The 72,089-nt window shown below is 40.5% G+C and overlaps 2 protein-coding genes across 2 annotated transcripts; one reads left to right on the plus strand and one right to left on the minus strand.

Moving 5' to 3' along the window:
• Positions 1 to 7,991: 7,991 nt before the first annotated feature.
• On the plus strand, positions 7,992 to 35,937 carry LOC149281759 (serine/threonine-protein phosphatase 2A 56 kDa regulatory subunit beta isoform-like). Its single transcript, XM_089499020.1, has 13 exons — positions 7,992 to 8,184; positions 13,605 to 13,801; positions 23,697 to 23,798; positions 24,092 to 24,184; positions 26,409 to 26,539; positions 28,830 to 28,889; positions 30,559 to 30,667; positions 31,673 to 31,726; positions 31,994 to 32,044; positions 33,611 to 33,730; positions 35,068 to 35,195; positions 35,603 to 35,704; positions 35,802 to 35,937. Exons 1-13 carry the CDS (start codon positions 7,992 to 7,994, stop codon positions 35,935 to 35,937), a joined length of 1,476 nt encoding a protein of 491 aa, XP_089355146.1.
• Positions 35,938 to 39,897: 3,960 nt separating this feature from the next.
• On the minus strand, positions 39,898 to 41,864 carry LOC149281760 (glycoprotein hormone alpha-2-like). The gene is made up of 3 exons (XM_089499055.1): positions 41,780 to 41,864; positions 41,356 to 41,540; positions 39,898 to 39,999 (listed from the first exon to the last, which is right to left on the minus strand). The coding sequence occupies exons 1-3, from the start codon at positions 41,862 to 41,864 to the stop codon at positions 39,898 to 39,900; spliced, it is 372 nt and encodes a 123-aa protein (XP_089355181.1).
• Positions 41,865 to 72,089: the final 30,225 nt, after the last annotated feature.

A 72,089-nucleotide genomic window follows, 5' to 3' on the forward strand; every position in this document is an offset into this window, starting at 1 on the left:
CATCACTTGTTTTAAGTTGTAACCTCTATCATGTTGATTAGTATTGCTTCAGACCTGATGAAGGGAGGATAACTCTCGAAAGCTTGTCTTTTTAATATTATGTTAGTCCAATAAAAAAGGTATCACCGCATACTCTGCAATACTCTATTTTTTGACATTGTATATATATATATATATATATATAACTTTCCCATACTTTATGGTAGGTGTGTTTTTCTGCAGTTTTAGTTACATTTCTAATGTACATATTCTACACGGATGTGTGTTATAAATAAATGATAGATAGACAGACAGACAGACAGATAGATAGATAGATAGATAGATAGATGAGATCTCAAATAGGTTGCCAGATAGACAGGGTACAATAAATATTTTAATTTATTACCTGATTACAAAAGGAAATTATATTTCAATGAATGAGACATGTTAGGCCAAGAAATCTGCAACTTGTGGGGCAGAGGCTTAGATATAATGAAAGCAATGTTCACTCTATTAAGAGGGTAGTAGATAAGTGGAACAACCTTCCAGCAGAAGTGGTAGGGTTAATACAGTGAGATAATTTCAACATGCATGCATTAAGGCTATCCTAAATATAAGACAAAATCAAGGACTAAATAAGGTTTGAGGTTTTCACAACAGAAAAAATGGGCTCTCACTCATACATGCTTAAATGGTCTTACATTCTACAGGATGGCTTGAATATCATTATCACTGAGTTTTATTAAGAAGAAAAATATTTTTATTTTGGACAAATATACAGTTACACATTTATAGTTTGTACACAGACACATTTTTGCTTGCTCTTTTTATATTTGGAAGTGACAAAAACTGATAATCTGTTCTATCTATTATACGCACTGTGTACAAACAAATGATTATGCAACCACAAAAACATCATGTATCTAATTTAAGTAGAGAGGCAAACGTGTATATGGGCATGTGCACGCCATGAATACATAAACAATAGACTGCAATAATATAGACTAATTTCTCTCTCTACATGCAGCTCAATTAAACCACAGGCAGCTGTCCCTTTAAATCCAGCATGACTGCAGCCAATAGCCTTATGGAGAGGTGACATCACCCCCCAGCAGTGACGCAGAACCTATTATTAAAAGACCAATGGAAATGCTCACTCTAGACCACATGATAATTGGGAGAAGTGCAGGGAGGCTGTAATAGGTTTGGGTTTTGTCATTGTACTGATCCTGCAGCCTCTGCATGAGCAAGGCTGCTGTTATTGGGAGAAAAAAAGCAAATCCTATTAATCCCCATAAACATTTCATCCGTCTGCGGCATTGGATACAGGGAAGCTGCAGATCTTTTACAGCAGAAGAAGACGGCCTTTCTAGATCAAGGACAGGATGGCAGAAAGGAGGGTCAGAGGGGCCTAAGCAAAATCCTGTAGAGAAGGAAGATCCTAAAACTGGGATCCTATTCACCACAGAAGGTACCAGCTGTTCCTGCTTAATATTTCATTGTCATCCTGCAAAATTTAGCATATTTATTTTTCCCAAAGGGGAACAGGTTTATGGCTCTTTTCCACACAATGCTTGAATTATTCCATATTCTTCTGCCTAATCCCAGTGGGTATACGCAAGGGAACCAGTGATTGTATCTGTACAAGGAGAGAGACAGCGGTCATTGAATCAGCTGTACAGGAAAGAACAGTTTCCAGGTAACCAAAACAACATTGTCTTCCTTTTTTTTTCTCAAAATAGACTTTGATGCCGGTGTCAGTGGATTGAAGGAAACATGAAGGATTGAGAAAAAGCTATATGAGGGATCAGGCCTATCAGTTTGTAAGAATTTGGAATGACCTGGCTGTTCACGCTAACCCTGGCGTTTGGATCCGGTTTTCTGAATATCTTATTTTTCTAGAACATACAAATTCTATATAATTATATCGTTCTCAAAATCAAAATATCCTATAAAATCTAATAGTGAAGAAGATCATGGTATTTCAGCATATTGGATGAACATCATATTATTTAGTACTCGCTGCGGAATACTGCTTTTTCAGTTAAATTACATTTCCCTTCTACCTTACCAATTCTCTTTCCCTGAACGGTGAAAAAGAGGAGTGCATTTTACATTTTTTTCACCAAATAAGAACCCAGAGGTGAAACAGTTTTTCTCCATTTGGCCATCTTCATATTCTCACAAAAGGTATTTTCCCTTAAATCCATAGAATGAAAACACTGTGTCGGCTTTAGCTGAAAGATACTGTAAAATTATTCTTTTTGATTTTCTGGAAATCATTTCTCACCAGCTACTTGAATTAGTGGATTTGTGGCTTTAGTAGTAACTTGGTATCTTACTTGGTTGGAGTTATATAGAGTCTGTTATAGAGAGTGGATTAAAAACACCCGCCAAGAAGGCAAAAAGCTGAACCAAGGATCAAGAGGGAAACTTGGAGGAGTAAGTCTGTATCAGACAATAACCATGAATAACCAATTGCACTGCATTTGCTGTGGACCATACATCTCCTACCACTATCTACCTGTGTTTGTTGAGTTACAACTTGGAACATGTAGTCTACATCAACTGCAGTGCCAAGCAAGATTTATAGGTCTGTACTGAGCCAATGTATGGATAGAACGTTTGCATTCTAGAACTAGCTATAAGTCTACAGGCTAGCCATAGGCAGGAGTGAATCTTGTAGCAAATACTAGGATTCAACAAAAATGATTTACTTTAAAATGGTTACTTTTAAATAATATATGGTTCTCAAAGTATCTAAGCACGTTCTAGCATATTTGCATGCATCACAGTAATATTAGAAGACATTAAAATGAATATGCAATACATAAGGATACAAACTGATTCAGGAGTTATGGGCTGTTGTTTGCAAAACAATTGATTTCCCTGTGTATTAGGGCACATGGTGCAATATGAGAGTATTGAAAGCTGCTTGGATGTGCATCAGTGATGTGATGCATCAGAGAAAAAGTTCCATTTCATAAAAGGCCATACATAACATGTTTTATTACATTGCCAGGGTTAACCTGATATTCAGGGCCAATACTTCACTAAAGGAAATCTTGCACAAGCTGAAAGATACTTTTCCAGTCCTTGAAATACTTTATTTGCAGATATGTGGGGCACAGCTGTAACAAAATGTCATCATTACGGAAGTGAGATGGGGTAATTAACATCTCACAGGATGATGGAAAGGGGATATATCTGAAATGAAATATTAGATGCTGGGAAAGCAAAACTAAAATGGTACTAGGTAAGGGAGAAGTCAACAAGGCAAACTGAAATGGAGCAGGGGGACCAGTTGAGGGCAAATGACATGGGATGAGTGGGTGAGCTTAAAATGTGGAAATGGAGAGGGTGGTTGATATGAAATTAAATGAAATGAAGCAGATAGTGGGACGTGGGAACTGAATTAGGATGGGAGCTGAAGTGAGGTAGAGAGGAGAACTAGAGAAGTACGTCAGCGCTGGAATGGGCTTATTCTATAAAGAGTTTGTTTTACACGAGACTTGAGTTTTCAGGGTACCAGCTTCTTTATCAGGCGAGGGGTGGCATGTTCTAGCCTGCGTAGTAGGTAAGGCCAAGCAGCCACATAGGCCCCCTGCTAACTAACATACACCCCTTGGCACACATTTTAACACACATACTCTTGCTTTTACACATACTTACACAAACACTTTTGCCACACACACTTACAATGACACACATTTACACATATACACTCATGCTAACACACAAATGTATACGTATGGACTCATGCTAACACAAACTTCCTCTAACACATACTTTCATACTCGTTAACACACTTACAAATTCATGCTTACACACTTCCGCTAATACACCCACTTACACACTCATGTGAATGTACTCTTGGTAACATACACTACCTCGAACACCGACACACCTAGTCATACACATCCAGTCTGGCATACATACATACTCAAAAACCTTCTTCCCTCCCTTATTGTCTCTCACTCCCTTCCTCCTCTCACCCCCTTACTTTTGTGGAGGCTTCCTTCTGGCTGCTGGACACACAGGGTGCGTGAGCAACCATGCTGTCACTGTGCGATCACATAAGATCGCGTTACGTGACTCTGCAGTGTTCCCGGCTCCATGAGTTGGACTGGCCACTTTTTAAGAATTTTGGAGCAGCTGGGTGCTTTTCATTTTACATTCTGTTGCAAGAAGGGCTGAGCTTGCCCTGAATAATGCATGATTAGATTGTGAGGTCAGAAAATCTTAATGATTTAACTATACAAGGCCAGTTCAGCCCTTCTTAAAAGATATGCTTTCTTCGGGTGGCCCTGTGTATTGCATAATAAAGGTCAATGAGTCCAAATCAAAAAGTTATCTAGAAACTATACCTTTATGAATAAATCCAAGATTGAGAGGAGGACGGAAGGCTATTTGCTGCCTGCCAGCAGTATGTAGAATTATTTAATGTACAAATGTAACGTCATATAATTACAGTAAGCATACAAATGGAAAGCTCTAGCAGGGCAGATATTTCATGAACTGACTTATGGCAGAGATGGTATCCTATGAAAGTGCCACCTTTAAAGTCACTGAGCTCTTCAGTACAATCCATTCTACTGCCATGTTTGTCTATGGAGATGGCGGCCTATGTGCTTGATTTTATACACCTGTTAGCAATAGTTGTATCCAAAACTCAATAATTAGAGGGGTGTCCACCAGCCCCGGACTGGCCATCGGTCAAACCGGGCGTTTGCCCGGTGGGCCGGGCCACGGCAGGGCCGGATTGATTTAGGGGCTGATGGAGCTGCAGCTCCAGGCCCCTACATTAAAATAGGCCCAGTCAGAACCGAACTGACTGGGCCTATGCGGCCTCTACGGCCGCATTAACGCAGGGCATAAGGGGCACCTGCCCCTTAAGCCCGCCGCAACTGTGACCGGGTCCGCCACTCTAGGGGGACGGGAACATCCTTTTATTTAACATCCTCCATGTTAAATTAAATTTTTGTTAACTTTATTTAACATGGAGGATTAAAAAAACCCCCGATGTTTTAATGTAAGCCCTGTGCGGCCGCAGACCCCTAAGACCGGCCCTGGTGGGGGCTTCCCGGCCCCTTAGAGTGGCGGACCCGGTCGCAGTTGCGGCGGGCTTAAGGGGCAGGTGCCCCTTATGCCCTGCGTTAATGCGGCCGTAGAGGCCGCATGTGCCCAGTCAGTCCGATCCTGCCACGGGCCCGGCCGCAGTTGCTGCTTGCTCCGGCAATAAGGTAAGTAGGGTGAGGGAGGGGGGTGCAGTGAGAAGGGGCAGAGGGGGGTTAGATAGTGAGAGGGGGTACATAGTGAAAAGGGGGAACATAGTGAGAAGGGGCAGATAATATGGGGAGAGGGGGTAGTGTGAATGCTTATGAGAATGAATGAATAGATGTGTGGATGAATTGTGTGAATGCGTATGACAATTAATGAATTCATGTGTGGAGGAATTGCTTGAATGATTTGTGAGACTGCATTAATGAATGTGTTAATGATTTGTGTGAATGAGTAAATGCAAAGATGGTACATGAAGGGTGGGCTTTAACAATAAATAAATAAATAAAAATGGGCTGCTCGGGCTTAAATGCCCGGGCCTATTTTTTGTCCCAGTCCGGGCCTGGTGTCCACATACCTTTGGTCTCATAGTGTACAAGAAGGGGCAACAAAATATGTCTTTACTTAGGACAGTGAAATTCCTTGTATTGGGCCTGTTGGTATTTTAAACGTAATCTGTACATTCCACCCTCTCCACCCATTGCATTACTTGATGAGTCTGGTCTATTATATCTCCTGAGGGTAGTTTACCAGCTCTCAGCTATAATGGCAATAATAGAAGAACAATATAAACAAAACCTGGTAAAATATATTGTTCTACAGTGTTAAACATGGCAAAAATTCTATATATGATGTTTAACGCATGTCATCTGTTACTTTTGTGATGCATTAAACAGACCTGGCTTGTAGATGTCATGTAATCTCTTCAAACTGTGTTTTTAATGCATATAATACGCTGGTGTTATACCTGACCTTAGTACTGCATTAAGCTCCATAGTCCATAAAATGTTTTTCTAAATTAAGGAGCTCATGCTGGTATGCATGAACTCATTTAACTATGTGGCCATATTGACACCAGTGGCCAAGCAAACTATTGTCACAAGTGTCTGGCAGTAACTTACGTTTCCAAATTTTTTAACTGGCTTTGACTAGAATGCATGATAATTTAATTAAAATAGACGTGTCATCGCCAGTCTGGCCCTGGGCCAAATGGTTCTTAATCACCATCAAATTCTATATTTCTATAAACAAAATAAAAATATCTAGTCATCGAAAAAAAACAAGAACAAATTACCAGAGCTCAGATCCAGACCTACAAATATATATTTTCAATACACATAAGGCTTTTTGTATTTTGCCCAAAGCACATGTCTCACCTACCATGTCAAGGCACCAGATGAGAAATACATTTTTACTAAACCAAAAGACATAAGGGCTGGGCTTCCAAATTAAGTATATGTGATAAAATATAGGATAGGCTTTGTATGCTTCACTATTTTAAGCCTTGATAGGGAGCGCAAGCCAAAAAAAAGGTTGAAATATTTTCCCGTGTCAGTGCATCTTTTTGATGAATTTCAAAAGATGAGGATGGTAGATCGACTTACAAAGATAAAAACATTAGGGCTCCCAATTTAAATGTTGCAAAAGCCCATGATAGGCTAGACAAAATGGTAGTTATATGTGGAACTTCAGATAAAGCACACAAAAAATACTTCCAGTACTGGCCCAATGTGTAAAAATCACAGCAATTGCACTCAGGTGCAAGTTACTCCCTGGCCATCTTACATTACAAGCTCGGTAGAGTTTGCAAACTCCTGATTTAATACATAGCTCCCATGTTGTCTCCCATAAAGCCCCACAAAACAAAAGTTTATATACTTTATCATTTTGTTTACCAATCAATGTCAACTTAGAAGATAACTTTAAAAAGTCACACTGCATACATAAATAATTGTGTATCTCATGGAATGTATGTAAAATAATTCTAGCGATATGCATATGGTATGCGTTTCCTAACCCAATCATAACCCAATAATATCCCTTGTTCTGCTTGTAGAGTGATCAGAAGAGTCACATATCTAGCTGTTACCTTTTGACGTGAAGGGAAACTGATTTTCGTTGATGAGTAGCTAGTGGGTTCTGCCCTAGCTTGGGCCTAGCTTGGTATCCACCACTAATACATCAGGGATGAGCCTTGTCTTTCCTTTTAAAGCCTGCCGGCCGTAGGTCTTGGTACATTTTGTAACCATCAATGTTTTTAATTTGTATTATTCAGACATATAAGAACTGCTTGGTTCCCTCATGGCAATAGCTACCCTTTTTGCTGTCTGGCAGTGATGGGACCACACTAAGCAAATCTGTGGGCAACCCACAATGTTAAGTTATATTCCGTTTCATTAACCATTTTTTATTTGACATAAAAGTGGTCAAGTTGCAAAGGGGGAGCTAGATTAGTTCTCAAAACATGGTACTGATTAATTTTGTTTTTGTAAAAGTTAGGAAAATACATCTGGATTTTTTCACGTTGACCAAAACTTTGCTATGTGAAAGAGGGAAATTTCTATTGAAAAAAGGCATTGCAAAATTATTTTAAATTCTTTCATCCGTAAGTGTGAAAAGGTGTAAGACAGCCTTAATTCTTAAGGGGCTAAAATATAATGAGGAAGGATTATTATGCAAAAAGAAAATATATAATTTTGATAATGTAACAGGTCCTCTTTAGGAGGTTTACCACCCCTTCAGGTAATTTCCAATTTATTTTTGTATATTTTGTTATATTGAGAAATGATCATAATTTTCCTCTGTGTTACAGCACTAATGATTGCCATGGCCAATCCTCCTTCTGGAAGCACTCACTTGGGCCTGAATTACTAGTACTCCTCTGCCTTCTTCTGTTACCATATACTGCCTACTAACTGCTGGGAAGCCATTGATTTTGTCATCTTGTACTAATGGAGACCAAGCTTCCTGTCACCCCAACCAGTCCGTCCTCCCCTGGTCTGTCCCCTGTCCTGGCTGCTGACAAAGTTGATGGCTTTTCCAGACGTTCTCTCCGCCGCTCCCGCCAGCGAAGATCACACAGTTCTTCTCAGTTTCGCTACCAGAGTAAACAGCAGGAACTGACACCATTGCCCTCTCTAAAAGGTAAGTATGTGAGCTTTAATGCCTCCCTGTTTTCCTTAATCTGCTTTTCAATTTCCCAAATGTTTTTATTTTTACCTTCCAATACTCCACAAGTCTGTTTTCTTCTTCCTTGACTGCAAGGTATATCACAATTTTCCATAAAATGTTATATATAGATATATTCATTTCAGACCTCTGAGCCTCCAGCTCATTTTCTACTGGCCTGTCTTACCAAGTCCTCTCTCCTCCTTTTTTTCTTGCATAGATACTTTTCCTCAGATCAATACCTATCTGTATTCAGATGACATTATCATCCTTCTTAATGTATCTCTGAGAGGCTAAACTATTCCTGGCTTTTTTTCCTCCCCCCTCTAACATTTTTCATGCACACTCAATCCTGTTTAGTGTCCATCTAAGCTATTTACCACCATTATGCAATTATGTTTACTTTTCATGACACTCCCCGTCATGTCCACAATATGTGATGATCTGCATTATCATACATAGCAACATTTTAATTGTCAGTGCTGGGCTATCCAGTATTAAAATTCACGTATCAGTTTATAGATACTCCGCATTACCATACAGGACACCGAGTTCATTGCAATGAATGCATTCTAAAGATCATTACACAAAACAGCATGTTCAATGTATGTATGTATGTGTATATGTACAGTATATAATACTACTATAATGCCGGGCAGCACATCACTGTCATTATATATCCTATTGTGTACGTTAATAGTGTTCATTCAGTCTATGCTATTTCATTATTGTACAGCAGTGTTTTTATTAGCTTATAAATATGCATCTTCTTCATGAAGCAGGATGTTCACTGTATCTGTCCAGATTGTAAATGATCCTGGCAGGATGCAATGAGAAACGAATGTAAAAGGAAACATAGTGAAGAAATCATATTGCCTATTTGCAAGCACATATTCAGATATCAGGTCTGAACTCTCTTAGGCATGGCTGACAAACATAGTAACATAGTACCCTAGTAACCTAGTTCATAAGGTTGAAAAAAGACCAAAGTCCATCAAGTTCAACCTATATACCTATTGTGTCCCTACTGTGTTGATCCAGAGGAAGGCAAAAAACCCTTATGAAGCAGATGCCAATTGCCCCATACCAGGGGGAAAATTCCTTCCCGACTCCAAATATCAGAATAAATCCCTGGATCAACGTTCTGTCCCTAATCATCTAATATCCATAACTTGTAATGTTATTGCTTTCAAGAAACATGTCCAGGCTCCTTTTGAACTCTTTTATTGAGTTTACCATTACCACTTCCTCTGGCAGAGAGTTCCATAGTCTCACCGCTCTTACTGTAAAGAACCCCCGTCTGTGCTGGTGCACAAACCTTCTTTCCTCTAGCCGTAGAGGATGTCCCCTTGTTATAGATACAGTCCTGGGTATAAATAGGTCCTGGGAGCAGGCCCGGACTGGCCATCGGGCACGACGGGCATTTGCTCAGTAGGCCGGGCCGCGGCAGGTCCGGGTTGACTTAGGGGCTGATGGAGCCGCAGCTCCAGGCCCCTACCTTAAAATAGGCCCAATCTGGACCGGACTGACTGGGCCTATGCGGCCTCTATGGCCGCATTAACGTAGGGACCCTTAAGCCCGCCACAACTGCGACCGGGTCCGCCACTCTAAGGGGCCGGGAAGCCCCCACCAGGGCCGGCCTTACGGGTGTGCGGCCGCACAGGGTTTAAATTAAAACATCGGGGGGGGGGTTTGTTGTTACTTTATTTAACATCCTTCATGCTAAATAAAGTTTTTGTTAACTTTATTTAACATGGAGGATGTTAAATAAAGTTAAAAAAAACCCCAAAACCCGATGTTTTAATTTAAGCCCTGTGTGGCCGCAGACCCCTAAGGCCGGCCCTGGTGGGGGCTTCCCGGCCCGTTAGAGTGGCGGACCCGGTCGCAGTTGCGGCGGGCTTAAGGGTTAATAGAGGCCGCATAGGCCCACTCAGTCCGGTCCTGACAGGGCCTATTTTAAGGTTGCTGCTTGCTCCGGCAACAGGGTAAGTAGGGTGAGGGAGGGGGGTTCAGTGAGAAGGGGCAGATAGGGGTTAGATAGTGAGAAATGGGGAGAGGGGATAGATAGTCAGAGGGGGTACATATTGAGAAGTGGGGAAGGAGGTACATAGGGAAAAGGGGGAACATAGTGAGAAGGGGCAGATAAGATGGGGAGAGGGGGTAGTGTGAATGCGTATGAGAATGAATGAATAAATGTGTGGATGAATTGTGTGAATGCGTATGACAATGAATTCACGTGTGGATGAATTGCTTGAATGATTTGTGAGACTGCATTAATGAATGTGTTAATGATTTGTGTGAATGAGTAAGTAAATGCAAAGATGGTACATGAAGGGTGGGCTTTAACAATAAATAAATAAATAAAAATGGGCTGCTCAGGCTTAAATGCCCGGGCCTATTTTTTGTCCCAGTCCGGGCCTGCCTGGGAGTGATCTCTGTACTGTCCCCTTATATATTTATACATAGTTATTAAGTCCCCCCTAAGCCATCTTTTTTCTAAACTAAATAACCCTAATTCTGAAAATCTTTCTGGGTACTGTAGTCCTCCCATTCCCCTTATTACTCTGGTTGCCCGTCTTTGAACCCTCTCCAGCTCCACTATATCTTTCTTGTACACTGGTGCCCAGTACTGTACAGTATTCCATGTGTGGTCTGACTAGTGACTTGTACAGTGGTAGAATTATTTCCTTGTCGTGGGCATCTATGTCCCTTTTGATGCACCCCATGATTTTATTTGCCTTAGCAGCAGCTGCCTGACACTGGTCACTACAGGTAAATTTACTGTTAACTAAAAAGTCCTTTTCCATGTCAGTCGTCCCCAGTGTTTTCCCATTTAATACATATTCCCAGCCTGGATTTTTCTTTCCCATGTGCATAACCTTACATTTATCTCTGTTGAACCTCATCTGCCACATCCCAGCCCAAGCCTCCAACCTATCCAGATCCATTTGTAACCGTGCACTGTCCTCTATTGTGTTAACCACGTTACAGAGCTTAGTATCGTCTGCAAATAAGACATTTCTATGCACCTCTGGTTTAAGATTCCACAGAGCCATGTATAGGGTACCAATTTTTTTGGACATGTGTCCTGGGAACTGCTAACCTGTGAGTATAAGTTTAGCATGTGATCTTCATTTTCAGCAAAATTCAAGCTTTTAGAGGGATCTTTGAACTAAGCCTAGTGTGCCCATTATCAGTGTATTAATAATGTATTGTTTTGTGAAATGTGTTGTCACATTAAAACTACACTAATATGAAACAAATTAACATTTTGCAGTATATATTTCAAAATTCATAATTATCAATGACACCGAAAACCTAAAACCTCTCCTTCATGTCTCTTGTGGCAAATATATACTTTATACTGTATATACACACATATATTGGAGCTGTATTAACTGTGTGAGCATTAACCTAAACATGTAGGAGAGCACTGATAAGTTAATAAAAAGACATACATTATATGTATGTTATAGGGAAGACAGGACATTTAACAACTCATATATGCAGAGAAAGAAATAATGATGTAATGATGTATAAATCAGACTTGTTTTTATTATTCTTTTGTTTTATCTTTGCATGAAAAACTAACCAGAAAAAAAAATCTATCAAATTATAACACCAGCCCTTATACCTTGATTCAAAATAGCTGTCAAAGGGTATCTAGGTCAGCATCAACCACTAGTCACAGACCTTAATGATTTATTTTGTAAATGCTATCAACCTAGTTTAAAAAAAAAAAGTCTGAATCCGAAGAAAAATATAATATAGATTGCAGCTCTGCCTAGGATCACCACATTTCTTGGGGAAAATGTACTGACCGTGTTATTGCTTTGATATTATTGGGCTTAAGCAATGATATAGCTTCCAGGTGGTGAAATATCCTGTTTCACAGGCTGTGGAATATGATGGCGCTATATAAAACAATAAATCATATAAGTTGGCAGCAGCCATTTACCCCTCCCCCTTTATTGGCATCAGAAGCTGGTTTTACAGATTTTCATGTTGTTGTGCGTATTCATTTTTAGCGTATATATGCTTAGTATCTTCCTACAGAGCACTTGTGAGAGGGAGGCATATGGTGACTGTGACATTGTGTAGGTGTCCTTGGTTACAGTCTCTGTAGGGATTGTCCCATGTGTATGAGAATTTGCTGTGTGTTTTTCATTTTTCCCATGCACTCTTTCTTTCAGTCTTGCAGCACTCTCCTTGTATCTCTCTAGCTTCTGCCTTTCTCCACCCATTCCACGTCTTCTCTCCCCCTCCTTTTTAAAATTGTTCTTCACTCACAATCCCATCCTCCATTTCTCTTTTCCCCTGTGTATTATCTTATGTTTTCTTATCCTCCTATTACCTTTGATAAGCAAATCTTTTAACTGTTCAGTAAATGCAATAAAGCATACATAATATGTAAGAATAATGTGAATAATAATATATATATGTATATATGTATATTATAATTGTCCAGCATCTGGCCAGTGCTAAATTAACTGAATAATACTATTGTTATACAGGGTTACCTTCTCAAAGTCTGAGATTGCTTTCTCTTTCAAGGATTACGGCTTGAAATAAGAGTAGATAGAATTTTGTTGCTTGTCTGTTTTAACATATACCATTTAGGACTGATCAGTTTCAAAAGGAGCAGTCATAAATATATATATTTAAATTCATATTGAAGTCGCTTTTCCATGGACTCAAGTTAATGTCACTACATGCAGGATGGTGCATGCATTCTTCAGTTATTTGATCTAGAAATGTCTGTCTCATTTAACTCCCCAGCTGCCTCTCTTGAAAGCAGGAAAACACCACTCCCATTCTAGTCAATGGAAGATTAGCTCTCTTTGGAATCAACGGGAATAGCAGCAGCCATGTGTGCTATCTGATGTTTTAGTAGCATACAGTAGCCAAGCTTCATGTGAATGACAAGCAAGACAAAGCCTGCCATGCATTAGTGGTTATGGTGGGCCCAGGGCGGTCATTCATTAGAAGCACGGCCGCGGCTCGAGGTCACTATGGGGAGGAGTGGGAGTGAGTCAGCCAGTTAGGAGGACCTTATGGGAGTGCCGCGGCATAGGGGAGGGGCTTGTGGAGATGGCACCAAGGGGCAGCAAAATTATGTTTTGCCTAGGGTGGCAAAAACCCTTGCACCAGCCCTGGGTGGGCCATTACATCTGACTTTACGTTTAACTCTAGGCTTGAGTAGAAACAATTGATGAAGCTATTGAAGGGGGGGTACATGTTTTTTTCATGTATATTTTTTTATTTTCTCAGCACAGCATATACTACAAAACCTAGAGGGCTCTTGCCCTGCTATACCTCTGATATTTGTGGCTTGTCGGCCTCTCATTGTGTATGCCAATCTGCAAGTTCCCATCTTTATTTCTCTTTGTCTATAGATGCTCCTGTCTCTGAACTTCATGATTTGTTCTGTAAGAAGTTGCAGCAATGTTCTGTTATCTTCCATTTCATGGACTGCGTGGCTGATCTCAAAGGCAAAGAGATTAAAAGGGCAGCTCTGAATGAGCTTGTGGAGTGTATTGCAACCAACAGGGGAGTCCTGATAGAGCCAGTGTATCCAGAAATCATCAAAATGGTGAGTCCACATAAAAAAAAAAAGAAAAGACAGATGGAAAATGATAGATCTATCCCTTCTACCTCAGAGCCAGAATGAATGTGCCAATGCCTTCTCAGGGTTACAGTGAAATCGACAAGAGCTATTGTTTTGTCTCTATCTTTGGGTAAAATAAGCAAATATGATTACTAAATCTTTTTGAATAATCAAAGCAACCTTTGGTTTGATTATTCAAAAAGATTTAGTAATCATATTTGCTTATTTTACCCAAAGATAGAGACAAAACAATAGCTCTTGTCGATTTCACTGTAACCCTGAGAAGGCATTGGCACATTCATATAGGATCCAATTTAAATGATCCTATAATATGTATTGGGAGAGAGAAACTTATGTGTTTGTTTTTTGCATAAATTGATGGTTTAAAAATATAATACATTATTCTGTGTTTTTCAAAGTGTAACTATTTTGGGTATACTTGGTTTCAATTAACTATGTACATTAGTTCAGGTAAGATTTGTGGAGAACTGTTGATAACAACATATTTATTTCTATATACAGTATTTTTCTCATCCAACCCTTACAAAGGCTACATTTAACAAAAAATCCTGCAATATTTATTTTCCAACCTTAGAACTGGTTAGATTAGCTTTGGCTGCAGTGCAGTGATATGTCTACATCTAAAGTATGGCAAAGAGGAAGCTTATGTATAGAGTTTTGAATTATTGAAATGGAATTTTTCCCAAAGACAATGCATTTAATTTCAGCCATTTTATGGATGCTGATGTTGTTAATGCCAGACTGTTAAGGCCATGTATGTTCATCTGTGTTGATACTGTTCATTAAAGATGGGCCAGACTGCTTGTTGAGTCAGACTCACCTGCAAAATAAGGAAAGTCGATACTAAACATGAGGAGGAGGTTGAGCTGGCTCAGCTTTAGCACACACCTTTCCACTATTGATAAAAGTGGACTGAGTAAGGACTTTGGGCTCAAGCCACCACCATCTGGTCCAGCTATTTTCCCCCTCAAAACTATGGACATTACTGTGTAGTCCTGGGTTAGCATTTATTCATCTCTGTTTTCTTTGCATATACTTTTTTCTAGTAAATTGGCTGCTTGATTAGTTTTAGAGGCAAATGCAGTACTGTACAGAATGACCATTTATTTACTTACCACTTTCTACAACTTTGTGCCCTTTCCCTGCTCCCCAAGAACCATGTCCATGTTTCCAGATCACTTCCTTCATTACGACCAATGGAAGCTAAAATTCATTGATCAGATAATCTTTCCTGTTAAAGCTTGCGTGAGGAATACAATAGCATAACACTGTAGTATTAGATTTACTGTAAAGGTATAAAAGAAACTTACATTCGGAGTTTTTGTCTGGTGTTTATCTGTAGTTAAGCAGAGGTGCAATGTATCAGCAGAAAGAAAAGCCTGGTCTTGAGTTCTAAAAAAAATGTTTAAGACTTAACCAGAGAATAAAATATACAGTCATGTGAAGAAAGTCCATCCTGTTTGAGTCATTGAGTCCACCATGTACTCCTCGGTGTACCAAAGTATTTTTAGAGTCAATTGTTAAGCCATCCAGCTTGGCCGAAATTGGGTCATGCAACAGGACAGTGATCCCAGCACCAGCAAATCTACAGCGGAATGGCTGAAAAAGAAAAGAATCAAGGTGTTGCAATGGCCCAGTCAAAGTCCAGACCTGAACTCGGTTGAAATGCTGTGGTGGGACATCAATGAACTGAAGTTGTACAGAAGAGTGACCAAAATTCCTCCACAACAATGTGAGAGACTAATAGTAAAAGAAAAATTATTACTTCATGTTATTGCTGCTAAAGGTGGTTCTACAAGTTACTGAATCATAAGGTGTACTTAGTGTTTCACACATGGCTTCTCCATTTTGGCTTTATTTTTGTTGAATAAATCATGACACTGTGTAATATGTTATGTGTTGTTCATCTGAGCTTGTATTTAGCTAATTTTGGACCTGCTAAGAAACAAATGATTGTTATAAGTCCTAGGTAAAGCCAAAGAATTCAAAGAATGGGTACTTTCTTTTTCACATGACTGTAGCATGCCCGCCCAACTGTCCCGATTTGGGCGGGACAGTCCCAATTTTGGGTCTCTGTCCCGCCTATCCCTACCTTTGTCCCGCTTTGTAGGGGCAGAGGCAGGGTGAGGCGAGAGCCGTTCTCACCTCAGGTGCAGCTGCGGGGGGGGGGGGGGGCGCACAGCCGCCTGATCAGCAGCACATGCACGTGTATATGTGTGTGTAAAGGCAATTTATGGACAGGTGTGTGTAAAGGCAGTGTATGTATATGTGTGTGTGTAAGGGCAGTATATGTGTGTGTAAGGACAGTGTATGTGCATATGTGTGTTTATGGGCAGGTGTGTGTAAAGGCAGTGTAAGGGTCCTGGGAGGGAGGCTAACATTAACCTTTAATTAAAAGAAAAATCTCTGCTGTTGTTGATTACTCTTCCAGTGACTCAGTCAGCATTATGGTGGACATCTGGCTGACTGAGAATTATAGGAATTGTAGTTCACAGCCAGCATCTGCAGCTTTACTGTTGACTGCACTAACCATGATGCTCAGCCAGCATCATGGAGGCAGTATGTCTGACTGATCCTCATGTGAACTGTAGTTAACAGCAGATGATATGACAAAAATGTAGCGTGTTTTAAGTAGCGATGCAAGCGCGGCATTGTAAAGTGCAATTGTATTGATGAGTTCCGCGAGAGCGATAAAAAAAAAAAAGCGTCCCTTGTTCACATTTTGAAATGTTGGGAGGTATGCTGTAGGTGATGGTAACCACTGTATAAGTGTAGATTATTACTCTCTTAAGCCACCCACACATGTTCTTGACAGAAGGAAATATAATTGCTAAATTATACTGTGAAATATATCTGTTCCCGAAGAAATATCATATAAGTGTAGGAGCTTCAACTTATGGCGTTGATATTAGGAGATGGTGATTCCCTGTGGGCAGACACCTGACTTGTAGAAAGTAAAGAAGGTGGATAATGTATACATGGAGTTTTCTCGCCCAGCAGATGTGATCTTCCAAAAAAGAGTCATTTTAAAGCACATTTTAAATGCTTTTTGTTTTCATATGGAGGGGGTGTTTCTTATCATATCTATAGCAGGGTTAGCTTTCTGGGGCAGAATTATATATAATATTATTAGTTATGAATATATTATCTATGTATTGTAAGCCTGTAAATGTAGTAAAGGGCCTGGTGTTTGGGAACACTGCCTTTGTGTAAATATGTGTAAAGATTAGTAATTTGAGAGGTTATTTTAGGAGGTTTTGTTACATGGTATAGCTACTGTCTTACTCAGTTCATTTTGGTTGCTCCCAACCTAGAAATGGACAAATGTAGACTGTATTGATGTGCACTGTGTCCAATTTTGTTCCACTAGTTATTGCTGATAGTAAATTGTAAAATAAATATTACGTGCACACACCTGGGAGCATTCGAAATTAGCTTACCCAGTACAGTCTTAGGCTATTATCCTTTTAATAGTCCATTAAAAGTATTCTGTTGTAGTGGCTCACTAATGGTGGCAACCAAATGGTTATAATAATGGTCCTTATGAAGACAATTACTTGTCAGGATATTATAAATGAAACCGTCTGTATGCAAGAATGGATTCCAGCTGTGGTAACCGGTGAGAAAAGCACCATTTAAAGATGTTCAGTTTTAACAGAAATCAAACAGCATTATGCAGTCAGTACCTGCTTGTGTGACCTAAGAATTTTATTAATTCATCCAAACACCCTGAAATTGGTGTACAAACACTGGCATTCAGAGTCAAAACCTGGGAATTCTGCAAGTATGCTTTCAAAGCAATGGAGAGTAATGCATCTGCCCCTTGGCTGCAAAAGTTAAGAAAATTTGTCATGATCCATCCATTCGTCCCCATGTGTAGCCACATTTTGACGCCATTAAAAGCCATTTTGATGCTCCTTGATGAAGTAAAGTAGAAACTGTGTGTAGGAGAATACATATCAATGACTCATAGAAGACTGGTAGAAGTAGACATAAAAACGAGGGGTGGTCTCATTCTTGTTTATGGCTGTGATTGATGGTTCCTATGACCTGTGGGAGTTTTTCCTTATTTTGCTCTGGCCAATAAGCATGTACAAAGTGGGAAGGGGCAAGGATTATATACCGTATTTGCTCGATTATAAGACAAGGTTTTTTCAGAGCAAATGCTCTGTAAAATAGCCATCGTCTTTTAATATATAATATATATAGGGGGTATAAGGCATTTCTGGAGGCAGAGTGGCATAAAGGGGGTTAAAAGGCATATCATGGGGCAGAGTGGGATATAGGAGGGTATAGGGCAAATCAGGGAGGCAGAGGCATATGGGGGGTATAATGCATTTCTGGGGGCAGATGTGCAAAACTGGGGGGGCAGGTTGGCAAATAAAAGGAACTAAAAACAAAAAAAATGTCTCAGTCATAGCTTTTATTAAATATGAAAAAATAGTTTACATGAATTAATATTTAGTATTTACTTTTCCTTTTTTTCCTTAATTAATATTCAGATTTTGGGGGTCGTCTTATAATCAAGGTCGTCTTATAATCAACCAAATCCGATATATATATATATATATATATATATATACAGTATCTCACAAAAGTGAGTACACCCCTCACATTTTTGTAAATATTTTATTATATCTTTTCATGTGACAACACTGTAGTAGTGTACAGCCTGTATAACAGTGTATATTTGCTGTCCCCTCAAAATAACTCAACACACAGCCATTAATGTCTAAAAAGTGAGTAAACCCCTAAGTGGAAATGTCCAAATTGGGCCCAAAATGTCAATATTTTGTGTTGCCACCATTATTTTCCAGCACTGCCTTATCCCTCTTGGGCATGGAGTTCACCAGAGCTTCACAGGTCCTCTTCCACTGCTCCATCGCGACATCACGGAGCTGGTGGATGTTAGAGACCTTGCACTCTCCACCTTCCGTTTGAGGATGCCCCACAGATGCTCAATAGGGTTTAGGTCTGGAGACATGCTTGGCCAGTCCATCACCTTTACTCTGGTGTCTAGCGGGGCCAGCCAGTGGACGAAGCACCAGTGTGACATAACCTTCCTGTGCTCCACCATAGAAGCCCCGGCGGAAGTGCCGGCAGCGAAGGTTGTCTACGCACATTGCGCAGACATCCACCAGCTGCCGGAGAGGAGGATCCAGGTCACCAGCAGAGTTGCAGGGGATCTGGATGCTTGCCCGCAGTAGGGCTAAATGAAAAAGAAAAAAAAATCACGTGCCCGGAACTGCATGTCCCAGGCATAAGACTTAAAGTGGGGGGGGAAAGTGTGGCTTATATTCGGGCAAATACGGTATATATACCGGGTTGGACCCCCCCCTTTTCCTTCAGAATCTCTGTCATTCTTTATAGTGTCTGCCTGCCCAGGCCCAGTGCTCTGCCACTACTGCTGCTGCACCTCTTTGACTGTTTTTAATCTGGGGGGGGAAATTACATTTCTATAATGAAAGGCGATTCCAGACAGTGTCAGATACCTCCCCTTTGGGAACGCCCACAGAATGTCATTGCGAAGAAAAAAAAGCCCCCCGAATTTTGTTGCCTGAAAAGAAACACTGCAAAAAACTAAGTTAAAAACTATTTTGCTCACCCTGCACATGTCTAGTTAGCAGCACCTGTCTGCTACTTAGCATTTTAATTCCTATGGAAGCAGTAAGGGTGTCCTTAGTTTTTCACACATGGCTTCTCCATTTTGGCTTGAATAAATCACACACAGTGTAATATGTAATGTGTTGTTGTTGTTGTTCATCTGAGGTTGTATTTACCTATGTTTTAGACCTACTAAGGAATACATGATTGTTATGATGTCCTAAAATGTAAAACCATAGAATTCAAAGAGGGTGTACTTTCTTTTTCAAACAACTGGAGGTTCTATATTGTGTAAACAGAGTATTTGTTCAATGCTTCTTAGATTTGTGTAAAAACTCTGAGATTCAGTGTGAAACCCTAAATGTTCCATCTGAACTTAGCAAAATGGGAAAGACTGTTCAGCAGGGTGATGGGGGAGTCACAAATGAAAGAAAAATTCACAATGGGTTTCGATTGCTTTCCAAGGTCAAGGCAGTTACTGTCCAGGCAAAGACATTGTATAAGATCATTAAGAGAAAAGGTCATGTAACAATCTCATAACAGAGCGAATATATGTCGGTGATTTAAAGAAACTCTGTTGAAGGACCATTTAATGACTAAAACTATATTTTTAGTATCTTATGATGTGTCTTAGTGGGCTATTTATAACCCAGGTGGTATCCTAGCGTGCATGGGTTTCTTCCACGTATGGCAAAGGAATGTCCCAGAAGTGTGCTAGTGCATGGCTAGTTATGTAACAAAGATCTTATGATGCTTTGCTCACAATCATCCTTAATATTGTACTACAATAATGCACCCTGATGGAGAAACAATCACTCTCGGTAAAATATACTGATCCCAGGTATGTGATACATGCTCCTAAATATGAAAAGAAACATTAAATGTTGATTAATTTTTGGAAGAGGGAACATACTTGTAATGGACAATATAAATGGACTATATATAAATATTATGACAATATTATGACATATTATAAGAAATAGATACATGAATTTTTATAGGAAAGTTTGAAGAAGTCATCCTAAATTTCCTTTGGAAAATAATATCATCATTTTGTAAAGTTATCCCAATTGATTCAATGCAGTGAAGAGATGACTCAGACTTTCAGAATATTTTTACAGAAAGTAGGTTTAAGAAGGCGCTTTTGATGAAATTTCTTAATCCGACCTTGTCCAAGGTCTTAAATTTCTTAATAAGACCTCCAAGGTCTGAAACATGAACTTGTTGAGGAAATAGCTTAGAAGGGTGAGAAAGGATTGTATTCAGGGCTAAGTGAAGAGCTTCCTTGAAATATTTAAAACCCCAAAGGATTCCTTGCTGAACTACTTTAAAAATTGCTGTGTACATGATAAAAAAAATGTTTTTCAGTAAAACCATCACATGAAACAAAATTAATACATGTTAAAAAAAATGGTGTAATTAATTGGTGCGAACATTAACAGATATACATATGGACGATGATGTTAAAATTACCATTTTATACACAAAACATACAGTGCTTGTAATTCAACTTTTGTAAGTTTGTTAAACAGCCAGAAGCGTTTTGTTTAGCCATATTAATACAGAAGGAGTAGAGTAGAGGTCCCATATTAATAAAGTGCTACTGGCAGGGGAGATGAGCCTCTGTGTATCAGACAGATCGCAGTAACTGGACTGTATATACTTAATAAGAAACAAATGCACACTTCACCCCACTAGTTCTGCAGCGATCCCCAAAAGTACGTTTAATATTGCAAAAAATATAAAGCAGTATGAGTAAAGGTGAAATATTGCACTCACAAAGCCACCATGGTAAATGAACCCATCAAAATCATGTAAAAAACATCTTCTTTTAATAATTACTATAAAACCAAAGAATAAAAGCACATTGTGCAGTATCCAAAAGTTGTATGGAAGATACCGTATTTGCTCTATTATAAGACAAGGTTTTTTCAGAGCAAATATTCGAGGCCGTCGACACTTGTGCCGAGGCTTCTATGACGGAGCACCACGTGATGTGACCTTCCAGTGCTCAGTCATAGAAGCCCGGGCAGATGTGCATAACTGGGGGGCAGGTTGGCAAATAAATGGAAATAAAAACCAAAAATGCTTTTTTCTCAATCATAGTTTTTATTAAATATGAAAAAGTAGTTTACATGTGAATTAATATTTACTAGTGACACTTTTTTCCTATAGGGTAGTCTTATATTCAGGCTTTTTCTTTTTTCTACATTATAATCAAGCAAATACAGTATATGGTTAAAAACACTTACAGGAAATAAAGGCACTCCAACTAGTGGTGTGCAAAACAGCAATACATATGGTTCCAAATGGCTGGAAACTTCTTCTAATAGGACCCAGTCTGTTAGTGGAACTGCCACTTATCCGAAAAGTGAAGATTTTTCATCCAATTGTGGTATAAATGAGCTATAAAAATTGCTATATTTCAGTGGTGGGTAGAGGTCCCTTATATTCAGTTTGGTGAATGTATTCAAATTTGGAACGCCCCTAAAGCCCCATGACACACTTCCTGATTTACGAATAAAGGGAAAAAATGTAAATGGAAAGGTGGATATATCCATATGGTGGATCTATTTTGCGATTAAAGAGAGAGAAAAATAAATAAATTAGTGGATGTGTTCAAATGGTGGCTGTATTTTGCGAGTAAAGAGGGAAAAAAAGAAGAAAAAAATGGTATTAAGATTGTGTTCATTGTTAAAGCGATATCTCATATGCCCAAATACATATACAGTCTATAATCCATAAGCATATATAAAGGTACAACATTAAACTTTGTAACAAATAATAAAGGATACTTAAAATCTAATTGCATATGTCGCAGAAAAAGATTAAGACACATTCTGGTCAAGAGTATCCAAAAATATCCATAATAAAATGGGATTTTATAAGGGAACTATGCAGCTTATAATGTTATCATAAACAATATCAATGGAGACATAGGGCAATGTCAGTGCCCATGCAAATCAATAAAGGTATGGTGGAGACATCTGAAACAGAGAACAAGTGTAAATATTTAATATAAATAGTTTCAATTAAGGAGAAGACAGACACATATATAGACTGTCACACATAGACAGAAAAATATATATACACCACACTTTCATGTTTTAATCAATAAAAGCCAAAACATCTAAATGGGTGTTGAGGCCACCTTTCCCGTATGTTTTTAGTCTATAAATCCATTCTGTCTCCTTTCTAAATAGTGTTTGTGTTAAATCACTCCCCTCCAGTGGATTTTAACATGATCGATACCAATGACCAAAAGATCATTCAGTTTAAATTCTTTACATGTATTGGAAAGGATAGGCACACTGTGTTTTTTACTATTATTTTGAATCCCTCCCAGGTGTTCAATACCCCTGTATAGGGATGTCCTAGAGAGGAAAGCAAGATATTGCTTATGCCTGTGTATAAAATGATCTTTTTAACATTGTATACTTTTATCATAATGTATTAAACATTTCTTGTTTTTATTACAAATTGTCCATATCCATATATAAAACCGTCTGCTTAGGGGACTAGAAACCACAGGGCCCAAGTGTGAAAATTGCCCCATGGCCCCAACAGCTGGTCTGTGCCATCATTGCCCCTTGCCCCCCATTCCAACATACACACATGTGTAAACACACTTACAGAAAATACTTACTCATGCTCACTAACACACACGTACACATTTATTGTAACATACACTCCATCTTACCCCTCGTACACATCCATGCTCACACGCACAATTACATATCCATGCGCTCACACACACACACACAATTACACATCCATGTTCTCTCTCACACACAATTACTCATCCATGCTCACACACACAATTACACATTGTGTCCCACTCCAGAACACACAAAGGGCAGTGCTTGGTGTTGCGAAGATTTAGTTGACTTTAAGGTCCAGCTGTATTTTATTGTTAGAAGCTAGTTATGTATCTTGGCTTTCCACAAAACAAGGCTAACAAAGAAGGTTTTGAGTCACTTGTGAGTACTTTCTATTGCATTTGACACAGTGAGACAGACAAAATGAAACTAAGCATCTATACTATAAACCAGATATAACATATTTGCTGTACATTAGGTATGAATTAACAGGTTAACCTTAGCATTTGGCATAAATGCATACTTGCATCCTCCAAGATAAGAATTGTTACATAAACAAATTAATGCAAGGTTGTTGTTCACCTTCTCCAAACACACAGTTCCCGCTTTTTCTAGAATTGTAGACAGTGACACAGTGATTTTTTCTCTCTTCTCAGATCTCAGTAAACATATTTCGGACACTTCCTCCAAGCGATAATCCAGAGTTTGACCCTGAAGAAGATGAGCCAAATTTTGAGCCCTCGTGGCCACATCTACAGGTACAAAAATAACATGTAACATCCTACATCTGGTACGGTTGTTGCTCTGCCATTTTATTCATATTAATATTTTCTCTTTTCTAGACAACCTTCTTTATTCTTTCAGGCAATCTCTTACTTAATCAACCTGCTTTCTTTAAATCCTTCTCCTATGACCAAATTCTATAATTTCATCTCTCAGTTCCCATCTAATCTACCTTTTTATGTTTTTCTTCTTCTTTTCATCTTTCTACTTTATTATTGTCATATCTTTTAATCTACATATATATTCCGCCCCCTGTCTGTTTCTACAGTTGGTGTATGAATTCTTTCTCCGGTTCCTGGAGAGTCAAGACTTCCAACCATCTCTTGCCAAGAGATATGTGGATCAGAAGTTTGTCCTCATGGTGAGTGTGCATATATTCAATGCATATGTATTGCATCCACCTCTATGTCATTAGAACAACCTAAAATAATTTGTCTGGGTTTAATGAACAATTATTCTTTGACTTCTTCAAAGTGAATAAATGATATGTTTAAGAATAACAACTAGGACCCCATCTTATCTTCTTTGACAATGGAGAAGAAGACCGGCATCCTATGTCCCATACATGCTTGTAGTTTGAGGTAACGATTTGCCACAGAAGCTGCAGATATGTGAAAAAAATAGGGGTGTCCTCCTGGATATGCAGTGTGGTACAAAGCACACCACGCTAATCTTCTAATTAAAGGTCAGGTACTTGGGTTCTTTTATTTTTGTAACTTCAAACTTTTCACTGTGGCTTACCCTTCAGATCAGAAACATATTGTTCTATCATAGTTTGCTAACGTATATATGCAACATCACTGGATTTAATCCAAAATGAGTTTGTTTTGACATATGAAACTCCACTTTTAATCTCCATAGCACGATTTTGTTTCTCCAGCCATGTTTTTAAATGTGTTACTATAAATTTTTGTTCTCCAAATGGCATTTTCTGCATTAATATAGGCAACAGGGTCACTCAGTTTGGGCCTATGACTTGTCATAAGCAATTTCATTACTCAATGATTTATTTGCTGAACTAAACATTACATATAGCCCCACATATATATTTACCCCTATGGGTTCATGATTCTTTATTATATTTTATAAGGACATAAACATCCCAATGTTACATTTACTTTGTCAATTTACTGTAGTAATCTGCTTCTTGACACAAGTGTGTATATCATCTTCCAATAGTTATATTAACTGTTGATAATCTATAAATATTAGTTATTTATGAGTAATTTATTTATAAAGTCAAAAGTTGGAAAAATGATTTGGCAGGTTGGTAAAATTGGAGCAAATAGCACGGTTTCTGAAAAAAAAATGCATTTCTTCTTTGAGATTTTTTTTTTAAGAATATTAATCTTAATTTGTGGCTATAGACGGTAGACTATTTTAAGAGAGCCAAATGAGGGGGTAATAAATATAAATACATAGTCACAAAGTTTCAGGAACTGAGAAGAGGAGTAAACTTTTAGACAGAGGGGTATGTTACCCTGATGTTGGTGTTTATATAACTCTCTATAGGCTAGAGCTTTTTGCTACCAGATTGCTGTTGACAACTAATGAGGGTTGTAAGATTTAAGCACTGATTTTATAATAGTGACAGTACCGCAATTAAAATACTGTGTTTGCTCGATTATAAGACGACCCCCCAAAATTTGAATATTTAGAAAAAGCTTGAAAAAGCCTGAAAATAAGAAAAATTATTTATTAGTAAATATTAATTCACATGGAAACAATTTTTTCATATTTAATAACAACTATGATTGAGAAAAATGCATTTTTTGTTTTTATTTCCTTTTATTTGCCAACCTGCCCCCCAGTTATGCACATCTTCCCCCATGGCTTGCTACACTGTCCCCTAAATATGCCATATACCCCCGATATGCCACTCTGCCTCCCTGATATGCTTTTTACCCCCTATATGCCCCCAATCCGACTTACCAATGCATCCCTAGACTTGTCCCCCATGCTCCAGACTTCCATGTGTCTAGTGGGGGCGGCTGGTGAATGTCTGCGCGATGCCAGAGAGGAGGATCCAGGTCCCCTCTTGTAGTCAGACCTCTATTTGAGGTCTCATTATAAGATGGCCTCGAATATAATACAAGGGGTATTTTTCAGCATTTGCTCTGAAAAAACCTTGTCTTATAATTGAGCAATTACGGTAATACATGACTTAAATAGTTTTTTTTCTGGAATATAGGATCAGCTCCTTTTTCTCTTGGAGCAATATGGCTATACCAATGTTTCAAATGTTAATATCTGTTTTTACACATGTAAAACATTTTTTAACTGTTTTAATATTACAACTAGACTATAGCACCCACAAAAAAAGAACATCTATTATGCAAATTTCAGCTTCTTTTTTTGCAGTAATACACAGGAAAATACTAAATGAAAGTAATGCTTATGATGACATGAAATCTAGACAAAATAGGGAGCCACTTGCTCTTTATTTTAAATTCCATGATACATCTTTTTCTGTATTTGTACTATTCTGCTCCCAGTTCTTCTTCTGTATTACTTCATCTCCCTCAAAACAGTATCGTGTTTGTGTTTATTGCATTCCCTTTTACCTTTATCATTTGTCTCTCCAGCTCTTGGAACTGTTTGACAGTGAAGATCCTCGTGAACGGGAGTATTTGAAGACCATCCTGCATCGTGTGTATGGAAAATTCCTGGGTCTGCGAGCATACATCAGGAAACAATGCAACAACATCTTCCTAAGGTAGAATTTCATAGGAGATCATTGCTCTGTAATTGCTGCATCGGGAAACAAAGGCTCTATCCCAATATCAGTGGAGCTGGGCTACATATGTCCAAGTGAAGATGGGCCATCATGCGTTACCCTTGGTGCATCCACCGAAAGGGTTCCCACTTAGAAGCTCTTGAAAATTCTGATTTCATGGCAATTTCCCATCCATGGTATAAAGTAGTCCCTAATGTCAAGGTGAAGGATGCAGTTCTTATGTATGTCAAAAACGAGTGGGACCTCCCACAAAATAGCATCCACAAAAACAATTGTAAGACACAGATCTCTGCAGCCAGACACTGCAAAATATGTGTCACTAAACGAAGGCCCCAGGGAAATCAAGTATAAAGAAACCTCAAATTTCAGGCCCTGGGATTAGCCTTCCAATGTAAATCTTAAAGGATTGCAAAACACAAGGAGATGTATTTATCTAATCAGTCATCAACCAAGCTGACAGCATATGTCTTCAAAAGGATGAAGGTTTTTCAGTGGTTTTTAATACTCGCACAACATCATGAGAATATGTAACAGAACCAACCAGGGAGGAATTAGATTAAATTTCTGTTATTGAAAAGTGATGCCACAGTGTCTAGTACAAGATAACTTTACAAAGCTGAATAAATTATATTGTGAAACTTTAGCATCCTCACTACACAATAGCATTGTATATACCGTATTTGCTCGATTTTTTTGAGAGCAAATAGAGGTCTGACTATGAGACTAAGATCCAGATCCCCTGCAGCACTGCAGGGGACCTGGATCCTCCTGTCTGGTAACCTCCACTGCTAGTGCTTCTGACTCCCTGGTGTGTATTCGGGTGAGCGGGTAGACGTCTACACGATTTGCGTAGGCAACTTCCACTGCAGCCGGAAGGAGGTGCCGTTAGCAGCGGGGGTTGTCTGCGTCCATCCAGCCAGAGGGTATATGCGCGATGGACGCAGACTACCCCCGCTGCTAACGGCACCTCCTTCCGGCTGCAGCGGAAGTTGCCTACGCAAATCGCGTAAATGTCTACCCACTGCCCGACTACACACCAGGGAGTCAGAAGCACCGGTAAGTTTTGGGGGGGAGTGTTAAATGGGGGGCATAAGGCATTTCTGTAGGCAGAGTGCTCTATGATATGACTTTTAACCCCCTTTATGCCACTCTGCCTCCAGAAATGCCGTTTAACCCTCTATACGCCACTCTGCGTCCTGAAATGCCTTATACCTCCCTAAATGCCACTCTGCCCCACAATATACCTTATGCCCCCGTTTAACACTCCCTCCCCCTCCCTCCTCCAAACTTACCGGTGCTTCTGAGTCCCCGGTGCTTAGCTGCAGCGGAAGTTGTCTATGCGAATCGGGTAGAGCTCTACACGCTGCCCAGACTAAGCACCGGGGGCTCAGATGCACCGGTAAGTTGGGAGGGGGGGGGCATAACACAGGAGGATCCAGGTCCCCTGCATCGCTGCGGGGGATCTGGATCTTCGTCTCATAGTCAGACCTATTTGAGGTCTGATTATAAGACGACCCGATTATAAGACGAGGGGTATTTTTCAGAGCATTTGCTCTGGAAAAAAACCTTGTGTTATAATCGAACAAATACGGTAAAACTCGTTTGTACGTAAACCATTTACAAAAACAGAAAGTAAATAGACCGGTCCATGTTTTGACATTTTTCCCCCTAGAAAATGGCAACTCGGGGAATGACCCTGTGCCATAGTTGCATGTCTTTCAGACAGAGTTAATGTTTTATCACAGGCCACATGGCAATGTGAGACAGTATCTTTGAGGTCAAAGGAGTTAAGGTCTAACTATTCTGTGCATCAGCATCTGTCTCTAGTGTAGAGTTCATGGCAAATACAACTTTGGTCCTTAGAGGCATAGGCTTGGTTATTAGTTCATGCAGTTATGAGGTGGCACTTCATGGATGTCGGTTCATGTCCAACAGCTCATTAACAAAAACAGAAAGTAATCAGACTTTTCAATGTTGTAACATTGTGCCCGATTCTGAATCTGTTCTGTTCCTTTGTGCCATGACACGTGATGTGTATCAACGAGGTGTTAAGAGTTAATCAATATACTAATATGTCTCTCCAGACATTATTTATTGACATATATCTAAGTGTGAATTTTGTGTGTGAAAAGTTAATTTCTCATGCTCTGCCGTAGTATATTGCCATTTATATTATTCCTTGATTGTAAATATGCTAATTTGTATGTGTCTCTGCACCAGTTTTACAGGTTCTACATTTATTAAAATTCCACTTCCTTCTTTTTTGCAGATTTATCTATGAAACAGAGCGGTTTAATGGTGTAGCTGAACTACTGGAAATTCTGGGCAGGTGGGAGCCTAGCACATTGATGTCTTTTAACAAATGTAACCCTTTACAATGTTAACTATCACCCCTAGAGTTTTGATCTTTTTATAGCCATGTCAAGTAGCTAAAGAAATAATCACATGACATTTTTTAAAATCATATTCTGTTTTTCAACTCTGTTTTTCTTTTGCAGTATACAGTCTAAAACAAGCTTCTGGTTTACCCACAACTAAATATTTTATTTGGCGTTTGAATTGCTTAAACATGCCTTCTGCTCCCTGTAGCACCTAATCTATCCAGTATAGAATTTGTATGAAAGTTTTAGGCAGGTGTGAAAATATAGCGTAAAGTAAGAATACTTTAAAAATGAGAGACGTTAATAGTTTTTTAGAATTTAACAATATGCAAATCAAGTGAACAGGAGCAACAAATCAAATCAATATTCAGTGTGACCTACGCTTGCACAAAGTCGAGGATTTTGTAGACATAAAGTGAGGTCATCGATTTAATATGTAGGTTGAAACGCAATCATTTACTGAAACAGAAACAGCTGTGTATGAGGAATAGATCTGGTTGAGGAACACCAAGCTCACTAAAGAGGTGAGGTTTATGAATACAGTTTAATGTCAAAAGTCATACACCAAAACAAGACACAAGTTAATTATATGGCATCAGCAAGGTCTCTCCCGTGCAGAAAATTATAGGCAGACAGGGTTTAGATATGTTCTGTACCAGCTCTTTTGAATAAGCACAAAGAAACGGGCAATGTTGAGGACAGTAGACGCAGTGGTCAGCCAAGCAGATTAAAGACATATCATGCTTAATTCCCTTTGCAATAGAAAGATGTCCATCAGTGCCAACAGCTCAGCTTTGGCAGAAAATAATGGGACCCTGGTACACCCATATACTGTTTGGAAAACTCTGGTTAGAAGTGGTCTTCATGGAAGACTTGCGGCCAAAAAACTATACCTCCGACATGGAAACAAGCCCAAGCGACTCAACTATTCAAGAAAGTACAGAAACTGGGGTGCAGAAAAATGCAAAAAGTCATAGGCATACCTGGGAACTTCTGGGCTCTGGCTACCCGGAGCCTTCCCTTGCAGGACGCAGCCAGAGCTGCCCACTGACGTCAGTGGGTGGTCCAGTGTAAACACCCCCATTAAAAGGGAAAATGGGCGGGGAATGGGGCATGTCAAGCATGACCCATAAGCACATAGAACCTAGTTTGTTTCAAACATACAGTATATTGCAGCTAGGGTTAGTAAATACTTCAGCTGTTGAGACTGCATTTCCCATGACTCTCCGCCAGTCTGGTAGGTTAAGCATCACGGCAAAGTGAGTACTCAACAACTGGAGTGTCAAAGGTTAATTTTTATATGATTATGGATTGATACTGCTGTGGAATGCACATCTTATGATTCTCACTCCATTTGGTTGGTCTACAGTACAAACACTAACTTTTGTTGACTTCATGTACAATAATATTCAGCCATCCACATTGCTAGCTGAACTTCATGGAAACTGTAGTTATAGAGTGTGGTTGGGGTGGCCTACAGTACACACTAACTAACCCCTTTCCTGAGCCATCATGGACATCCGTGTTCACAGTACTGTGTATATATCCATTTTTGATGAAAGATTCACACCCCTTGAATACTAGATCATCTTCCATGATGCCCCTTTTTTTTTGCAGTATCATAAATGGGTTTGCTTTACCTCTGAAGTCTGAACACAAGCAGTTTCTTGTTCGAGTTTTGATACCTCTTCATTCTGCAAAGTCCCTCTCTATATTCCATGCACAGGTAAAAAAACTATATTGCTTAGTCACGGTTTAATAGGAAGTTAAGATTGTAGAGCAGATTTTTCTATACCAAGATCGGCCCATAATGCATGATGAAGTTGCAATCACATGTCTTAGTGAGTAAAACTCTATTACTCTCTAACCGTAGAGAAATAAACTGATAACAGAGGAGGGGTGGCATCCTTCAGCCCAGGGGGCTAGCTTGATCCGTTAAGTATTCCAAAGCATAAATTGGCAGACAGCACTCCCAGTGTGCAGTATTTAATATAGAAATATGGCACTTGGTGGCAGATAAAACCATTCGGACCATCTAGTCTCGTCGGTTTTCCTGTTTTAAAGACTCAGGAGCCATATGCCTTTTTAGTAATATTAAACATGCGTTCAAAAAAACAAACTTCATGGAAGGATTTTGGTTGTATTATCATATGCGACATGTTCATACCTTCCCAACTTCTACGATCCCGATTCACTGGGGGGGTGGAGTTTGCAAGGTAGAGTGTCACTCAAACTGGCAGCACTACTGCACATGTGCAGTATACAGTATACAGAATTGTGATCCCGCTGTCCCGATGAGCTTTATCTCTGTCCTGAAAAGCGGGACAGAGGTAGAGCTCAGTCGGATAGAGTGGCAAAAACAGGACTGTTTGGAGGCATGCATGTTTTCTGTCCTTTATAATGTAGACAGCCATTGGCTTCATTTGCAAATGTGTAATGGTTAGATCCCTGCATTTAATGTAACACTTTCCCTCCACGCCCCTTCTGCCCCCCTTACAATTCTTGGATATTTCAGTCCTTAAATGTATGTAGTATCTTCGCATAGAGGTCCCGGAGATAGAGGTCCATTATGTAACTGGCACTGCAGTATATATACAGTTTAGGGGAGAAACTCAGACATGTGTTCTGTCCATTGTCACTGACTCTCACCCTGCACATACAAGAAGCAGCCCCAGCACATCTGTCACTGAAATGGCTGACACAATTTAAACGGATATTCTTGCCTTCATAGCTTGCATATTGTGCAGTTCAGTTCTTGGAAAAAGATTCTTCGCTAACCGAGCATGTAAGTAAATATACCTTCTTCTCAAAGTAATAAATGAACATAGGCCTTCTTTCATCTTTTTTTGTATAATCCTGTATCATACATCTGATATTAAGAGTAAAATGTAAAAATTATAATGTGGAATATAACTAATGTTGCATGGGTACCCATGATGCCCAGTTAACACTTATATTTTATGATGGCAGTGACACCTAGTGGGCATTGTAGTTGTTGCACCTTTCTGTAAAATCCTTCTAAAGTTATAATTAGCAATAATTTCCTTTCCAGGTTATCCGGGGTTTGTTAAAATATTGGCCAAAGACCTGCACCCAGAAAGAGGTACATCATGTTTGTTATTTATGTGGTCATCAAAATGGCAAGCAACCTTTGGAATGTCACCATATTTAAGAATGTCAGTTAGGCTGATTAGACTGATCACTTGATATGTACTGTCTTATTTAATAAATAGAGGGCTATTACGGACTCACTGGGTGTTCGTATATTGCCACTTCTAATTACTTATATTAAAGTTCAAAGTCACTTAAAACTATTAGGATGCTATCCACGAAAAGCTTCCATGGAAACCCAGCAAGACACAGGAGCAATTATAGGAGGACAAATACAGAAAAATTAAATGTTGTACATAACAGTTTTATTATCTCTACATAATCTTCCTGGGCTCTATAAATATCATATCATTTGTTAATACTTTTTCACATTTATAACTTTTTTTGGAAAGACATATATCCATTTTATAATTTTGTATATATGTGTACTTGAATATAATAAAAGAACTGTACTTCCTTTTGTGTAGCATTTCCACCCCAGATCTATGTATAGCTATACAACATACAGTATATACTACATATGCACACTATATAGACAAAAGTTTTGGGTCACCTAACCATTACACCAGCAGGGACTTTTATGACATCGCTTTCTAAATACATAGACATTAATATAATGTTGGTTCCCCCCTTTTGCTGCTATAACAGCTTCCACTCTTCTGGGAACTTCCACAAGATTGGACTGATTCTGTGGGATTTTCTGCCCATTTATCCAGTAGATCATTTGTGAGGTCAGGCACTGATGTTGGATGAGAAGGCCTGACTCGCAATCTCCATTCTAGTTCATCCCAAAAGGTGTTAGATGGGGTTGAGGGCTCTGTGCGGGCCAGTCAAGTTCTTCCACACCAAACACATTCAACCTTGTCTTTATGGACCTTGCTTTGTGCACTGGGGTGACGTCATGCTGGAATAGAAAAATTGTCCCCAAACTGTTTCCACAAAGTTTTAAGCATAGCATTGTCCAAAATGTCTTGGTATGCCGAAGCATTAAGATTTTCCTTCACTGGAAGTAAAGGGCCTAGCCCAAACCCTGAATTCAATAGCTAAGAGGTGTGTCCCAATACTTTACTCAATATAATGGTGTACAAAGCAAAATACCGTATTGGACCGATTATAGGCTGTACCCCCCCACACTTTAAGTCTTTATCTGGGGGCAGAGAGACATATCTGGGGGAAGAGTGTTGTATCTAAAAGGAAGGTGCATTATAAATTAAGGGGAGGGACCTTAAAATGGCTATTGGTTTGCCAACATATGCTGACTAACTGCATAGAGACCAAAATGTTAAAATGTATGTATTCCTGTTCATTAGATAAAATACTGTTTTACCATTCCACTCATGTGTATTTTTTCTTTAAAAATACATTTTTCTTTAAAATAGCACTAAACTTCAAGGGTGCGGCCTATAATCGCGTGCGGCCTATAATCGAGCCAATACTACCGTATACGTAAATGTAGATATACAGTAGATGCACACACTAGATGTATACTAATGATCTCTATGGAACTGTATATCTTGTATATTTTAATCCTATAAAATATTGTCTGCTTTTCAAACAGGTGATGTTCCTGGGTGAGTTGGAGGAGATTCTTGATGTCATTGAACCTTCACAATTTGTGAAAATTCAGGAGCCTTTATTTAAACAGATAGCCCACTGTGTCTCGAGCCCACACTTTCAGGTGTATACCTATTATAAAACATATTTACTAGCGTACGTGTATATTTGTGTTGGATTAAATCCAAATTATTGGATCATCATAGATTATTCAACTTCAAGTCAAGTCTAAATCTCACTGTTATGGTTATGGTTAATAAAGTGAATATGATGTTATATCACGGCTGTAAAGGTTTATTTAAAAATTCAGATTATTTCAAATAATAGTGATGGTTCAAATGTGGTTCCTAGGATTACCCCTAAAACTTTTAGTTAAAATGTATTTAGTGCAGGGTAAGAGTTAGATATGGGTTATAATTTAAAATTGGATCAAAATGTAGGGTAGTTTCTGTAGTTAGTTTGTTTTGAGATCGGTATTTGGTACTGAATATAAGAGTTGGTTTAACCACTTTATGACAACTGAGTTGCCAGGAACATCACGGAAAAACATCCAGTTGGCAACAACTGATGTGCTTGGTATATCATGACTTTAAAAGGGTAGAGAAAGGGGTCTACGGGGCATTCATCAACAGCAAGATTGGCACCTGGGGCCCCATGTGGCCTCTTGCCTGGACGTCAACACCTGCCATATATATAATATTGTCACAAAAGGATACAAAAAATAAAATCAGCCGTTGTCACAACGGGGTTAATAAATAATAAGTAAAGGCAATAACAGCATCAGGGTATGCAAAAATGGCTATGCACAGCCAAAATAATCCTGAACTGGATGCAGACTGAGCATTAATGAAGATCCTGACTAAGTTTAAGATACGCATTTTGGGAGGAGGACTTATTGTAATTTAGTACGTATCTTTTATGAATATTTTGAGCAACATCGCAGGTACATTGAATAAAGACATTGCAATATAACACATCCTTTAGGGAAAGGAAAACTACAAACCAGAGTGATAGAGGTATTGTCAGTACTTTCCCAGTTATCAATCTTTTTATACATGTTAATAAAAGTATAAATAACAATAGTGACGCCTGTGTTATTGCATTTAGAAGAAATATCCATGTGGGTAATAAAGCGTAAAAGTGTACAAAACAAAAAGGTAAAAGTAAAATACAAACATAAGTACATACTTTTACCCTTCCTTTCTAATAACATTACTGTTTCTATTTACTGGTGTTTGTCTTAACCCCTATAGGCTATTTGAGATTTTTTTCCCTCTCCATAGTTGTTTAGCTTTCCTTTAATCCCGTCTGCATATATCCCATTGTCCCCAAGCACTTTAACTTCTTTCGACTGACTTGCTTAGCTCACTATTTTCCCCTTATTCTTGGCTTCCTCTCTTGCTCACATGTTTTTCCCATGCTCTATACTTGCTTGTTGCTAACTCTTCTGCTTTTCTTTAGGTTGCTGAAAGAGCACTTTATTTCTGGAATAATGAATATATTCTCAGCCTGATAGAGGAGAACTGCCACACCATTCTTCCACTGATATTCAGCACCCTCTATCAGGTGTCCAAGGAACACTGGAACCAGTAAGTACCTTACTGTACTGTACAAAATCCACATCCTAGTGACTAAATAACATGGATGATCTGGAATAGTAGTCAATGTTAGATTCAAGATAAAACAAGCGTTCTACACTTAAGAAGAACAAGCACAACAAAAGCTTAACATTGCGGTTTATTTATAAAATTTGAAAGGTTTGAAAAGTCATATCACCATAGCAACCAGTGAAATAGTTCAATAGCAGTACCATTTAACTGGTTGTTTGCGTGATAAAACCAGTTTTAACATGGTAACGTCATAATAATTTACCACATAATTAATTCCCTTGTTCCTACACTTCTCATTCCTTTTTCATGTCCCACATGTTTTGTTTTTTCATATCTGTTTTAAACACATTTTATCTTCTTCGCAATTTCTCTCTCCACCTCTACAGGACAATTGTATCATTGATTTATAATGTACTAAAGACGTTTATGGAGATGAATGGCAAACTGTTTGATGAACTCACAGCATCCTACAAACTTGACAGGCAACAGTGAGTATATAACTATAAAGACATTTTAAGACCTTGAAAATTAACTTTTCCTGCACTTTCTTGGACTAAACAAACATCTTTATTTATTTCGCTGCAGGGAGCTAAAGCGTGAGAAGGAACGTCAGGAGCTATGGAGAAAGTTAGATGAGCTCCGTCTTAAGAAATTGAATGGTCTCGAAGAAGCTCAGATGAACCAACTTAACCTACAGCACAGCAGAGGAAGTAAGAGTTAGGAGACCCCCTACGCTACATTCCACCATTTACCAGAAGACCACTGCGGCCAGCCCAACCCCCTCCTCCCCATGGTTTAACCGTCCTTTGCTTAGATTCCTCACTTCTTCCCAAAGAGAGGGGAGAGCTCAAGTTTCTTGCTTGCTGTGACCCTACAAACAACATCAAAATCTGTACAAGTAAAACATTCCGGAAAAAAAGATGTTTTCACTTTACAGCAAATGTCTTTTCCACTTTCTGACAGCACGTCAGTTTTGCACCTAACATTCTGGGAAAAGCCATTAAACATCTACCTAGGAATTCTAGGAACAGGTTGGTCATTTATCACCATTTTTAGCTCCTCTCTACAAAAGCATAAGCTTCTTTCAAAAGCACCGAAAAATCTCTGTCTCTTCCTATCTTGTGGGAACAGGAGCTTCTGGAAAGTTCCCTCTGTCACGCCCTGTTTGTGAAACCGAAGGCTTCTGGGAAAGCCTGTCACTAAACCACTTTTCTTCAGCTCTGTCATTTTCTGACTGTGAGAGCAGAGGCTTCTGGGAAAGCCTCTTAACAGTCAGCTACTATCAGTTCTTAAATGTGAAAGCAGGCGATTGTGGAAGGGCCTATGTCTCCTGCCTGTCTCTCTGTATGTGAGGCAGAGACTTCTGGGTAAGTCTCTTTGCCAATAATCTTTATCCCGTCAATAAGACGAGAAGCTTCTGGGAAGCCAACTGTATTTGACTTCTATTTCCCCCGTTCAACACACACACCTCCTACTGTTTCCTTTACCACAAAGGAGTCAGGGACACAAACTTAAAAATGAGCCTGGAAAAAAACACCACCATGCCGGATTCATGGGAGGATAGGTGTCTGGGAAGCCGAGCCTGTCCTCCCGTAACCAATGAATGGCCATTCCCCACCTATGGATAACACAGTCAAATAAACCATAATTACAATGCCACTCAGTAGGAAAGGAATTCTCAATATGTCTGAGTTTTCACTATTATCTACTACAGTTCACATTGCCCTAGGAGTAGCACATCCTGGCAGAAAATGTTGACATGTAGCTATGGCAATGTGACATGGAAAGCAAGTGGTGATTATCTGTACTGCAAACCAATGTTTAATCATGTCTAATGTTTGTTTAGCACTCAAAACCATATAAAAGCAGGGCCTTCATGAAGACTATGCTGTCCCAAAAGGTTTGGGACTATGGCTTTGTTTTGCATAATATAGTTAAAACTGTTTCCTGCAGCAAGGTCTTACATCTCCTCAATCAGCACCATTAATTTATTGGCTTACATATACATTATTCTAGTAAAGTCCTCGCTGCTCCAAGTGGCAGTCATTTATATTTCAGCAAGTGTAAACTGTGGTTTACTAGCCAGCTTTAGCATTTCTTGAAACAAATTGGTGTATGCCTCTTGCTGTCTGTGAGAGCAGAGGATCATGAGAAGAGTGCTGTTTCATTGTTTATCACCAACAGAAAATGCTTCTGGGAAGCTTTCTTACAACAATTCCATCTCGACAGTCCCTGGCCACAGAAGGACAATCATGAAAAACAGTACAAACAGTTCTTGTTTTCAATCATGGGAAAACTGACTTCCTGGAAATTGCAAAGCCTCTTCCTTTCAAGAACCAAGTCATGTTGGAAAATGCAGCCACAAACCATAACGTTTAGTCACTAATGGATGTCCCTGAGAGCAAAAGATTCTGGATATTCTTCTATTAGCAGGACTGGCATTAATATTGGAATAGCACTAAATGTTCAGGTCACAATCTGTTGTAGCATCTTGCCTCAAAATGTGTATCAATCATCAGTTGTTATTTATGGATTTAAATGTCATCACTATTAGTTGATGAGACAAGGCATTCAAATCTAATATTCTGCTTATATTCCATAAACCTCATACATTAAAATTAATTTTGTCAAACTTCATTGCAGCAGATTTGGGCCCCAGAATAGCCCCAAAGGCTGTTATTTTTCAATAATGAACCAGAAGACATGGTTGTGGCAAGGGGTATTTCTGAAGCCCTTTGGATATTCGGTTAATTTCAGTGTTCTCTAGTTAAGCTCTAAAGGGTTGCGCAAACCCTATATGTTGTCAGTGAACAATCCCAATATCATTTTAATGTATAAACCCCAATACATGACAGATTCATAGTTAACAGTGGGATTTCATAAGCGGATACACCTATCAACGGAAAATTATACTCTTCAGAGTCATCTAGGGAAAAATGATGGCAAAATAAAGCTAAGCTAGGTATTAAGCATGAAATAGATAGTGATATGTTTCCATTATGACATTTAATACAGTGATACAACATTGTGGACGACACAACATTTTTTAACGATGCCCCTGATCTTTCTATTCATAACTATAAAAATAAACCGCAATCTGGACTCAGGCAACAAACTTGTGCCACTTTTAACTTTCTCTCTCCTCTCTGTTCTTTAACTTCAAAATCCATTCATAAATATACAGAGGCGCTATATCTCTGCCTTTCTCCAAGTGTGTGTATTGGGGGACCTTATTTCTCTTATTAACGGTATAAAATAGCCTATTCTCAGACAAAAATATATATAACATTCAATGTTTTCATTTTTATAAATGATTATTTATGGTATTATTTATTTCATATTTAATATGATTAACATTTTAAATATTTAATTCACTGAGGGGAGGAGTGGGGTAAATACAATATTTAACCTGTTCACTGAATTAAATGCTGGGTCTCAGAAATCTGTCTAATTTTTATGTCTATACATTGAATGATCAGTGGTAGATATAATATTGCAGCGAATAGCTGATTTCATGGGAAAAGCTAAAATGGCTGTATGTTTGGATGTAACTGTTGGGCTGTTTGTGAAAGTTAATAAATGCAGAGCTACACATATAATGTTTGTTTAAAGACACTGGTCCATATCCGTAGAGTGATTCTAGGGCAGAATTCTGTACCTACTGATCTTTTTGTTTTTAATATAGTTGAATATATATATAGTGGACATGGCATATAAAGAAAGACCCCAAGGGTACAAATGTTGAGAGAAAACATGACATTAGTAAAAAGAAAGGTTTGTTAAAAAAAAAAAATTTTTTTAATTATGCGGGAAATTCAACAGGATAACAAAAGCAAAATTTATCACATACATATTTATTGTTTATTATGAAAAAGGTAATATGCAATAATTTAAATATTATTAAAAATATTAAAATAACTTTATAACCGCAATCTTGGTGCAAGTGAAATATAAACTCCATATATATATATAAACATACACACACACTACAGTTCAAAATGTTTGAATCACATAGAAATGTCCATGTTTTTGAAAGAAGAGCAAATTTTGTCCATTAAAATAACACAAAATCGATCAGATACGGTGCAGACGTTGTTAATGTTGTGAAAGACTACTGTAGCTCAAAACGGCTGATTTTTTATGGAATAACTAACAGGGGCCCTTTATCAGCAATCATCACTCTCGTGTTCCAGTGGCTCCAACACAATATGTTTGCTAATCCAAGTTTAAGTTTAAAAGGCTAATTGATCATTGGAAAACCCCTTTGTAATTAAGTAGCACAGCGTGAAGTGACACCAAACTTTTCAACAGTAGTGCGTATAAATATAATTACAAAATTTTACTTATAAATAAGGGATAAATATGTTGGGGTTAGGAAGACTAGTCTTTCAAGTACTTAAAAGTAGCTTGCATGTGATGTAATGTTTTAAGGGGGAGACTGGCTCTGCTGCTGTGCATAATTTACCAGTCATAGAGCTACCCTGTGCATATACACACTCCATGCACTATATATGCCTCATAGTATACTGGTGTGTATACTGCAAGAGTTAAAGCCATACTACTGCGTTTAAAAAATAGTTGCCAACAGTAAATTATAGAGCAAGCCGGCACTGCTGCTGCCTACACAGTGCAAGTGTTCCGGACTATGGGTCTCACAGCAATGTAGTAGAGCACACTCTGCTCAGTATCTTGACAGGCGGCACATGTCACATTGGCAGGACTTTGCAGTACCAATTTCTATCTCTTCCCAACGTGAACCAGTACAGAGCAAACGAACCTTGACCTGGGAAGAAGGAAAAGTTACATTTTATTTGTGTGAAGATCCTTTTTTTGAATGTGTAGTATACTGCAAGGAGAGGAAAGACCAAGGAATTTCAGCAATACAACCAATAGAGTTGGTTCACAGGGTATATTAATGGCTAAATTGGTCCTTAACCAATGGAGTACCAAATATTTGAGCATTTAATTATAACAGTGAGTTATCATAGCTATTTAATTTGTCACAATATGTCACAAAAATATGTTTGCAGAATCATTTTTTACCTCTAATTTATTCAACAGCCATCACGTCATTTCCCCACCACCAATAAGAAAAAGATCACGTGCTACACAGATTAAGTTTCATTCTGGATAAAGTGGCATATTAAAAAAGACCAAAGCCTTAAGAACTTCACACTAGCCCAAACATGGTCACACATAAGCAGCTTGTGGCTTTCCAGCTGAAATGAGCGTGGGCATAGGTGTTGTAGTTCCAAAACAGGCTAGGAGCTACTGGTTATCTCTCTGGTTACCCTGCTGCTGTAGACTATAACTCATATTAATCCCTGCTTGTATGAAGTTGTTCACATGGGTGTCCACATATATTTGTCACATTTTTATCTGGCCCACAATGGGTTTGATACAACCCTCTTCATCTTTGGTACAAATTTTATTGGTAGTCACTTACAGTGTAGCCTTTTCTGCCTGTATCAATGCCACCCGGACACATAGCTCTTTTTTCATGTCGCAGTCAAAGTGAAATGGGAGGGAGATATTCCGCTCCCATTTGTTTGTGTTTTAGGAAAGACCAACGTAGCTCAGTTTCTCTTTAAACTATAACTATACTAAAAACGTGTATGATCCACAGGTTATTATGGATGTGAGCAAGGGAAAACTAGATTCATTCATTAAATTACCATTGCTTGAACTATATGTAGATATCTGTGCAAAGCTTTGATTTTTATCAATCTAACATTAACATGGGAAATTCTTCAAAATTCAATGTTGAAATAAATGGTTTTCTACATTTCTTAAAAAAATACAAACTTTCGGACAAAAACAACAGATAATACGTTACTCATCATCCTCAACTCAGGGCAATTTTCATGATAGTTGTAGACCCAAAAAACGAGGAGGCTTAAGTTGCTGAGGTCCAATATATATTCTGTTTTTTGTTTTAGTATGAAATTTAGTCATCCAGATAGAACAGAAGTTTTAGTTATGTGAGCCTACCGTTAAACACAAATCCTGAGTCAACATATTTAAGGGAATGCATATCATGGAACAATGTGTTGCCCTACTGCTTGAACTGCATTTGTCAGAGAAATGTACTTGGTTTTTAGATTATTGCATATCTCTATGCTTCTGTATTGGCTCTTACCTTCTGGATTTTGCTGATGGTGCAGCACTGTGATACAGATGTTATATTACGTTTAAATCCACTTGCTACCAACACTGAATATTTGGACGGAAAAGCACTGGATTCACAGTAACCCACACAAGCATGGATGACTTGTGTTCCTCTGCATGTCCCTTTACGGTCACTCCTTATGGTGACATTAAATGCTGTAGGTCATAAAGAGATGGTAAAATATGAAAACATTTAATACGTTATGAATACTTGTAAAGAAAGTTATTTTTTTATCTTAGCAACAAATGGAATAGTCAAGTCAGGAAGTCCATTGTAATGGATGCATTAGTGATAAGATCACTTTTTACATTTTGTACCAGAATGGTTTTTAGTGAGCCTTGTAAGTAGAATAATGGAACTGCTACAGTTTAAATAGAAAAAAAAACCCACTTACGATGAAGGTGACATCCTGGGCTGGTGAGTTCAGAAGTTTGTGTCTCTGACATAATCACAACAAACACAAGGAAGATGGGCACCATGAAGGGAAACATGATGAAAAGACCTGAAAAATAATCTAAATTGAACAGTCTGCAATAGGTAACTTTATTCTGTCTATTTTAGCACCACATATATAACAGTAGGTTGTTTACTAACATAAATTATAAGACCCTGTATTCAATGTCCTTACCTCCTGCAGCAGATGATAATATATACATTATAACATAGTACATCAGGTTTGTCAAACCTACCAAACCTATGAAATTTCAATGTTTGTATCATTGTATCAGGAATACAGTGCAAGACCATAGGGTTGTTCTAATCTAACGATTTATACCTAGTATTCATTCAATGCAATGTATACGATGTTTAGATATGGACCTCTAGTTCCCTCCCATGTGGTCCCAGTTGAATCCTATGTTAAGTTTATTCAACCTACCATGTAGCTTAGTTGACATATATTTGACATAGCAGGGCTGAGAAGCCAAGTTCAGAGCTACATATATAAATATACTTATCTCACCGGCAACTGTAGACTCTTACCTTAGTAGTAGCTGTAGACTGACTCAAAGACAGGTCCTTTAGTTAGGTATATATACCTGCGTGTACATTACCCCGACACACCCATCCACACCTCATACATCATACCGCCCACCTAATTTACCTCATTCTCCCTTGGGGCTCTCAAAATGATCTAGGTGAAAGAGATTTAATTAACATTGCACTGGGAAAAGCTCATCTCTTGCTTTAATGAACCAGGAATGTGGCCAAATGATGCTGAGGATCTACTAACAATGAGTACCTGTGCAGGGATAATGCATTACTTGTACTGAATGCTGTGCTTATACAGGGAAAATTTTCATATGATCCTAGTGAACAGCTACATGTTGCTATGGCAATAACAAAAATAAAGAGTAAACAGTTTTTGCTGTTCATGATTTTTGTCATGACTATGCTTTAAAGTGAAAGGATTAATGATTTTTGCCCAAAATTAATTTACGTAGTTGAAGGAATAAACAGACAGGGTTAATTAACCTGTGGCAGTTGTACTACACATGCTGGAAACAAGGTTTGCATAGGCCGAAGAAGTTGTATGAGAATCTACAGGAGTAAAAAACAGCATATAGCTATTATAAGCACTGTAATGCATAGGACAGTTAAATGGACAACTAAACCTTTTGTGGCAGTTGGCTATATTTATAGTATGAAAATCCACTCAGTGCTTTTGGTCTCCCATATCCCCCGACTTGCATCTCATGATCAGCTTTGTGTATGCATGGGTGGATCCAGGGTCACATACCGTGTGACTCTGCGGGAGTAGCACGACATGGAAGGCAAGCTGAAGACAGGGTAAGTGAGTTGTGTTTGCCTGAATTTGTGTGTTTGTGAATTTGGGTATGTTAGCATGTGGGTGTGTGTGTCTGGGTTTGTGCGTGTGGGTACATGTGTATGTGTATCTGGGTGAGTATGTTTTAGTTTCCGGGTATGTTAGTGTGTGTGTTAGTCTGAGTATTTGTGGTTTTATTTTGAGTGTCTGGTTATGTTAATGTGCGTGTCTATGTGTGTATTTTAGTGTCTGGGCACATTAGTGTGTGCTAGTATCAGATTGTTTGGATGTGTATGTTACTGTGAGTGTTCCTCCTGAGGCCAGGCTCTGGCTCTGCCCATGTGTGCATACGCAGGATACTCGCTGTCAGCTACCTGCAGCTCTGGCTCAAGCAAGTATTTCATAGACCCCTGTGTACATGTACAAAAAGCAGCCAATAATGCAAAGGTATTGGAGTTTTACCAAGATAACTGTATTGTATTGTACTTTTTGTTCTTCCTCCATGTAATAATAATTTACAAAATGCTTTAATATGCATTAATCATTGCTGGTGGCTCACTGAACGGTCCCTTTAACTCCTTCAAGACAGGGGTTATTTAACACTCAGAAGACGTTTGTATGTTTAACCCCTTACAATGCTGTTTTTTATTTGTGTACCCTTTGTTACAATGGTGCTCTTCTTTAGCTGTAATTGTTTGGTGTTTTTTTCCCCATACACATGGTACTTCAGGTATGGATTTATAGTTCCTGGTATATCTCACTGGCAAACAAACCCTCAATATGTGTTCAGCATTTTTTTATTGTTTGGGGGCTAAAAGGTCACATTTTCACATTTGTTTTTAACATCTGGACAGTTTGCGCCTATTTGTGACATCTTTGAAACCGGCAAATTCAGTTTACCCCAGATTTTTGGGAAGACAGTGCCAGTTTTAAGGACTTGCTCATAAAAATTATTTATTTTTTGGAAATATTTTCTATGAACTAGATCAGGGGCGTCCAACGCACGAACTTCAGGGTGCGGCCTGCGTGAGCAGGGATGGACTGGTCCCCGGGAGATTTCCTGGTGGGCCGGTCGGTCCGTGGGCAGCAGTGGGCGGCTGCTTTGAACTTCGTGTCCCAGTGGCAACAGTGCCTCAGCTCTTCGCCCCGCCCCTTTTAAGACGTGACATTCAAGGGGGCGGGCTCACAGAAGAGTTCCTCCTGACTGGGAGAAGATCGTCATGTTGGAAGACAGCAGGGGGAAAAAAACACAAAAATTTAAGTATTACCAAAAAAATAGTTGGGGGTTATAGGAAAGAGGACCCATATTCAAGGGGGGGGCAATTCCCTTGGGAGAAAAATTAAATAGAAAAGGGGTGTGGCTGGGTTGTGGCATTACAAAATCAATAGGGGGTGCGTGGGGGTAATACACATGGCAGTGGGGGCATCAATAAACAAGAGGGTGGTTGGGCATCACATTAGCCAATACAAAAAGGGTGGGGGCATTAATATACAAGGGAGGGGATTGGCTGGGGCATCTCACAAAAATCAATATACAAGGGTATGGGGGCATAAATGCACAAAGAGGGGCACAAGGTTGTAGTGGGACACAATCAATACTAAAGGGGGCTGGGCTGGGGCATCAATAGGGGGCAAAAATACAAAAGGGGCAGTTAATGACAAAGCAGTGTAGAAAATATTTTTTTATGTTTCAGCGGGGCATAGCCTGTCCTGGTGTGTGTGTGTTTGGGTGTCGGTGTGACAGAGTCTGTCCTGGTGTGTGTGTGTTATAAAAGTTTTCCACTGCTTTTTTCATTATCGCCAAATTAACCCTGTATTAATATGTTGTGGTAAAGTACCTCTTACTCTCCAGTATTGTTACGTTGTTGATTGCTATTGGTTCACTCAACCTTTGTAATGGTTAAGTGTGGAGAAGGTAAACTTAAGGGTAAGAAATGAATAGGCCGTTGCAGGGGCGTACCTAAAGTATTTGGCACCTGGGGCGGATACTATATGTGGCACCCCCCCCCACAGACACACTTTAAAACTGCATGGCTTCTACCGTTATATACTGAGACAGACATTGACGGTGGTACAGCATAACACTTATCACTATATACTGAGGCAGAAATTGACGGTGGTACAGCGTAATCCCTATCACTATACATTGAGCCAGACATTGACAATAGTGCAGCATAATTCCTATCACTATATACTAAGCCAAACATTGATGTGGTGTAGGCCTACCACTTCATTGTCTGGCATAGGGATGCACCGAAACGAATTCTGGACTGAAACCGAAAATGCAGCATTTACCTGGCCGAAACCGAATATGACCCCCACACCATAAAAAAATCTAACACTTTTATTTAAAGTAAGTAACACACCAAAATAGGACAAAACAATGAAATAACAATATATATATATATATGATTGTTAACAGCGATCACATTCCTATCATGCCCAGGCATACCCAGATTCCAGGATGTACTCGCAGACTTGGCATGATAGAAGTATGATTGCCCTATCTACCCCTTCTCACTACCTTCTCCTTATCTACCCCCTATCCCCCGTCTCACTCCCTTCTCCCTATCTACCCCCTCCTAACTATCTACCCTCTCCCTCTTTGAAGTTCACTTACCTTTCAGGAGTCCTGCGGTGGGGGGGGGAAAGGCCTCGGTCTCCCAGCTCTGCCACTGTATGGAACAGTATAGAGTGATGGGAGTTATGATATACTTTAGAGCATAATTATATAATGAAAAATACATTGGAAATGGTACTATATTATGGCTTCTCGACCTGCCGATCTTGTTGTGCTCTCGATCAATGCTAAGGGGCTTAATGTCCCTGAGAAACGTTCCATTCTGCTTAGGGATTTAAAGCATCGGCGTGCCTCTGTTGCGTTCATTCAAGAGACTCATTTTAGGGGCGGGTCTCATCCTACTCTGCGGTCGCGAGATTACCCGTTGCCTATTTCAGTAACAATCCACAATCCAAATCGAAAGGGGTCGCTATTTTGTTTTCTACTCATGTCCCGCTTGCTGATGTCACCCATTTAGCGGATTCGGAGGGTAGATTCATCTTTGTGAAGGGGAGATTAGCTGATACCTGGTACACGTTTGCTAATGTCTATGTTCCTAACACTGGACAGCACTTGTGGCTTACGCCGCTTTCAGGAGGGGATGTTAATTTTTGGTGGGGATCTCAATGTTGCTCTATCTCCCCGCTTGGATACGTCCGCGGGGGTGTCTCAGACCCCCTCTCATGTCTTGAAGCGTATCCATTCTTTGCTCACATCTGAGCAACTGGTGGATTGCTGGAGGGCTCTTCACCCTTCTGATAAGGATTTCAGTTTTTATTCTGTTCCGCACGACAGGTATTCTCGCATTGACTGTTTGTTTGTTACTCACTATTCTCTTCCTCTCCTGCTTGCTGCCGCCTATGGTCCCATTACGTGGTCTGACCATGCTCCCCTGTCCTTGACGCTGAAATCTCCCCTGTCAAGACCTACCCAGAGCTCTTGGAGACTGAATGAGTCTCTGCTCGCTGATACCCTTGCCTCGGAAGGCACTGCCGAGACTTTACGCAATTATTATTCGAACAATGTGGCTCCCGATCTGCCTCTTCCTACGATCTGGGAAGCTCATAAATGTGTTGTCCGTGGTCAGCTTATTAAGTTGGGGGCTGCTAGGAAAAGAGCCCATGCTCAAAAGCTTAGTGATCTATATTTGCAGATAGAGAGGTTGGAGAGGGTGCATAAGGACACAATGTTAGCTGCGGATTTTGCGCGTCTGCTTGCGCTTCGTGCAGATCTCGCTGCTATTCTTAATGCCCAAGCTCAGAGATCTTTTGTTCGTCTTAGGGCCCTCTTCTATGAACATGGGAACAAGCCGGGGAAATACTTAGCCCGCGCTTTGCGTAAGAGGAGGCAACTCTCCTATATCTCCAGGATTCGCTCCGCGGGGGGTGTCTTGCGCTACCTCCCATCCGAAATTGCGCATGAATTTGTAGCCTTCTATTCTAACCTCTACAACCGCTCCCCTACACACGACTCCTCTGGTGATTCGGAGGCTCGTCGATTGGCTATTGCTCACTATCTATCCCGTTATTTACCCCGTCGTCTGTCCAAATTGGACTCTGAACAGTTGGAGGTGCCGATATCTCTGGACGAATTGTCTAGGGCGATTAAGCTTTCTAAACCGGGGAAATGCCCGGGTCCAGATGGTCTTTCTTTGGCCTATTATAAAAAGTTTTTTTGATATTTTGGGTCCCCATTTGGTCTCTGTGTTTAATTCTATCTTGAAGGGGGACTGCTTTCATCCCCATACTTTGGCGGCCACGGTAGCTGTGATCCCAAAGGAGGGGAGGGATGCTGATCTGTGCGGTAGCTATAGGCCTATCTCCCTGTTGAATGTGGATGTGAAACTATTCTCCAAAATACTGGCTTTGTGATTGGGTAGATTTCTTCCGGCTTTGATCCATCCTGATCAATCGGGCTTTGTGCCTGGTAGGGAATGCAGGGATGGGACTATCCGTGCGATGAATCTTATCCACCTGGTTCGGCGTTCGGTCTATTTTGCTTTCTACAGATGCTGAGAAGGCATTTGACCGGCTCGACTGGACGTTCATGCTCGCTGTGCTTCGGGAGGTCGGTCCTGGTCCTCACATGTTGGGTTGGGTCTCGGCTCTGTACTCTCGGCCTTCGGCCAGGGTTCGTATCAATGGGGCTCTCTCCCCCTCGTTCCCTATCTCCAATGGCACTAGGCAGGGTTGCCCGCTTTCCCCACTGCTTTTTGTCCTCTCCCTGGAACCCTTTTTAGAGGCGGTGCGCCTTAACCCGGATATTTCAGGGGTTGTCTCTGGTGGTATACAGCATAAGACGGTGGCTTTTGTGGACGACATGTTATTTGCACTTACGACTCCCCGCGTTTCGCTTCCCGTGCTCCTCAAGGAATTTCGGCTTTATGGTAGTCTCTCTAATTTGAAAATTAATGCGGCTAAATCTGAGATATTGAACATTTCCTTACCTAGGGCGGAGGTGGACTCTTTGACCTCCTCCTTCCCATTCCGGTGGTGCGCTCAGGCTCTGCGACACCTGGGGGTCTGGCTGACTGCGGACCTCTCTCTTTTGTATAGGTTTAATTTTCCTCCACTGCTTGATGCGATTCGCAAGGACCTTCGTTCGTGGGGATCCTTGGTTATTTCTTGGATTGGTAGAGTTAATGCCCTTAAGATGAACGTTCTTCCCCGCATATTATATCTTTTGCAGGCCTTACCTATAGTTCTACCGAGGACCTTTTTCTCGACGGTGCGCTCGTTGTTCCTGTCCTTTATTTGGGCTAGAAAATCTCCTAGATTGGCCATGGCGTTATTACAGAGGCCTAAAGTGCAGGGTGGTCTGGGGTTGCCTTGCGTCCGTACTTATTATTTTGCTTGCCATCTCTTGCGGTCCTTGGAATGGACATACCGCCCTTCCCATAAGTTGTGGATACCTTTGGAGGCGAGCGCTTGTCTAGTGCCAATCCAAGCACTTACCTGGCTGCCTCCATGGGTGGCTCGGCGGCAGGTGGAGGGCAATCCCTTTGTGTTGGCCACCTTACGGGTGTTACACGCTGTTTCTCGCAGGGGTCGGACGCTGACTTACCCTTCTCACAAGACTCCTCTTCGTGGTAATCCGGATTTTCCCCCGGGTGTTTCTGGGGGTGCTTTTTTGGGGTACCCGTCGCATGAATCTCCCGCGTTGGGCTCTTTTCTGCAGGGGCATAACCTTCGGCCCCTATCTGAACTTCTCCCTGGGATTGCTCCTACGACTCTTCAAGTTCTCCAGTACCTGCAGCTGAGAGATTATGTCGCGTCCATCCCGCAGAAACACCACCTTGTTAGGGACCTTACCCCCTTTGAGGCTTTGCACTCTAGGGATGTTCTGCCTCCCCACGGCATTTCTTTGTTGTATCAGCTTCTGTTATGTGTCGATGATTCCTCTCTGCCAGCGTATGTGGGAAAATGGGAGTCGGAACTCGCTATCTCGCTTACTGCGGGGCAGTGGGGTAAGATATTTGCCTTGACGCATGGCTGTTCCCTCGGCTCTAGGGCTCAGGAGATGTCCTTTAAATTTTTATCGCGCTGGTATCGTACACCGGTACGGTTGCATGCTATGTTCCCAGAGAGCTCTAATCTGTGTTGGAGGTGTGGGCGATCGTTGGGGACGGTGCTTCATATCTGGTGGGAGTGTCCTCTACTTGTCCCTTTTTGGGAGACGGTCCGTGGTCTCCTTCCCCGTTTCACGGATTCCCCGCCTCCTTTCGCCCCTGCTAACTATTTGCTACATTTTACTTCTCAACCCGTGTCTGTGTATCGGCGTTCGGTGGTTAGACACCTGCTGAATGAAGCTAAAGCCCTGATTACCCTTCATTGGGGTGAATTGTCTCCACCTTCTATACGAGAGTGGGTGATGCGGGTTGAACATGTTCGTGAGATGGAAGAGCTGGTGGCCAGGTCCGATAGTCTTAGTGAACGGCACTGTCGTACTTGGTTTTACTGGTCCCAGTTCCTGACGGACCCCTCATCTCGGCTGCTGTTTGGCTGATGTTGTCTTTCTTATTCTCCGAGCGGCTCTCTCTTCCGTCGTCCTTGAGTGCTGCCTTTTCAGGTTTCCTGTCATTGCGCTGCGCATTGTATTATGCATTACCCTGATGTGAGGAGATTTTTTGTGATTTCTTGTTGCTTTTATCAGAAATGTACCCCGTTCCCCTTCTCTTTTCTGTTCCCTCATTTTTCCCTTTTGTGTTGTATACATGTTTTAAAACAATAAACTTTGATTTACAAAAAAAAAAAAAAAAAGGAAATGGTACAGCATAACACCCATCACTGTCACACACTTACCAATCCACACACATACCAATCCACACATACACCAATCCACACATACACCAATCCACACACATACCAATCCACACATATACTAATCCACACATATACTAATCCACACATATACCAATCCACACATACACTAATCCACTCTCACTGTCACTCTCACGCTTTCCTACCTTTCCTCTTTTCTCCTTATAGCTCCTTTTCCTCCTCTTCTTCAGTTCTTCTGTCTTCTTCTGGTTCAGAGGGCACGGACAGCGGTGGGCGCGACTTCAGTGTTGTGCGCCGGGATCTGACAACAAACCCCGGCGCACAACAGCTGTTGCCGCGCGGATCGCAAGGGAGCGGTATCGGAGGTCTTTAACAGACCTCCGGCTCCCTTGAGTGATTTTAAGCCGGGTTCAAGGGAGATCCTTGAACTGGCTTAAAATCACTCAAGGGAGCCAGGGGTCTGTTAAAAACCTCCGATACCGCTCCCTTGCGAGCCTGCTCCTCCAGCGGCGGACATTACTGTCCGTCTCTGGAGGGGTGCCGGGTGCTGGCAAGTTGGCACCCGGTGCGGACCGCCCCCCCCCCCTCACTAGGTATGCTACTGGGCCGTTGTACATTCAGACAGGTCTCAGGTTCCCTGAGGAAAACTTTTAAATACCTCAAAAACAATCACACTCAAGCCGTAAGAAGGATCATTGATTTTACTTAGGTAAGCTAAACTTTGTCAAAACAAAGGGACCCTAACTAAAGGTCTATGTGGCTATTACTTAATTGGTTAAACAGGACTTCATTAGCTCTGACATAAATAAATGCAGTGTAGTTTTTTAGTAGGAAATGGTGTGAGAATCAACACCGCCAACAAAAAGACCCCCAAAACACCAAATAACATTTTAGAAGAATATAAAAAAAGAGGCCACATGACACCAAATAACACTTTTAGAAGAATATGAGACAACCCACTATTTTGTTCAGTTTCTTTATTACTGTCTAATCTGGAAATGTTTAGTGCCTAGGGAACCTGAGGTGGACATATAACCCTATAGTAAAGAAAATCTTTATCATAAATCTTTGTTGTATAATGAAGGCAAGTATGTGTTTATTGTATGAACAATGATATTCGCTTTTTAAGATGTACAGACATATTAAGGGATAAAATGCAGACATTGTCGTGTTTATAAGTCACTGCTGGAGAAGGCAGATCATAATGACGCACAAAGTTTCCAAAGAGCAACAAACTCAAGCAGGGAATACAAAGATACCATGAACAAAAGCATCAACATTAATCTGTTAATCCAGAAGAATCATGTTAAAGTATCACATTTTCCACATCATGATGTCTCATCTATTTAGGGAAATGTTATCATTGCGGAAAAATGTTTCTGAAGAGTAAAATTAATTAACTCCTGCAAACCAGGGAGTAGACAATACTTGTAGTAGCACAATGCCATAGATCCCACCTGTCTGCTTATGTCACAATTGTGGAAAAGGGATAAAGACATAGTTTACACTGAAAAAGACAGTCATAGCTTCCGGCTGACAGCATTAATATGGCATCCCGCCTACAAAAGACTTACTTTTTTTTTACTCTTCTGCAAGACATTAAAAAATGTAAAGTAGTTTTTCACTAGTTCTCATTTATAATTGATGTGATATCTGGTAGCATTATATTGCACCATCTAAGCATAACATTTAAATATCCAATATAGTAATAAATATATGATTAATTAGATTTTTGCTTTCAAATGGCTTTCCTGTATAGTAATCAGGATACTAGTAAACATTTTGAGCAGTGAAATAAATGCAGGTTGTAAACCTGAAATCTAAACAAATGCAAATACTATAGATTGGGAAGTTTGTGTATAAAATATAAAAATTTATCTATTTAGATTTTACTAAGGCATTTTATGCAGTGGTTCTTGGGCGGCTATCATCTAAATTAAGGAGATTAATCCTAAGGGATGGTGTCAATACCTGGACTGAAAAATAGGGAGCAAAGTATTATGAGTGACTTTATGCTGTTGCAGTTAAGAGTAGGATGCCACTGAGTCAGTACTGGATCCTTTGTTTTGCACTTCAGCAGTTGATCATGAAGGGACCCAATGACGAGGGAGGCCTGGAGGTGCCGCACCTGGTGATTTATTTCCAGGCAGCCCAGTTGGCGCAGCTCGCTCTGATTCACCTGAGTTCTTCAGCCCCTAGGTGGGTACCCTTAGAGGAGGCGATGTGTCAATTACCTGACATCTCGGAGGTTTGCTGGCTGGGGGGGGGCCCCCGTCCTGTACAGGTAGCCCTACACTATCTTTTTTCCTGTCTTTGTGGGACCGTCTTAAACTGAAATGCAGTTTGCTTCATACACCATCTAATCTCAATCCCTTGTTTGGCAACCCGGACTTTCCCGCGGGCCTGACTCCAGCGTCTTTCCACTGGTGGAAGACACAGGGTTTCACGAAAGTTGGCCACATGTATCATCGGGGCTATCTACACACTCTCACCCGATGATGATACCCCCACGGGAGACATTTCGCTTCCTCCAGCTCCGGTCCTTTTCACCCGCGCTCAAATTTCCCTGCACAATGGCTCCACTGACCCCATTTGAACGACTTTGTTGGACCTACAAAAAACGCCCAGGCGCGATCTCGCTGCTTTATACCCACCTCATCAATTACGCATTTCCCAGTGCCCCTCCACACCGCCGACTATGGGAACAAGATCTAGATACCCCTCTCGCCCCAACAGACTGGACGGAGATTTACACTAACACATTCTCACTTACCACCAATACGCTTATTAAGGAGGACGCGTTTAAGGTTGTTGGCAGGTGGTATCTACACCCCTCTCGAATTGCCAAAATTTTTCCGGGAGCCAGTGATGGATGCACGAGAGGTTGCGGAGAGAGGGGCACGTACATTCATATGTGGTGGGCATGCCCTCTAATCGTAGACATGTGGAAATGGGTCTTTCACCTTCTTAGCGAAATCTTGGACACACGAGTGAATCTGTGTCCATTGACAGCTCTGCTCAATAAGAATCACCCTAATCCACAATTTTACTTACCTACACATCGACTCATCCACAGGGTATGTGCGGCTGCATGACTCTGTTGCTAAAAACTGGAATACACGGGCACCCTCCCGGCTACAGATTCTGTCCAAAATCTGGCATATTATGCACATGGAAAAACTCACTGCATACATACACAACACTACAGAGCGATTTCTGAAGGTGTGGACCCCTGGATGTCCTCTGCATATGCTGAAGGTTCCGCTGGGAGGATCGCTGTTCTGTAAGGTATCTCCACTACTCTCTCTCGGGGCCCTCTCTATTCCCTCTAGATATAAGCCTGGGGTCCTGTCCCCTTACCAATTTTAATTCTTCACACTCTTAGCTCTCACTCCCCCCTCACCCCCCCCCACTCTTTCTTTCTCTCTCTATGATGCCCCCTTCGCTCCCCCCCCAACTTGCTCACCGTTGCTGCCCTGTTTCCCTGAAATCCGGGGGTGGGTTTGATTCGTGGGTGGGGGGCGATGGGGTATTTGTCCCTGCAACTGAGTTCCACATTAATGATTGATCTTGGCCGTACTGCTACATTGTCGCCAATGGGGTTTGAGCTAATCATTCTCTTCGATGTGCTGGGTATGCTTTTTCCGTTCCCTGTCACGATGTGTGGTCCATGGACCCTCGTGCCGGCCCACACTTCCTATACGCCACCCTGAAGTCTTGCCTGCAGTTACACGGGGTTTCAGCCTCCTGGTTACAACAACTGACCCTGGCACAAATTTATAAGAAAGGTATAGCCAAACAATATAGAGGGGCCTAAGAAATGATCTCATCACAGGGCTTTCATCTGGATCGATACAATTAGATATCTTGGATAGGTCAAACTTAATGGACTTTTGTTTTGTTTTTTTGCCATTGCTAACTATAGAAACATGTATGTAGCTAAGTAACTTCTTAAGGAGTCAACCTGGTTTCCACATAAAACATCTAGCAGTGGCTGCTCCTGGTGTTTGTTAAACCCTGGTATCCACCAATGGAGATATACAAAAAGATGCAACCAGTCTGTTGCTCCCATCTGTTGTTTTAATCTCCACACCCATGATATTTAAACCAGTTAGAATAGGGGCTCTAATTGGCATTCCATCAAAGTAATTTTGTTTCAATATTATACAATGTTCCTACTGTTCAACCTACTCTAAACGTGACTTTTAGCGAACTTTCATCCATGTATCCATACTACAGCACACACTTAGGTCTCTTGTATTTATCACTGAGCACATTTGTCACCCAGACAGAAAGACATTTTGTCACCCAGACAGAAAGAAACTTTCACCTCCAGGCATATATATTTATAGAAACAAATGTAACATTTTGACAGTTTCAACATTTAATGCTATATTTAAAAAGAAGACAATTCAGGAAACATGCACATTAACTCTACACTATCTCAAGTGTCTCATCCATTCCCAATCATAGCTTACTGTTATTAAAGTCAATAAGCAACTTATAGTTGTTGCATACAGCATAAAGAGCAAAGGTATTAGTTGGAGTTTCTTCTGCGAGACAGGAACCGGAATGGCATGAGGCTGGAAAGTTAAAAAAAAAGAATAATAAAAAAAAGAAAAAAATGTTATAATCAGAAGTGATGCATGATATAGTTTTATGAATACAACATTTAATTGATGTTATGCACTATTTGTTATGTCTTAACTCAATAAAAAAAACAATACTGAGGCCTCTTTGTCAGACTACACTAACAGGGTACAAGTTTATAACTCCTTCATAAGAAGGGCAACCAGTCAGCTTTTGTTTATAACCACATTCTAGCAGTGAACCTAGGTTATGCGATACAACTAGGTTTTTGAGCTTTGACACAAACGTCTGTGGGCTAGTAGATAGAAGTACAACATTGTGGATTACTATTAATATTGTTAGCTGGTTCTGTTCTGACAAAATATCATGAAGTGACTTATACAGATTTAGTTATGCTGTGGCAGGAGATGACATAATAAGGTTTTGCCTCATTGGAAGTATGAAGTTTACCCACCTCTTATTTGATTTAAAACAAAGCTTCTTTATGTTTCATCATTTGAGTGCTTTCCACAAACTCTGGACTCCACAAATCTGTTGTTTTAGTGTTCACACTACTAAACATTTTTTATTTCTGTATTCATTTTCACTTATAGTACATTTGGAGGAAGATATGTTATATGGAAAATACATAAAATAAAGCAGCTATCATAATAAAATTCTTCATAGCTAAATATATTGATCACAGTAAAATGAAAATTGTAATCCTTTAACCACTTAACCTTATACCTTGTTAGAAACTTTAGAATGCCACCTTTCTGGGCATCATCAGCAAACGATGAGCTGGTATCCTGCTCACTAGCATCCTCTAACAAAAGAAGTACAATTTTATGTAGAAATGCTTCACAAAAATAAATACATTGAGAGCACTTTGAAATTGGGAGATAATTCCTTTCATTAAACAACCCTGAGACTTCTTCCATAAATTTTGCTTATTAAAGTTGACTTGACATTTTAAACTAGCTTCAATCCTAACACACAGTTTGGGACATCTTTGAAACCGGGTGATTCAATTTACCCCATCAAACCATATATTTTTGAAAACTAGACGAAGGGTATTTTTACATTTTTATTTTTTACATTTTGTTTGTGCTAGATGGTTCCCTCGATGGAGACATCACTGGAGCATTATTTTTACATGTAACCACATTTTTTTCTATTTATTTTAGTATTGCACATTGTGCTTAGTATTATTATCTTTGATTTAGTATTATTATATTTGATTTATATAGGGCCAACAACGCAGCCTTTTTTTTACAATACATATACTCAAGGGGTATGACAAGACTATAATTGACAGACTAGCAAACTTAAGCTGGACTCCATTAACTTGCATGGTTGAATACCAGTTAGAATTCTTAGGAAGATCTGGACCCTAATTTTTTAGTGGTCGCTGCCATCTTGCGAAAGGCAACATCTCTCACAATGGCGCTGTAAGGCACCTCCCTTAATCAGCTCCCGGCCGTCTTCTTCTCTTCCCCGGCTGAAACGCCGGCACCGCACACTGGAACTCGAAGCAGCCGCTCGCGCGCGCGGCCACTTCATGAATATTTATGAAGCTGACCGCCGGCTGGATTCCACTGCGTCGCTATGGCGACGCAGGACGCAATCACGTCCCGGACGTCGGGGAACGCCCCCCCGGGCTATTTAAACCTCGAGCACAGTATCATCAGTGCTCAGTTATACTGGTCCTGTCCGTATTTCGTGAGCTCCTCCCGTATTCCATATATATTTACCTTGTTCTTGTTCTCCCGGTATCCGACCCTGGTCTGCTTAACGGCTTCCTGTGTTTCTCTGGTTTCCTGACCCTGGCTCTCCCTGCTACTACGTGTACCTCTGGCATCCTGACCCCGGCTATCCATACCGACTACGTGTACCTCTGGCTTCCTGACCCTGGTCTGCTAAACGGCTTCCCTCTGACCACTCGTGCTTACAGTTACACTACCAAGTGCCCTGTTACCCTCACCAGGCCCCTTGCGTGTGTTCTGTTTCTGAGCAAGTGTGTTCCAGTCCTGCACATCGGATTCCTTCTGGTAAGGCGAACCTCACAGAATAACTGAGCCCCGACATGGAATCCGCAGGAATTTCGGATGCTCTTGCAGCCATCGCTGGACAGATTACTGCACTGACTCGTTCCTTCCAGGACCTCCAAGCCAGCCATGCGCATATGCAGCACCAGCTCCATGAACTTCAAACCAACCCTCCTGGCCCTGGGGAACTATCTCCTGCTCCCGCTCCGCTTCCACCAACGGAGGGGGCCTTTGCTGCCGCTGCTACTCCTGAACCCAGGGCTATTCTTCCTGAGCGCTTCTCAGGAGACAGAGCCAGTTACCGCACCTTCATAACGTCCTGCCAACTCCTGTTCTCTCTCCAACCCAGAACCTATGCCTCTGATCATGTGAAGGTACGAACCGTGATTTCCTTACTAACAGGGGAACCACAGACCTGGGCTCACCATTTACTACATACCAACAATCCAGTCCTGAACTCATGGGCCGAGTTCAGTCACGCTATGGACACGTTATTTGACGATCCTTTTCGCACTACCTCTGCTCATGCCGCCATACGTGCCTTACGTCAGGGGAAGAGACCAGTGGAGGAATATGTGACCGAATTCCGAAGCTTGGCTATGGAAAGCAAGTGGAACGAACCAGCACTGTTAGATCAGTTCCATCTGGGCCTGGCCGAGGGATTGAAGGACGAACTGGCTCGCGTGGGCATTCCTGATTCCTTAGAAGAGCTCATACACCTGGTTATACAGCTTGACCGCAGATTTCGGGAAAGACGCCTGGAACGCGCAGCTTCAGCCGTTCCTACCCCGAGATGCCACTTCCCTCCTACGGTTCATACCGCTCCTACGGTTCCTACCGGTCCTCCTCTCCAGTTTCCAGCCATCATGCCCCCTCCGGAAGAACCTATGCAGATCGGATTGGCACGTGGCCCACTATCAGAAGCCGAGAAGGCCCGTCGTCGGAGGAACAATCTGTGTCTATATTGTGGTGAACCAGGACATCTGATATCTACCTGTCCGCGACGCCCTCCCAAGGGTAAGCCCGCACATGATAAAGTTTGCCTAAATTCCTTCCCTAAGGACGGTTCTCCTCACCTGTACATCTCCTTGTTTTTACAGTGGACCAATAATTCTACCACCGTTTCTGCTATCGTTGACTCTGGAGCCAGCAGTTGCTTCATGGATCAGGACTTTGCCAAGCAACTGCATATGCCAACTTTAATCAATCCGGCTCCTATACACATACAAGTGGTCGACGGGTCTCCCCTGTCCACTGGACCCGTTACACACGAAACATCACCACTTCATGCTCTATTGGGGAATAATCATACGGAATACTTGAACTTTGACCTTATTCCGTCACCCATGTTTCCAGTAATTCTTGGCCTACCCTGGCTAAGACTACATAATCCTACAATTGATTGGTCCAGGGGGACCCTCTCCTTCCAATCCCTGTTTTGCCGCAATCATTGCCTGACAGACCACCCTACACTTTTATTGCTTCCGGATTGTTCGCCTCCTTCTCCTGATCCACGTATTCCTAAACAATATGCAGGGTTCAGTGATGTTTTCGACAAGAAGGGAGCTGACACACTTCCTCCACAAAGGACTTACGACTGTCCCATTGATCTCCTCCCTGGCGCTCCCATTCCATTCGGCAGGATATTCCCATTATCAGAACCTGAATTACAGCACCTTAAGGACTATATCCAAGAAAATATAGCTAAAGGGTTCATCCGACCTTCCACTTCTCCAGCAGGCGCAGGAATCTTTTTTGTAGAAAAGAAAGATGGGAGTCTGCGACCATGTGTAGATTATCGGGAACTAAACAAGATCACCATTAAAAACAGATATCCGTTACCTCTCATTCCTGAACTCCTGGATCGACTCAAAACTGCGCGGATCTTTTCCAAAATTGATCTCCGAGGGGCTTATAATTTGGTCCGCATACGTAAGGGAGACGAGTGGAACACCGCCTTCCGAAGTCGATATGGACATTTCGAATATCTTGTAATGCCCTTCGGGCTCTGCAATGCCCCTGCTACCTTTCAACATTTTTTAAATGACGTCTTTCGGGACTATCTGGATGTCTTTATGGTGGTCTATCTGGACGATATTCTCATATTCTCATCAAACCTGTCTGATCACCGTGACCAAGTCAAAATGGTTCTCGAACGTCTACGCACACATCACCTTTATGCTAAAGGAGAATGCTTGCAGAAATGCCAATTTGAAGCTGATCAGGTAGAATTCCTGGGATTCATCATTACGCCTGGAAACCTGCAGATGGATCCTAAAAAGGTGTCAGCTATCTTGGAGTGGCCAGTACCTTCTGATAAAAAAGGGGTCCAACGTTTTATGAGCTTTGCGAACTACTATCGCAAATTTATTCGAAACTTCTCTCACGTTATTGCACCCATCACCAGGTTGACTCGTCAATACTCCCGTTTTGCCTGGACACCGGAGGCACAGAATGCGTTCAACGCTCTCAAACAACACTTTACCACCGCTCCCATCCTTGTTCAACCCATGATGGCGGAACCGTTCCATTTGGAGGTGGATGCTTCGGATCTAGCGGTAGGAGCAGTCCTGTCCCAAAGACATGGGGAGAAACAAAATTTGCATCCTGTGGCCTATTACTCGCGTAAACTCGCCCCGGCCGAGATGAACTATAGTGTGGGGGACAGAGAACTACTGGCCATCAAACAGGCTCTGGACACCTGGCGTCACCTGCTGGAAGGGACTCAACATCCAGTAACGGTATATACCGACCACCGGAACCTGGAGTATCTTCGCTCCGCACGGCGTCTATGCCCTAGGCAGGCTCGGTGGGCTCTCTTCTTCACGAGATTTAATCTACATATCACGTATCGCCCTGGATCCCGCAATACCAAAGCAGACGCCTTGTCTCGGTTACCGGTTACCTACTGTATCAAGTTGTCCCGAGACTCAACCGGATACTATTCTTCCTTCCAGTCTCTTCCTCACACACCAACCATCTCTCATGGACTTTATTCGCTCCTTATCCCGCAGAGCCGTAGTCCCGAGAACTAATCCTCCTGTTCGTCGTACCCGAAACCTACTATACTACCGTGATAAGATATTTGTACCAACCCCGGCTCGTTTAAAGGTTCTTCAAGCATGCCATGATTCTCTCCTCTCCGGACATGGGGGCATTAAGAAGACCACAGACCTCGTTCGACGCCAATTCTGGTGGCCTTTGCTAGACCAAGATGTGACCTCGTTTGTCCGTTCATGTACCACCTGCGCCCGTACCAAGACCCTACGTAGAAAACCAATGGGCCTTCTCCGCCCATTACCCACTCCTTCGGTTCCTTGGTCCGAAATCTCGATGGACTTTATTGTCGATCTACCACCCTCCAAGAAGCACGACACAATCATGGTGGTGATCGATAGATTCACCAAAATGGCACACTTTATTCCCACCATTGGCATTCCTTCCGCTTCCACTACAGCCACCTTGTTCCTGGACACAGTGTTCCGGCTCCATGGATTACCACAGACTATCACTTCAGACCGTGGAGTACAATTCACGTCTCATTTCTGGAAGGTGTTCTGCCGCAAGCTGCACATCCGTCCCACATTGTCCACGGCCTTTCATCCGCAAACCAACGGTCAGACCAAACGCCTCAATCAAATATTAGAGCATTATTTAAGATGTTACACCACGCACCTTCAAAATGATTGGCTCCAATTCCTCCCTTCTGCAGAATTCACCTACAACAATCAAAAACAGCGATCTATAAAGATCTCTCCATTCTTCGCAAACTATGGTTACCACCCTATCATGATTCCAGGTTTGCCTACCGAAACCACGATTTCTGGGATTTTGGATCGAGTCACCGTGCTAACAAGACAATTTCAAGTCCTGAAACAAAATTTAATCAAGGCTAGAAAGGCCTACAAATTATATGCAGATCGCCATCGTTCCAGTCCCCCTACTTACCACTGCGGCGACAAAGTCTGGCTGTCCACAAGTCACTTGCGCTTACAGATCCCTTCTAAGAAACTGGGACCTAAGTTCATTGGCCCATACAGCATCACGAAAATCATCAACCCAGTGACAGTGCAATTGAAACTTCCCTCTACCTGTCGGATTCATCCGGTTTTCCATGTGTCGCTGGTGAAACCCTGGGTGGCCAATCCCTTTCCTGACCGGGTACCTCCTCCTCCTGCCCCAGTGGTCATCGACGGAGTTGAAGAATACGTGGTACAAAAAGTGGTAGATTCCAGGATCCATCGAGGGCATCTAGAATACCTTATTCAATGGAAGGGATATAGCCCAGAAGAAAGGACCTGGGAACCTGCAAGTCAAGTTCACGCTCCCGTATGTGTTCAAAAGTTTCATAAACTGCATCCTCTCAAGCCAGGTCATCTTCGCCCCCGGAGGTCGCGTCTTGCGGGGGGATCCTGTAAGGCACCTACCTTAATCAGCTCCCGGCCATCTTCTTCTCTTCCCCGGCTGAAACGCCGGCACCGCACACTGGAACTCGAAGCAGCCGCTCGCGCGCGCGGCCACTTCATGAATATTTATGAAGCTGACCGCCGGCTGGATTCCGCTGCGTCGCTATGGCGACGCAGGACGCGATCACGTCCCGGACGTCGGGGAACGCCCCCCCGGGCTATTTAAACCTCGAGCACAGTATCATCAGTGCTCAGTTATACTGGTCCTGTCCGTATTTCGTGAGCTCCTCCCGTATTCCATATATATTTACCTTGTTCTTGTTCTCCCGGTATCCGACCCTGGTCTGCTTAACGGCTTCCTGTGTTTCTCTGGTTTCCTGACCCTGGCTCTCCCTGCTACTACGTGTACCTCTGGCATCCTGACCCCGGCTATCCATACCGACTACGTGTACCTCTGGCTTCCTGACCCTGGTCTGCTAAACGGCTTCCCTCTGACCACTCGTGCTTACAGTTACACTACCAAGTGCCCTGTTACCCTCACCAGGCCCCTTGCGTGTGTTCTGTTTCTGAGCAAGTGTGTTCCAGTCCTGCACATCGGATTCCTTCTGGTAAGGCGAACCTCACAGGCGCTTATGCCCGCTCCCTGGATCGGTCATAGTGTGTCCTGAGGTGGGTTTTCAGTGTTGCTGAATGCTTCCACATTGAGGCATTACAGCAACACCGTTTGAGAGAAGAAAGCAACATTTTATCACATTCCAAGTTCATTTAATGCCATGACGTTTTTCTGTGTCATGTCTGGCACGTCATTGGTCAAGAGCAAATTAAAAAGGTTACAAATAATGGGGGGTTCCGCTCAGTCGGGCATGTAATAAATGTGCCTTTTCGTTAAGTAAGTAAATGTGAATATGGCTCAGCCCCATTTGCTTGTATCAGTTGGCATTAAATGGGAAGGACTGCAAGCATCTTAGCACTTATTATTATATCAAACAGAAGAGAAGAATGTATCTCACCCATTTCCCCACAGTTCCTCTCACACAGTATTTCTTGTTTTTCTTTCTTTAATGAAGTTGAACACAAAGTTGATAATAACATTACAACCAACCAAGCAAATTTTACATTAACATAGTCATGTCTTATATTAAAACAAAAGATGTCTTTCAATGTTATTCCCACTATACAGTATGGTTTTACAGAACATGTCTCCACTAAGCATGTCATGTAATTTACTTTGAAATCCTTTTTGAACAAAACACAATTGTTCCCTTTCTCAAATGTGTACGTGCAGTAATCAAAGCAATTTTGTGATGCATGGGGAGTGCTGAGAAGAAACTTGTGAATTTTTAATTATAAAAGCAGAAAACCTTCTGCAGGTGGCCATTATATTCATAATTCCAAAGGGTCCAATGCCTCTATCTACAGTAGCCCCTCTGCCAGTCTGAACATTCTTCCACACCAGAACCTCAGTATGTAATGTAATATTTAAGGCATTGGACTGTAACATATATATATATATATATATATATACACTAGTATAAAACTTCACTAATGGCCAGAACAAATGTTAAAAAAAGTTATGTTTTGATTTTTTGATTAGTATACTGTATATAAATGCATACAATATATATATTGTTATCTCTCCTCTTGGTCTACTGTAACTGGGTCTCAGCTGTCATACCCGTATGGCCCCTTTAACAACCCATCATGAATGCTGCTGCCAAACTTATCTTCCTCACCCATCGCTATACTAAGACTTCTTCCCTTAATCTCTTCACAGTTTCCTATACACTTCAGGATTCTTTTCAAAGTCCTCTTACTTTAAAGCTCTTCATAGCGGTTCCCCTATTTACATCTCCTCACTCAAGTCCAAATACACTCCTACCTACCCAATGATCTTTGTCTGTCCTGTGCTCAGATATAACCTACCTACTTCTAGATTGTAAGCTCATTTGAGTAGGGCCCTACTTATCTCTTGTTCTGTAAGTCAAATTGTTATGTTATGCACTACTTGTTATTCCCATTGCACAGTGCTGAAGAATATGATATATCATGATACATATTAATGGTCACACAGGTTGCAGAGTTCAATGTCATTTCATGAAGTTGCATTGCAAAAACACTGACTAAAGCTACAGGAGCACTATCTAAAACAAACAGCTGGTAGCCTTATAGAAATGGCTATGTTCCGTTTTAGCAAGAGAATCGTACAATTTTGAAGCTTATCAAGTTAAACGATCCATTACACTAACTTTTCCCACACCCATACATGTACAACACATGATATAAGGCACAATCACAGATTATCCATGTATACAAACCTTGTTATCTGTCGCCCTAAAATTTTCAGAGACAGGCCATTTTTCTGCGTAAATAAACAATAAATAAAACAAAAAGACCTCACACTCACTACATTTATGAGCAAAAAACAGAAATACACATTCTGGAAAATTTACATAAATTGTAATGTAAATGCTATTACAATGTTCCAAAAATGGAGAAGTTGATGGATGTTGATATTAAAAAGATCAGAATTTACTAAATATTTTTAATGCAATTATGAAATTAACTACAAACAATAAACTTAAATCAGTTATATAAAATGGGTCAAATGACAAAACTAGACTGTACTCACACTGTTGTGAAACTTTTAACTTACCATCTAGTAATAAAGATTTTGGCTCAATATAAATCGTAAAGATGTAAGAAAAGGGGAGAAGGGATTTAGGTCCATGTTTAAACCGCAGGCGGCAAGAGCTATCCCATTTACTCTTATCTAAGGATGTTTGGTAAAGGTTGTAAATTACAGAGTTAAAATCTGATTTAGTTTTTTCTTTTATAGTGAAAGGATACAAGGGAAGATTATAAAGCTCTTTGTAGAGAAAGGGTGCAAATTATCATGGTTGGCGAGTACAGCTCGAATTGAAGCCTGTAAAAGAAAAAGAGTATCAGCCCTCATATTTCTGAATTAAGTTCCGCTGAAATACTTGACACGTTTAAAAATTCAGTATTAACACCAGGAATTATAGGTACAATTTTTATCTAATATAGAAATAAATCAGCAATGACGAGGCAAGTAATGGCGGTGAGTTGATGTGAGATCATCTCCGTCTAACTGGGCATCATGGCAAAATGGATAATGTTGCTGCAGCTAACCTTAACTCACAGATTAGAGAATAATTTATATTGTCCGACTAGCGCCTATACCTGGTAACTCTCCGGGTTATGGCTTGGATACTCCGGGAGAAATGCCGCTGACACACCACACTCCCTGCCCATTGCCCCTCCTAATTGGGGGTGTTACCAAAATGTCAGAGGGAATGCCCACTGACATCAGTGGGACCAACCCCTGACTGGCATGCTGGTGAAAAAAGCCAAATGCTTGCTACCCTCAAGATTGTAAGCTTGCGAGCAGGGCTCTCTCCACCTAATGTATCGGTTTGTTGTCTTGTCATACCCTTTGAATATATGTATTGTATTAAGCGCTGCGCAAACTGTTGGCACTATATAAATAATAATACCATGCATTTGCAAGTGCCCGTCCCCATACCTGGAAACTCTCTGGGCTTCATTTGGAAACCTGGGTGACGCAAAGTCTCAATGTCACTACAAGGAAGCTCTGAGTTACGGGAACGGCCCATATAAGTAATGAGCCTCTTACCACCAAAGGGGGGCTCCGGGTACTTTTAAAAACGTACTTGTGTAAATGTGTATTTTTTCTTCAGATTATTTATAGAACTGAACCCCTTCTTTTATGTGCTTGCTCTGCGATATGTTGTGAACTGTTACCTACATATATATACAACTACTATAGAGTAACTCAACGGGGGGCATGCTTGGATTTTTAGAAAAAAAAACATTTCATTCCCATTACTTTTATAATTTGGTTTGACATAGGGATAGATATGTGTTTTCTTATCTTTTTGTTGCCTTTGTACTATTTCTAGATTGTAAATTAGTTTGATTTGGGCCCTACTGGCAAATATCTGGCCAGTAACCAATAGTCCCTCTGGATTACCTTTATCGCTGCTTGTGCAGCCACCAGATGGATATACACAACGCAGGAGCGTGCTCTGTATTTAGCAGGCAACTGCACGCATTTACCTAACCTTAAGTGCTGCAACCAAATATGTTGAAATACAAGTATAATGTAAATGTAAACATTATGTAAACAATATATGCACATCTTAATATCACAAGTAATTCTACTGCACCCACCACTATTTCCTCTGTAATATGTTTACTGCTGTCTTCAGCCTGTACGCTAAAAAAAAATAAAAAATATCTTTGGATAACAACAATATATGAGCTCTTTTAGTTTAAAAAAAAAAATACATTCTTTTTTAAACTTTAAGGAAAAATGGTATCTGGGTGCCCCTTTACTTTTATCTAGTATCTCCCATGCAAATGCATGGGGGGGTTCTGCACTTGTTCAGCAAGTGTTGCAGGGGGGGTGCTTTCCTGCTACTGACTGGCTGATTGAATCAGCCAATCAGTGTCAAAGATCATCAAACCACAGAGGAGGTATGTTTTTTTTTTAAATTAATGAATGGGTATTAATATACATTTTTTTTGCTCAGACAGTCAGGAAAAATACATTATTCCTTTAAACATGTACCCTGTCTACATGATTTTTTCTGCCTTTTTGCATAAAAAAATCAAATCTATACATTATGAATTGTCTTTATCCATATGAAACTTACTTAAAATTGGTGCCATAGCGAATTCGGAACTTGTACACATACTTTTTGGTATGAAAGAATCGGGTTTCAGGGAATGGAAACGAGAAAGGTTTCACAGACATTTTACAGAAGAAATGACCTACAGAAAAAATATAATTTCTAATTAATACGGGATTCAATTTACAGATACTCTATAGTTGTATATCAATGGGGATTTCCAGGGTGTATAATGATTCTCCAGAGTGCATGCACATTTCTGATCCTGTTTTTTTATTCAGAATAGAAAATGCACATTAAATAAGAGTTTATATAATCAGCTATATACTAACCTTTTAAGGAAAGCAAGCTTTGTAACACGAATATGAAAACAATTTTGTAATTTTTTTTATGTCTTTGTTCAGCCCCAATTTCTCTTTTTATCATTTAGTGTACCTACACAAACTATCTTTTTAAGAACGAGTAGAGCTTTCCTTTTGAAACCATACCTAACTACACTATATGGACAAAATAATTGACCATTCAACCAACAAGGACTTTTTTGACATTTTGCATTCTAAATACATACACATTAATATGTAGGTGCCCCCCTTTTGCAGCTGTAACAACTTCCACTATTCAGGGAAGGCTTTCCACAAGATTTTGGAGTGTTTCTGTGGGAATTTTGGATCAATTATCCAGAACATTTCTGACGTCAGGCACTGATGTTGGACAAGAAGGCCTGGCTTTCAATTGCCATTCCAGTTCACTCCAAATGTGTTTGATGGGGTGGAGGTCATGGCTCTGTGTGGACCGGTCAAGTTCTTTCACACAAAACTCTTCCAACCATGTCTTTATAGACCTGATTTGTGCATTGGGGCATAGTCATGCTGTAATAGAAAAGGGCCTTCTCCATAAAGCATATCACTGTACAAAATCTCTTGGTATGCTGAAGTATTAAGATTTCCCTTCACTGGACGTAAGGGGCCCAACCCCTGACAAACAGCGCCATACCATTATCCCTCCTCAACCAAACTTTACAGTTGGCACAATGCAGTCAGGTATCTACTGGCATCCACCAAACCCAGACTCACTCATCAAAGAAGCCTGATTCATAACGCCACAAAAACACCTTTCCACTGCTACAGAGTCCAGACGCCTTGGTTATGTGAGGCTTGCATGCACCTACTCATTCAATGAAGGTCCAGACACACGTTTTTTGTGCTAATAGTAATGCCAGTGGAAGTTTGGAACCAGCAGAGCGTTCGCAGCTTTTACACACCATGTGCCTCGGCACCAGGTGACTCGCTCTGTGTGATCTACCACTTTGTGGCTGAGTTGCTGCTGTTCCTAAACGCTTCCACTTTCCAATAATACCAATTTCAGTTGACCGTGGAATACCTAGCAGGGATAAAATTTCACCAATTACAAAAGTGGCATCCTACCACAGTTCCACGCTTGAATTCATTGAGCTCTTTATAACGACCCATTTTTTTCATTTGTAAATGCAGACTGCATGGCTAGGTGCTTGATTTAATAAACTTGTGTGTCTGAAACACCTAAATTTAATAATAAGAGGTATGTCTCAATACTTTTGTCCATATAGTTTATCTTTCACTAAAAAAATGTGTGTTGAAAAAAGGTTATTAAGTCCATAATAAATTAGAAACATAGAATTTGATGGCAGATAACCAATAGGCTTGTCTTGGTTAATGCACATAGTATCACCATGTTAGGGGCTGCATATAATCAGTATTGCACATTCTGGATGTAAAATACTGTAGCATTCGGTAGCACTATGTAAAAGAGACTCTTTGGTTTCACCTTTGGAAGAATAACCTGTGAATTCTTATGTTCCATTCTTGACCATTTGGTATGTGGATTTCATATACTACAGACAGGCACGCATAAAGTTCTGCCAAACAGTGCTTCAATTACAAAAGTGATCAATGGTCCCTCTTTACATACGTAAAACTTAACTCACCATGTCATATAATGAACTCCCTGCCAAAAACTCTATTCAAGTCCCGAGGAATTGGGGTCTACACTGAGTGAACCACTATAGACTAAAAACTCTACTCTGCCTAAAAAAAAAAAAAAATGTAAAAAGAAAATTATAGTAATCGGTGGACAGCAAAGGAGGTGTGTCTGACTCGTGTTTTGCCAGTATAGGTACCGGCTTCGACTGGGTACATTTCGTTTATATGAAACATTTAGAGGGACATCTTCCAAATTCACTAATCCCTGAATTTACATTGCTAAAATCAAGCTCAGGTGCCCAGAATCAAAAAGAGATGCAAATTCATAGTTCTGTGGCTATGCATTCATTAGCTGAAATGGAAACTCAATTTAACACAACTAACAGTGTATGAGTTACTACGAATAACTTTTATTTTACTGATAAATAGAACAGCCTCCCTGCAGAAGTGTTATAGGCTAATACAGAGATTGAATTTTAACCCTTCAGTCCCCTATAGATGTACCTGTACATCCTAAAAATGCATTCAGTAAAGCCCTTTAGGATGTACAGGTGTGTCATGACTTTCTTGCAACGGCAGGGACATATCCCTGCTGCTACACAGGAGACCAGGCTTTCAGCCTGGACTCCCTGGTCAGCAGAAGCCAGCGTCGTTGGCTTTCTGCTACCCGATCTCCTGTAACGCTGCTGGTGCAAGCACCGAAAAGCCTTTACATTTAAAAGGCATTCCCTTCCGTGTCGCGTCACTGCTGATATCACCCGGAAGTTCATCGGAGGACAGGATATCCCCTGCAGGATCTGTATAGTCAGATGACGTACACTGTAATCCCCAATGCAAATCTATGGAGACTTGCATGTACATCACAGTGTGATCGGTGCAGGGGGCTCGCAGGGAGGAACAATGTTTCTCACTCTTCTCACCAGCTGAGAAAAAAAGTGTTTTAACAATAAAAAAGCACTAAAATACAAAAAACAAAAAATAAAGTGAGCTAGGTGATGTCACATCCCATTGGTCTAGCACAACATCCAAAAGGTATAACCCCCCTGCCCCAGTTCACAACCCCCAAACCTGTTAAGCCATAAGTATGAAAAATACTACCCTATAGGGAACTATACATAAGGGATGGAAAAAAAACAAAGGATGTGGGGTATTTCCATAACTAGGAGATGCAGCTAAACAGTTTTGGGTATCTCTGCTATAACACATCCCATGTGCAAAACAATCTAAGCAACACAAAAGTGTTGCTGAAAAAAAGAGCAGGAAATTATTGCTTTGCAACTTTGGCGTTGATTGTGGCCAAATGGCTGCATGAAAAACGTCCAAATGTCCCTGATGAGATACTCTGGGTTGTCTGCTTTACAGAAATATTTACTTTTTATGGGGGCATTTAGAATTAGGGGGAGCTAAACAGGCCCAAATGGGACATAGTGCCAATAAAGCAAAATGTGGAATATGAATCTATGACGCGCATGCCCTGTAATATCTAGAAGACCCCAAAAATATGCATGTGTGGTATAGCAGCTGAACACTTTAGGCTGGATTTCTCTGCCATAAAACATAACCTGTGCAAAAGATCCTAAGAATCCTACCAAAAACTAAGATGTGGGTGAAAAAAGCACAGGAAATAATTTCTGTGGCCAACTTTGACCCCTCATACGATAGTCTGGTTTGTCTGCTTTACAGAAATCTATACTTTTGTGGATATTTTTGGTTTATTTGCTTAAAATTAGAGTTGCAATCCCATCATACCTAATGAAATTCTACGGCTTTGTAAAAAAAAAAATGTCCACCTTATAGTATGTTCCCTATAAGTCCTGGGAAAGTATGGACATTCTATATAAATTTGGTACTTTTGAAATCAGGACAGCTGAATTAATAAATTTGGAGGGGATTTCCATCACTTTACCTTATTTTGCAAGGATTCAGAAGGAAAATATATAAAAACAATTCGTTTTTTCCCTCTAATTTTTACTACATTCCTGATCCTAAATGTTCATGTAATTATCTAACTATGGTATCAAAAGAAAGCCATCTCTCTCTTTGAAAAAACAATATATAGTTTTCATGGGTACACTGTTCGCAGGAAAGGGGAATAATCTGAACCAACATACCGCAAAAACGGCAAAATCCCAGGATTTAAGGTACCGAAAACCACATGGGATAGAAGAGGTTAAACATGCATGAGATAGGCATAAAGTTATCCCGAATCTGAAGAGAGGAAGGACTGATTATGCTCTGAGTCTTTACATCAGGAAACATGCGGAGACTAGATTTGCCCGAATGGTTATTTGCCGGCAAATGCTGTGTTTTTGAATAGAAATAGTCTGAATTTTAATTGAAGCTATGGTTGTGAGGCATCAGGCAAAACAAGAAGGGAACAGCTGAATTTATATAACTCATAACAAATTTCCATAGAAAACACCAACTACCCAACCTGACCCTTATATGCTACATCCAGAACCTTGTCATATGTTTACACGTTTTTATTAACAATATAGCTAGTCTATTTTTGTCTAAAGACATAATGTGATACAAACGTAATATAACACAACTTTATAATCACGTACTCTGCATTCTCTAGACAAGCATACACACAATAAATACACTATACTTGCTCAGTCAATTGTATTAAATTAAATAAGTTCAATTATATTTTCCCCGAATGAGTATTTATATCCTGTAAACGATAGTACTTTGTATAATAAAAATCACTCGGAAAGCTGTTAATCGGTATTTATATAGAATGGGAAATTGTGGATATACACATTTTAGTAGGTATTGTTTTGGTCACACGAACGACCAATAAAATCAGTATTCAGTCCCATCAGCACATTTCTAATACCTCGCTACCTTCCTTCGGAAAAGTTTTCCCGCTTTTTATATAAGCGTGTCCCACTCTGACGATTAGCAGACACAAAAATGGCGGCTGCTCGGATAGCTCGCAGCCAATGACGTGCTTAATTTAACTTGCTCCTCCCTGAAGAGATTGTGGTATTCGTATACACAACAGCATTGTATTCATCGAGAGGTAGCCCGTTAAAGATGTATTTCCAATGTGAAAAAGAAGGATACGAGGGGAGCTCGGTTACAGACAATATTTAGACTTTATGGATAGGAGTTGGACTTGTAGTTTTTATATTGTGATTAAATATTTCGGTCTGCTAATTCTAGTACAGTAACTCTTCAGTTAAAAGGGTTGCTATTGTATCCTTTTCTACTTAAGGGGGTCATCTAATTATATTTTATTAAAGCATGTAATAGCTGAGTGTTATCTTTCAAGGGCCCACGTTTTTTTTCGTAGTATATTTCGTTTTCAATTAGTGTACCTACCAATTTATGCTAAGCCTGTAGTTAGCTGAAATAAAGAGCAGGAAAAGTTACATCAACTTTGAAATGGAGGACCATTCCTGTTTTTCTTGTGTGACATAGTTTCAATTAAGGGGGCATTAACAGCTCATTCTGATGTCAGATGCCCCATATGTCAAGCCATGTATTAATTAAAATAGTTTTGTGGGTTTTCCAACAATATGTTTCTTGCATAAGGACATTGGATGCTATTTGCCACATCTGTTTTTATAAGATTATATTGCACTCCACGTTGTGAGTGACATAATCGGTAAGAGGCTTCAAAGTCAAGTAGCTTCAAAATAAAGGGGAACGTGGATGGATGAGAGTACTGGCTTGAATTGTCAATGATAAGGATACTTTTAGTGGGAGTTTTATATAAAGAGGCGAGTTTCTTTTTAAAATAATGTTTGTTTACCCAGTGCAAGTACATGGTGGGATTCAACAGAATTTCTTCTATGCTTTTCTACTGTTTACCCCACAAGTCCTTGGTTTGGAGAGTCAGCAGATACTGTCAGTCTAAAACATTTACATCAGCTAGTTTCCAATTGACTCGGGTGAAGTTTATAGTGGTCATTTATACCACCATTTATGCAAATAGGAGCACTTTCTTTCCAGTAAAACTGCCAAAAGACACAAACATTTGTTTTAACAAGGAACCCCTTACCTACCAATGGCGTGCCTGGCATGTCAAAGGACGCCTTCTTTGCATTAACGGTGTTGCTGTAATGGAGGCATTCAGAAACACCGAAAAATGCTGCAGGGGCCACGAGTGGCCTCTTCCTGGAGTGTTCATGTGTGCCATATAAAATATGTCAGCGGATGCCTGCTTTAAACAGGCTAAAGAGGTGATCAACGATAGAGGCAGTGACACAGAAAACCCACCTCAGGACATACTGTGACCAATCCGGTAGGGTGACCACAATGTTTTCCAAGATCCATGTAATTTTTACGGATTTCTGACCAGCTCACATAAAATGCTGCCCTGCCGTACATGGTTTGTATATACTTATGGAAGGGAACCAATTAGTCAGTTATACATCTGCCACGCTGGGCTTCTCCTGCAGGTTGAATGCAGGTACTGTACTCAACCTAGCTTT

This window comes from Sceloporus occidentalis, unplaced genomic scaffold (genome assembly GCF_023333645.1).
Source record: "Sceloporus occidentalis isolate IW3139 unplaced genomic scaffold, rSceOcc1.0.p SCAF_128, whole genome shotgun sequence".
NCBI classification, from domain to species: Eukaryota; Metazoa; Chordata; class Lepidosauria; order Squamata; family Phrynosomatidae; genus Sceloporus; species Sceloporus occidentalis.

What these genes read in the sequence shown, in the direction of transcription:
- LOC149281759 (XM_089499020.1), top strand. Translation starts at nt 7,992, where the DNA reads ATGGAGACCAAGCTTCCTGTCACCCCAACCAGTCCGTCCTCCCCTGGT. An exon ending in ATCCAGAAATCATCAAAATG is followed by an intron (nt 13,802 to 23,696) that starts GTGAGTCCACAT and finishes CTCTCTTCTCAG; the next exon opens with ATCTCAGTAAACATATTTCG. An exon ending in ATTCTTCGCTAACCGAGCAT is followed by an intron (nt 31,727 to 31,993) that starts GTAAGTAAATAT and finishes TTTCCTTTCCAG; the next exon opens with GTTATCCGGGGTTTGTTAAA.
- LOC149281760 (XM_089499055.1), bottom strand. Translation starts at nt 41,864, where the DNA reads ATGGTGCCCATCTTCCTTGTGTTTGTTGTGATTATGTCAGAGACACAA. An exon ending in CCCAGGATGTCACCTTCATC is followed by an intron (nt 41,541 to 41,779) that starts GTAAGTGGGTTT and finishes TATGACCTACAG; the next exon opens with CATTTAATGTCACCATAAGG. An exon ending in CCATCAGCAAAATCCAGAAG is followed by an intron (nt 40,000 to 41,355) that starts GTAAGAGCCAAT and finishes CCTTCTTCCCAG; the next exon opens with GTCAAGGTTCGTTTGCTCTG.